Source organism: Littorina saxatilis, linkage group LG12, assembly GCF_037325665.1.
Source record: "Littorina saxatilis isolate snail1 linkage group LG12, US_GU_Lsax_2.0, whole genome shotgun sequence".
NCBI lineage: Eukaryota > Metazoa > Mollusca > Gastropoda > Littorinimorpha > Littorinidae > Littorina > Littorina saxatilis.
Window position 1 is genome coordinate 69,425,131 of NC_090256.1, and position 57,500 is coordinate 69,482,630.

Genomic DNA, 57,500 nt, shown 5'->3' on the forward strand with positions numbered 1-57,500 from the left:
CACATTTTCCCTTGGGTCGATTTTCAGGTATTACCGAGCCTCTGCTCATCATACCTTCCGCGACCGCAAATCGTGTCATCAAATTCATGTGCGAAACGAGTCCTCTTTTGTCTTTTTGGTAAACGCGCCATAAAACGTCTGCTTTTGTATTCAGTCATCTATACTGCTTATTAAAACGAATAACAGTTATTTCTAGAGTGTTGAAATGAAATTTGATACTGTGCAGTTACCGGCCGGTTTCAGTCGGTGACCGTCAAGTGACAAATCGGTTGTCTGAGGCATTCGACAAAAAGACTGCGTGTGTGATTTTTTAAGCGATGAGGATGATTGCTGAATTTGTGCTTATTCGAGCTGTTGTGCTTTAGTGTTCAAATTTTGGATTACTTACTTCTTCAATCGTCATTAATTTGAGGTGAGCCTTACTTTGATGTCTGTCGTTCAGTCTAAAGCCCGTCCTTAATACACCAGTTAACAGTTTCGGCACTTACATGGTACAAAGAAGGAAAACTCACGTGATACCCAAAGCGATTCTGGTTGGACGAGAAATTTCGACGAGCAACCGCTGCATCGTCTGCTCAACGTGATGGAAGCAATTGAACGGGACGGTGTGTTTTCCTCTACGTTATAACAAAAACCTCACGTTACATCCAAATTAGCGATGGCGTCAACATGCTGTGTTATTGGTTGCAGTAATGGGAGTAACCGACTTAAAAAATGGTGGTCGGAAGATTGCAAAATTCATTACGTGCCTCGACGGTCGTTAGTGTGTGGTTGCGAACCACCATTCAGGTGGGCATTTGTTATCGCCTGTGTGTCGTGTTTTGACAAACTTTTAGTACGACTGATGTGAGCCGAATTTATTGGGGAAAGTTCAATGAATGCAAAAAGGTATGCCAAATAGTAGTGTGTCATGTTTCCTTTGCGTTGGGTTGTGGTGAAATACACAGCGGTTATCTGTTTGCGAGTTGCCTGGAACACGGTTTTTTAATAACATCTCTCGATCTTCACATATTTTGTCATGTGAATAAGAACAGAACAAGTTCGTCAAACATATTTCTTATTTTATCTGCATTGAATGAATTTACAACAGCCTTGTTGTTAATTGTTTATTCATAAACTAAAAACTACTTGTACTGAAGAAAATATTTCCCCCTTTCAACGGGTGGAGTAGTGCGTCGGAGTAGTGTCCCTTGCATAGAAAAGTGGGCGAATAACACGATCTGCGCATGCGGTAAAATCAACCGGAAAAGGAAAAAGACATAAACATGCCGAAAAACGATATGCGCATCACCCGGAAAAGGAAATAGGTCGAATCTGCTCGCGATAAAAGAAGTGCGCATGTGCGAGATCTAAAATGGCCGCGGAACTGTTAACTGGTGTATTGAGCCCGTAGTCGACTACACGAAGCTTCCCGAAGTCTTTATTCCGAAAACCCGCAGCTACGGCGTGGTACTTTGACCCCAACATCGCTTCTCAAGTTTTGACATGCGAAGCTTCGCCGTAGCTCGCAACGAAGTTGGTTTTTTTGTAAGAAGAGTGCTTTTCGATTCAAGATGGACGACGAAATCAGACTCAATACCGTAGTGAGGAATGAATTTATCGACTTAGGTTGACCCAAAGTACAAGAACTAACCTCCTACCTGTATTATTTCATACTGCGATGCATTGACATGTTGAATGAAACTCGAAATCTCAGCGCTCACGCCAACTGGTCCCGGCCGTGCTCAGTAAACAAAATAGAACACATAACTATGTGTTACAATTAACTTACGTCATCATCAAGTACGTAAAGTACAATTTGTGACGTAAAGTACTCAGAAAGAAGCACACCGCGCGGCGGTCGAGACTACGCGCATGCGCTTTCTGGCTAATAAGATTTGAGACGCCAATTAAGACATGAAAAGATAACTCTCTTTTCGGCCATAGTGCCTTCCCTTGGACTGCGACGAAGTCTAGTTCCGGTAGCTTCGCGAAGTGAACTACGCGTAGTAGTCGACTTCGTCCAATTAAGGACAGGCTTTAGGCCGGCAGTTATCGCTACTGTACAGCACTATCGTTTTGTTCTGCCGGTTTTTTCAATGCCGGTCAAAACTTTACTTTAACATTGAAAAATAACACACGCAAGATCCGACCTTCTTCGCAACCTTTTATTTTAACCGTATCTCTAACTTTGTAAGTGGCAATTTCCATGTTGGTAAGCCGAAGATTCTAGCTGTAGCAGACGATAGATCTGCACCGGACGACAGGGACAGGACAGCCTTGTTCTGTTGAACCAGATTTAGCAATCAATGCTCTAAAAGCGATAGCAAATGAACAAAACTGTAAGCATACTGTTTTAGTTTAATTCTTATTTCGTCGCTCAGGATTTTGAATCAGGATTTTGTTGTCGGGATTGATGAAAGCGGTTGCCTATGAAGAGTACTAGAGTTGTGCGCCTTGCATCACTGTCTGTCTCTCACCGCTTCGGCCAACTCATAATCTTCACTCAGCTCTTTTCACCCCAGCAGATTATGTGTTTTCTTTGTTGTTTTCTTTATTTCTTCAATGTTAAAATGTATGTAGATCGTTTGCTAAACGTGAGTTCGACTTTTATACCGCAGAATATCTCAATCGTTTTGCTGAAGTAAAAGTAGTCCCCGAGTTAACGATAAATATGCAGATGACCTCTATAAATTATTCAATTGTACTCAGAGATCAAAGACAATGACCGAGACTCGGTTGTGATGGATTATCCATATATATATGGTTGTGATGGATTATCCAGAATAATCACCTCCTCAGCTAACAGAGACAAAGAGGCAGGTCATGGGATAAACGGGGGGTAACTGGCTATACCGTGGGAAGCTAGCAAAGACTAGTAAACACTCGATTCGGCATTCAGTGTCCCGTTGTACCACACGGTGTTTAATTTTTGCCTGGAGTAAAGGTGAGCTACTGCTTCAGCAATGACTAACTTTGTTTCGAAATGCATAATATGTTGAAGAATGATTTGCGTTTTCCCGTATTTAAATTATAAAGCCAGAAATAGTGGCGACGGAGCCCCAGAAATGGCTGCGCAGTTTTGTTTCAAAGGTAGAAATGTGTTTGGTTTGACCAAAACAGCTCGTATTTAGCTTAGGTACGGGAGTCTTAGGGACAAAGGAGTCATACTTGACGCAAAGGAGAGCTATTGTGGGGTTGGAATTATTCGTTAGAACGTGCAGGCGAGAGGCGGTCAAACAGGCAAGCTGATCGTACACCGCGTTGCCGACCGTCGCGAATGAGGCAGCAGCCGCATCATAGTGTTGGAAAGCCTCACATGCCAGAAAAGCCAACAACTGTGCAGCACAATGTTTCTATGCATCATGTTTTCCTTTTGACTCACCCAGTACTAACTTACACACACACACACACACACACACACACACACACACACACACACACACACACACAGTGAAATAGTATATATTTACAAGAACAATGCTGCGGTGAGACTCTCCTCTTCAGTTGAGGCTGCCGGTTTCAGTGGATACATTTCAGTGGCATGGGCCCGGTATATTATGCAAGTTTCTTCTGTTTCTCTCCCCTTCGCCCGCTTTCCAAACCGCGGCCGCGGCACTGCCTCGGACAGCAGACATCTAACTGACAACATCCACCAACAACGACTGCCTCCCCCTTCCCACCAACCCACCTCACCCCGCCCCCCTAACCGTGTGCCTCCTTTTATCCTTAATGGATTATGACTTATGACTCTTCGGAAAAGAAAAGAAGTGCTGCAGAAAAAACAAGTCGCGTAAGGCGAAATTACTACATTTAGTCAAGCTGTGGAACTCACAGAATGAAACTGAACGCACTGCATTTTTTCACAATGACCGTAGTCCGCCGCTTGTGCAAAACGGAGTGAAACTGACGAGCCTGTTCAGCGCGGTAGTGGTTTCGCTGTGCTGCATAGCACGCTTTTCTGTACCTCTCTTCGTTTTAACTTTCTGAGCGTGTTTTTAATCCAAACATATCATATCTATATGTTTTTGGAATCAGGAACCGACAAGGAATAAGATGAAATTGTTTTTAAATCGATTTCGGAATTTTAATTTTGATCATAATTTTTATATTTTTAATTTTCAGAGCTTGTTTTTAATCCAAATATAACATATTTATATGTTTTTGGAATCAGGAAATGATGTAGAATAAGATGAACGTAAATTTGGATCGTTTTATATAAAAAAATTTATTACAATTTTCAGATTTTTAATGACCAAAGTCATAAATTAATTTTTAAGCCCCCAAGCTGAAATGCAATACCGAAGTCAGGACTTTGTCGAAGATTGCTTTACAAAAATTTCAATCAATTTGATTGAAAAATGAGGGTGTGACAGTGCCGCCTCAACTTTTACAAAAAGCCGAATATGACGTCATCAAAAGTATTTATCGAAAAAATGGAAAAAACATCCGGGGATATCATTCCCAGGAACTCTCATGTCAAATTTCATAAAGATCGGTCCAGTAGTTTGGTCTGAATCGCTCTACACACACACACGCACAGACAGACAGACAGACACACACACATACACCACGACCCTCGTCTCGATTCCCCCTCTATGTTAAAACATTTAGTCAAAAGTTGACTAAATGTAAAAACCGGTTATTATTGCATATTTGACCGCCTCTCGGCCGCACGCTCCAACGAACAATTCCAACCCCACAATAGCACTCCTTTGCATCACGTATGACTCCTTAGTCACAAAGACTCCCGTACCTAAGCATGATTAATTCCTTTGTGTCACATCGTTTTTCTGTCTTTGAAAATTCAGCAGAATATAACTGAAGCATAACCAGTAATGGCAGTTGCAAATTATACCATATAAAATACTGGTTGTTGCGCGAAGAAGTACAATAGAAGAGCAAACGAATCTCACCTGTCTTCCTCAACACCGCATCCTTCATGCAATGCAGGCGGAGGGAAAGAAACGTTCGTGCATATAATTATGTGCATAGCCGATTTCCCAGTTGGTTTTATTTTTAGCGCTGCTGCTGTGTTCAGAAAGTGGGTATGGTGCATCGTTTCATAATAATGGGCAAATTACACCTGCGCAGAGTCAGTGGCGCTGCATGCTGCGATAGGGATTGGCCTGTTTTCTTTGGTTTAAACAAGTTTATTCAATAAATTCCATTGGTACTATTACCGCATACATGAAATAAGGAGCCTGTTTTCTTTCACGCAGCGTGTAGCGGGCTGTGAAAAAAAAATTACCTCAATAATCTGCAGTGCGTCGTCTGTGCCGCTGAGTCTGCGCAGGTGTAATTTGTCCTTAGCTGCTTTTAAAGCTGTGGTCTATCTATGACTAACCGGGGCTAGGTGTTTGAAATGATAGGGTTGAGCATACGGTACAGAATTTTGTACAGCGAAGTCGGCCTGAAACTCGACCTACACTGCACGCTTGACCTTGACAGCTTCATCCAACGTTTGACTTCTGCGCTGGTAACTTCCTGTTTGTTCTCTCAGGGCTGAGTATTCTTTATTTTTAAGAGGGGTTGAAGGCGAACATCGGCAGGAATTTTTCTCCTGGAGAGACCTAAATTTGAACCCGTGGTATCAGGGGCTTGGTCGATTGATACATAAACATTTCGCTGGTACCATACACGCACCGTCATGAGAAAGGGGGAAAAAACACGCCTCAACAGAGACTCGAAGTCAGGACACCCCGCTCCCAACCCCCCCGAAACACAGAGCGTAGCAGACGATCAAAGAATGAGAGTACGCACGTCCATGCTCATTTCTGACGTGCCTCACTGCTGTGTTTTGTATATTCGCAACGTCCATGCTCATTTCTGACGTGCCTCACTGCTGTGTTTTGTATATTCGCAACGTCCATGCTCATTTCTGACGCGCCTCACTGCTGTGTTTTGTGTATTCGCAACGTCCATGCTCATTTCTGACGTGCCTCACTGCTGTGTTTTGTATATTCGCAACGTCCATGCTCATTTCTGACGCGCCTCACTGCTGTGTTTTGTGTATTCGCAACGTCCATGCTCATTTCTGACGCTCCTCACTGCTGTGTTTTGTGTATTCGCAACGTCCATGCTCATTTCTGACGCGCCTCACTGCTGTGTTTTGTGTATTCGCAACGTCCATGCTCATTTCTGACGCTCCTCACTGCTGTGTTTTGTGTATTCGCAACGTCCATGCTCATTTCTGACGCGCCGCACTGCTGTGTTTTGTATATTTGAAACGTCCATGCTCATTTCTGACGCTCCTCACTGCTGTGTTTTGTGTATTCGCAACGTCCATGCTCATTTCTGAAGTGCCTCACTGCTGTGTTTTGTGTATTCGCAACGTCCATGCTCATTTCTGAAGTGCCTTACTGCTGTGTTCTGTGTATTCGCAACGTCCATGCTCATTTCTGAAGTGCCTCACTGTGTTTTGTATATTTGCAACGTCCATGCTCATTTCTGACGCGCCTCACTGCTGTGTTTTGTGTATTCGCAACGTCCATGCTCATTTCTGACGCGCCTCACTGCTGTGTTTTGTGTATTCGCAACGTCCATGCTCATTTCTGACGCTCCTCACTGCTGTGTTTTGTGTATTCGCAACGTCCATGCTCATTTCTGACGCGCCTCACTGCTGTGTTTTGTGTATTCGCAACGTCCATGCTCATTTCTGACGCTCCTCACTGCTGTGTTTTGTATATTTGCAACGTCCATGCTCATTTCTGACGCGCCTCACTGCTGTGTTTTGTGTATTCGCAACGTCCATGCTCATTTCTGACGCTCCTCACTGCTGTGTTTTGTGTATTCGCAACGTCCATGCTCATTTCTGACGCGCCTCACTGCTGTGTTTTGTGTATTCGCAACGTCCATGCTCATTTCTGACGCGCCTCACTGCTGTGTTTTGTGTATTCGCAACGTCCATGCTCATTTCTGACGTGCCTCACTGCTGTGTTTTGTATATTCGCAACGTCCATGCTCATTTCTGACGCGCCTCACTGCTGTGTTTTGTGTATTCGCAACGTCCATGCTCATTTCTGACGCGCCTCACTGCTGTGTGTTGTGTATTCGCAACGTACATGCTCATTTCTGACGCTCCTCACTGCTGTGTTTTGTGTATTCGCAACGTCCATGCTCATTTCTGACGCGCCTCACTGCTGTGTTTTGTGTATTCGCAACGTCCATGCTCATTTCTGACGCTCCTCACTGCTGTGTTACGTGACTGAAACTGCTTCACAATAACAACTTGAACGTTTGCTTGAACTAACACGTATGTTTTAATCCTTCTCTCTTCCGTGGATATTATGAGTTATTTCTAATATGCTGACTGTTAGCAAATGATAACAGACATGTCGAGAAAAAAGATATCAAGCATGAGCCTTTTAGGCGAATGCTGATATCGTTTGTGAACCATGGGAACTTTGATAATTTAGATTTCAAGTGAGCGGGTCGGCATTGCACACTCAGCGGATGGGCGGTGACTTGCTGTTCCGTAAAGCACCCACCGACAAAACTCGCTTTTCGGTATTTTTTTTTTTAGATAAAGAGAGTATTATCTGACAGCATTTGAAGTGTCATTCTTTAGAATAAATCACGCTGATATTGTTGATTTAAACTTTTACTTTGTATTGTTAATTTTTAGCTTGATAAACAAAAAGGGTCCCTGCCTGAACGTTATAACATTTAGAGGGTCACCTGGAATCCGTCCTGATTGGTCAAAAAGCCATATGGGGCACTGAATTGGTAATAAACACTGGATATACGCGCTTTAGAAATATTATGCATTATTATGAGAATAAATCCAACCACACTCTCCTTTAAGTTTCTGGACACATACAAACAACTCCGGTATTGCTCACCCTAACCCTAACCCTAACCCTAACCCTAACCCTAAGCCTTTTCAGGACAGTTTATGTTTTATTCTGAAATGGAACCGACAGAGAAATATCACAAATCAACTCCTCCGTTTGGACCTAGAATCACTTTCACACGTTTTGTTGGCTCGCACTATATGTGGAGCTTGGCAAGCATATGACGTAACAGTTATATTTGATGACATCACCAGAACATGTTGCCCAACATGTTCTCTACCCGTCTGTAAATCAAACACACAAGGCTGGTGCGTTTGAGTGCAGATCTTAATAACGAGGCCGGTTACTGTCAAACCAGTTATACGTCTGGAAAGCCCGTCTATTCCCCTGCCACATTCAGTAAATAGATTGGTTTTCCATAAGGTAGTGTCTCTACAGTGAAATCGACAACACCCACGGGGAATAACCGGCTTAACACTGGTAAGCTGGTGAACACTGGTAAACACTCGATTCGGCCTGCATTTTCCCGTTTTAACACAAAGTTGTTGATTTCTGTCTGGATTGGAGATGAGCTACTGCTTCTGCGATGACTAACTTTGTTTCGAAATGCATGATATGTTGAAGAAGGAGTTGCGTTTTCCCGTATTTAAATGTTAAAACTAGAAATCGTGGTGACGAAACCCCGGAAATGGCTGCTCGGTGGGTTTCAATACGAATACGAATACGAATACTTTATTATCTCATACAGAGAAATTTCAGTGTGGTGCACATTAAAAGACAAAACAAATAATAAGACAACAGATAAAAATACCATACGAAGCATACTACACTCGCGCACGCATATGTACACTAACAGGAATAGTAACATGATTCCAAATAGGTTAATTGCCGTCAGCTTTAGCTAAAAGTTTAACGCTAAAAACTATCATTATCACAGGACTAGATATGTCATTGAACAATATTTATCACAGGACTAGTCATTCGAGGGTTATCACACTCAGCATAAGGGTGCACATAAAAAATATTCATCACAGAAATCAGTGCATATGTTCACCGGCACACATACTAGTTTTAATTAACTTAGGTATTTAAAAAGCCAATTGACTTTGGAATAAAACTGTTCTTAGTTCTGAGCGTGCGGAATCTGGGAGTGCGGAGGCGACGTCCTGAGGGCAGGACCTCAAAGTGGTGAGCGAGCACATGACTACTATCCTGGATGATGCAGCGGGCCTTTCGCACCACACGTCGTTCATACAGCACAGTCAATCCTTCCTGTCTCACCCCCACAATCTTACCACATGTGTTCACCCAAGCACATTCTTACTCTTCACACACAGACCTCCATACCAGCAGATGAAAGAGAAAGTGAGAATGGATTCAATGAATGAAGTATAGAATGTTTGGAGGATGCGGCTGTTGATGTTCAGACTTCTGAGCTTTTGTAAGCAGTAGATTCTTGACTGACACTTCTTGTGGATAGCTTTAGTTGAGGAGAAATTTAGTTTGTTGTCAATGACTGTACCGAGATATTTGTATTCAGTCACTCGCTCAACTTTCACACCATCTATGTACAAATCTGAAACTGTAGCTGGGTTTTTGCGAAAGTCAATAACTAGCTCTTTTGTTTTTGTCACATTTAGGGCTAAATAGTTATCTTTACACCAGGAGCTGAAATTTTGAACTTCAGAAAAATAAACAGAATCAGAGTCAGACAGGTCTTCAAGGGCAGAATCGTCAGAATATTTCACAAGAGGGGTCGTAACAGTGCCTTGACAATCGTTAGTGTATAATGTGAACAGAACTGGAGACAATACTGTGCCCTGAGGGGCTCCAGTAGAAGTACTAACTATGGATGAAAGTGCGCTATGGAAACGGACGGACTGGGTTCTGTTCACTAGAAACTGTGTGATCCAAAGGACGAGTCTGGGAGTGACGTTGTAAGAAAGCAGTTTTTGAACAAGCAGGTGAGGTTGTATTGTGTTGAAAGCAGATGAAAAGTCTATAAATAGAATACGGACGAAGGAACCAGGTTTTTCTAAGTGACTATATGCTTGTTGCAGAAGTGTGAGTGTGGCGTCATCTGTACCTCTGTTTTTCTTGTAGGCAAACTGAAAAGGGTCCATGAAAGGTTGTGTGCAGTTGAGAAGACGAGGCAGAAGGATGCGTTCAAAACATTTCATTACTACCGAAGTGAGGGCAACTGGACGATAGTCATTGAGCTGTTTGGGTCTACTGTTTTTAGGAACGGGACAGATGGTTGACTTTTTCCACACATCAGGAACAATACAGTCCCTGAGTGACCAAGTGAAAAGCTGACTGAAAACTACAGACAACTGTGCTGCACACCACTTCAAGGTCCTGCCCCCAAGACCATCAGGACCAACAGCCTTACGCACCTTAAGTTTCTGAAAAACAGACTGCACCACATCACCCTCGATCTCGAAGTCGTCGTCGTCAGAAATTCTCTCTTTTAAGTTTAGAATGGTGTCATCTAAAACACTCCCTACATCGTCGCGTTCGAATCGGCAGTAAAACGAATTCAGGTCCTGTGCCATGTTTTGTTGGTCTTCTAAAGGGAGAGTACAACTGGGTTTCTGTTTTGTTTGACCTGACAGAGTTTTCAACCCTTTCCACGCATCAGCGATATTCCCGTGCTGAAACTGCTCTTCGACCTTTTCTTTGTACGCTTTTTTTGCTTCTGAAATTTCTTTCCTAAGTTTTGCCTGCACACGCCTACGCTCGTCTTTATCACCAGATTGAAAGGCGATTTTCTTCTCATTGAGCGTGGCCTTCAACGACTTCGTTATCCAGGGCTTGTTGTTGGGGAAAATTTTGACAGTTTTGGTTGGGATAACTGTATCTTCACAGAAAGTAATGTAGTCAGTAATCACATCCGCTGCTTCATTCACACTGTCACTAGACTCTAAAAACATATCCCAGTCAGTACATTCATAACATCCACGCAGCTGTTCAATGCTATCCTCAGACCACACTTTCACGGTTTTCTTCACAACATTTCCAGATTTGATTTTGGGTGTGTATGATGGGACAAGATGGACAGAATCATGATCAGATTTACCAATGGGGGGCAGTGCAAATGATTTGAAAGCATCAGGTACATTTCCATACAACAGATCAATAGTTTTTTCTTTGCGTGTAGGGACTGTGACATATTGGTGAAATGAGGGCAAACAAGTGCAAAGGTCACAACTGTTGAAGTCGCCGGCAATAAAGTTCGGTGCATCAGGGGAGATCATCTGGAGTTCGCGCACTACGTCAGCGATCTGTGAAGCGGCACGTGCAGGGTCGGACTGCGGCGGTGTATAAATAACCGTGACGAATATCTGTCCAAACTCACGTGGCAGGTATCTAGGGCGCAGTGACACAGATAGCAGGTCAAGTTCGGGTGTGTTCAGTTGTTTTCTCACTGTCACATTGCTGCTACTGCACCAACGTTCATTGACGTAGAGACAAACACCCCCACCCCTCTGTTTACCACGGATCACGGCATCCCTGTCAGTTCTAAACGGTACACCAAAACCATCGATGGACACACTATCGTCACTGACCTTATCACAAAACCAAGTTTCTGATATACACAACAGACATGCATCTCTAAATTCTGTCATGTAATTAGCGTAGACCTGAAGTTCTTCGAGGTTGAGATTGTCAGATTTAGGCCTAATCGAACGCACGTTTGTCACAATCATAGAGGGGAGTGGGGGGCAGTGCTTGTTACGACGTAGTCTTCTTCTCACACCACCTCTCTTTCCTTTCTTGCTCTTCTTTTTCTTCTTCGTTCCTTCTTGGGTGTCTCCTTTCATTTCACGTGGAAAGTCTTGAAATGGGTGGGCTGGGGGGTCGGAGAACGAGCGAAAGCTCAACAATACCTCACGACTGTAGCGTATCGAAGGTTGGGTGCCTGTACCCTGGCTAGAAATGTGCTTGTTTTCGCAAAACAGCTCGTATTCAGCTTAGGTACGAGAGTCTTCGTGACAAAGGAGTCATACTTGATGCAAAGGAGTGCTATTGTGGGGTTGGAATTATTCGTTAGAGCGGGCAGGGAGAGGCGGTCAAACAGGCGAGATGATCGTACACAGGGGTTGCCGACCGTCGTGAATGGGGCGTACACTTCGGGTTGATGCATACTTTTCTGTTAAGGTATAGACATTCGAATACTCTCTCTTTCCCTGCCTCTTTCTCTCTCTCTTTCTCTCTCTCTCTCTCTCTCTCTCTCTGTGTGTGCGTGTGTGTGTGTGTGTGTGTGTGTACGTGTGTGTCTGTGCGCGAGTGTATGTGTGTGTGTGTACGTGTGTGTGTGAGCGCGATCGCCGGGTCAGCTTGGACAAACATTATTTGGTTCAATTTTCTTAGTAGTGTTATACAACCTAGAGCTTGTGTTACGCTTAAAATTTTACGATAAAGTTCGAAGCGTTTTTGCACCTTGTGCAGTGACTATACCTGTGTTTTTAGTTGTGCCTTGCGTTGTACTCGGACTGCCTGTCTGTGTGACGTGACGTGGACACTGAGGAAAGAGTGTGTTTCTTTCCCTTCGGTTCTAGCACTTCTCCATATCGTCTGACCCGTCGTAGCACATTGTTTCGAACTCTATTGTGTAATTCGTAGACGACAAGGACTTTGCCTTTTCTGGCAAATCTTGAACATTCACTCTACAACGTCCAGTGTGTGCGGATTGTGTCTGCTTCTGCGTGTACTCTTAACATTTATAAGCATGTCGGCACTAGCTCCAGCCGCAGGACTGAATATCGGACACTTAAACATTTATCATCTCTTGAACAAAATTCCTGATCTCTGCGTGTTATTAAATCAACATTCTCCCATAACCCATTTGTTTGGGATTTCAGAGACTAGGCTGGACTCACGCATCTGTGATGATATGTTGCGGATACCTCACTATTCTGTTATCCGACGCGACAGTATGGAAGTACAACATACTGGTCTTGCTGTTTATGTCCATGATTCCATTGCAAAGTTTGTTAAGCGCAGGGCTGATCTGGAAGTGAACAGTATTGAATGCCTTTGGCTTGAAATTTCTTATAAGAATTCGAATTCTTTTCTCCTCGGTTTTTTATATAGAAATCCGGCATCCAATTCAGCTTGGTCTGACGATTTTATTGATTTGATGGATAACATCAAATGTAATAATCGCAATGTTTTGTTACTTGGTGATTTTAACATAGACTTGCATAAAACCCAGACAACCAGGCGCTCAGTTACATCTCTCTTTGGATTCCATCAACTTGTGAACACCTCAACCAGATTGACTGATACAACATCAACGTTGATTGACCACATTTACACTAATAATACCTCCATGGTGTCAAACGTGAAAACTGTACCTTCAAGCATCAGTGACCATTGTTCAATATTTTGTTCTTGGTCGTTCAAGTTACCTAAGCCGGTGCACAAGGGCCATACAACTATTGAATATAGAAGCTTTAAAACGTTTGATGAAACCAAATTCTCCTTTGATCTCAGTTTAGCACCATTTTCCTCTGTGTTTAATCATGTTGTTGCTGACGAAGCGTTGGGCGCCCTTTTAGATATATTTTATCCTATAGTGGATAAGCATGCCCCACTACGTCACCACAGAGTGAAATATCCATCTCTTCCCCCATGGTTGACGGAACAGATTATAGAAGCCATGTCCCTGCGTGATTTTTACAAAGCAAACAACATGAAGTCTGATTTTAAGAAACAAAGGAATAAAGTGACAGAATTAACACGTCAAGCAAAAGCAAATTATTTTAATACATTAATCGAGGACAAGAAAGATATTGCAACTGTTTGGCGTGCTGTTAATAACATATTAGGTAAATCTAAACAGAACTCAAATCGGTCTGCCACAACCATCTCCCCTGAAGATTTTAATAACCATTTTTTGTCCCTTGCCAATAGGCTAAATGAATCTGCAAAATGCGACAGTCCTGATTCTGACATTGAAGTCTCTTTCTCAAAATTACAAGATTTTTGTAACCAGAAATGTGATCCAGACGATTTTTTTACTATTCCAGACATGGCAGTGCATGAGGTAGGGAAGATGCTAGAAGGCCTGGAGAATAAAAAGTCCATGGGTCCTGATAAGATTCCTCCCTACTTGACCAAACTAGCTCTACCATATATTGTGGAGCCACTCACCTATGTGTATAATCTCTGCATAAAGCAAAATACTGTACCTAGTTTGTTAAAAAGAGCAAAAGTAATTCCACTCCATAAAGGCGGAAATTTATCCGACCCAAATAACTTTAGACCCATTTCCTTATTACCCATTTTATCCAAACCATTGGAAAAACATATTCACAAACATTTGCTCGCGTACATAGAAAGCAGAAACCTTTTCCATCAATTTCAGTCTGGTTTTCGAACAAATCACTCTTGTCACAGCGCCCTTACCACGCTATGCGACACCTGGCTGTCTGCTACAAACCGATCTGAAATCAGTGGTGCTGTGTTTCTCGACTTTAAAAAAGCATTTGATCTTGTTGATCATTCAATTCTATTGAAGAAATTACGGTTGTATGTCAGAAACAGTTCAGTGTGTAACTTCTTTGCTTCCTATTTACATGACAGATCTCAATATACTGCCCTAAACTGTAAAATATCTACTGAGGAGACTGTGAAATGCGGGGTGCCTCAGGGTTCAGTGCTTGGGCCGATCTTGTTCTGTCTGTATATCAATGATCTGCCACTGCACATTTCTGATAGTAATGTAAGAAGTGATTTTTTTGCTGACGATTCTTCTCTTCATGCAAGTGGAAAGTCTGTTCCAGTAATAGAGTCCTCCCTTCAAACAGCTTTAAACGATGTAAATAACTGGTGTAGTGCTAATGCTATGCTTGTCCATCCAATAAAAACTAAAAGTATGGTAATTGCAACCAGACAAAAACACCAGATTTCTCCACTCAAACTAAATCTTACTATTGGTACTCAATCAATTGAACAAGTTCAACAGCATCGCGTTTTAGGGGTAATTATTGATTGTGAATTCAAGTGGCAGGCACAATTACAGCATATTTGCAAGAAAGTAGCCAAGAACGTTTTCCTCCTATCCAAGTTAAAGCAATTTACGGACAGAAGGACTCTGGAAATGTTCCACCATGCTCATATAATGCCTCACATTAATTATGTCTCGACGCTCTGGGATGGCAGCAGTGATGTCCACTTGAAAAAGTTAGACTCTCTCTATCGTCGCTCGGCCAAACTCATCGTAAATGATAATGCATCAACAGATATGAAATTAAAAATGCTTAACTTTCTTCCACTGGAAAAGCATCTCAAGTTAAACAAAGCCATTTTCATGCATAAATTGTATTACGGTAAAGTGCCGATTTACATTACATCATTATTTAATAAAGCTACCCACAGATATGGGTCGGTCAACTTGATCCCACCGATTCCACGAATTGACCTGTATAAGACCAGTCTTGCTTTTTCGGGTACTTCAGTTTGGAATTCGCTTCCATCATCCTTTAAGCACTTAAAGTCATTAAAAAGCTGTAAAAAATGTGTTAAAAAACACTTTATGTCTGAGTAGTTTAACGCCTTTTGATTTGCCACAGTTAGTATTACGTCGAAGATATGCTGTGCATTGTATGTTCTGAACATATTTTTGTTGTACTATTGCTACATGTTCGATTGCTACCAGCTTGTATTTATAATTACCTGCATAGTATGCATTTGATTTTATGAATAACCACATGTATGCTTCATGCCTCATCTTCATCATCGTCATCATCACCATCATCATCGTCATCATCATCATCATCGTCATCTTTATTATCACGTGCTCAAGTTTTCCGACCTCCTTTTGTTGGTTAACTTTTTTAACTTTTTAATATTTTAATTTTTTTAATTTTTTTTTAATTTTTTAATTTTTAATTTTTTTAAATTATATAATTGTGTGTCTATGCGTCCCAAGGACAGATTGTAAGAAAAGGCGTAGCCTTAAATCTGAATCCTTGTAAAATAAAGTTCAATTCAATTCAATTCTCTCTCAAAGAAAATAATTATGTTAGTTGACTTTAATATTAATTTGTTAAAACAGAACAAAATGTGGCTTGATATGCTTAACCTCTATAATCTCAAACAAATAGTATGCACACCTACGAGAGTCACAGCAACCACCAGCACTCTGATAGATCATATTTATATGACTGATCACCGTAACATTGTTGAATGTTGTGTTCCAGCAAGTGGTTGCAGCGATCACTTTCCCATTTGTCTAACGTGGTCGAGAAAGGGTATACAAATTCCTAAAGCTGGCCACAAGACAATAAAATATAGATCCTTTTCTCAATTCAACGAAGACACATTTCTCCGTGACCTCTGTAATTCCTCTCTCCCTGAGGTTTATAATCATACGAATTCTGATGCTGCTCTAACGCACTGGCTCAATGCCTTCACTAACATTTATGATCGACATGCTCCATGGAGAATTAAGAGAGTCAAACACGTAGTAAAACCTAAGTGGTTTGATGATAAATTACAAGATGCAATTGATCATCGTGATTTTTTAAAGTCAATCGGTAAAGAGGAGGAGTATAGAGAACAGAGAAATAAAGTTAATTCAATGAAACGATTAAAAAAAAGAAAGTATTTTCAAGACCTTGCTTCTTCAAAACAAAATTCAAAGAACATTTGGAAAGCAATAAATGAACTTACAAATAAAACGACTGCACCTACTTCAAGTTGCCTAAAGGACATATCACCTGATGATTTAAACACACATTTTTCCAAAATAGCTGAAAAGGTTATTATAAACGATAAAACAACCTTAAATAAATTGGAAGTTTTGGAAGACTTCTGTAAATCAAAACAAATTTCATCTCAGTTAAATATTCCTCCGCTTACGGTGCCTGAAGTATTTCACGCACTCACTCATTTAAAGCAAACGGGTACCCGGGGAATAGACGGGCTTGATGGAAGGATTCTAAATTTATCAGCCCCTGTAATTTCTGACACCCTCACTTACATTTATAATCTCTGTTTAGAACAAAAATATTTTCCAATAGCCCTCAAGCAGGCTAAAATCACTCCTCTGTTTAAATCTGGCGATAAGAAAGACCCCTCAAATTATAGGCCGATTTCTATACTGTCAGTATTATCAAAACCACTGGAACGACATATAAACAAACACCTATTATCGCACTTTGACCACAATCAATTATTTCACCCTAACCAGTCTGGATTTAGAGCTCATCACTCCTGTCACACTGCCTTAGTCTCTCTTGTTGATCAGTGGTTGGAAAAGATCAACGATAATGAATTTTGTGGAGCTGTTTTTGTAGATTTTGCCAAAGCTTTTGATGTAATTGACCACAAGTTGTTACTGAGGAAACTCACATTGTATGGACTCGGGATTGATTCTGTTGAACTTATAACTTCTTTTCTTAGTGACAGGCAACAGGCTGTATACGCAAACGCCTCAGCATCAAGTATGCAGGATGTACGATATGGCGTACCACAAGGGTCAGTTTTAGGCCCTCTCCTATTCTCTATATACATAAATGACCTTCCCCTTCACATTGCGAATTTATGTGAACTTTTTGCAGATGACACAACCATACATTCTAGTAACACCACTTTAAGTCGTTTATCAGAAACACTGCAAGAAAGTTTAAACCAGTTGAGTGAATGGACTGAGCTAAATCACATGTCCCTTAACCCTCCAAAAACAAAAAGCATGATAATAACAACTAGGCAAAAACGCCAGAACATAACCTCAATATTTCACGATCTAACGGTTAATGATAAACTTGTTGAAAAAGTCGACCATCATAAAGTTTTGGGGGTGATCATTGATAACAACCTGTCTTGGTCACACCACATCGAACAACTGTCTAAACAAGTGTCCAAGAAGGTTTATCTATTATCTAGAATCAAGCACTTTCTAAATTTGGAAGCCAGGAAATTATTCTTTAATGCTCATATTCAGTCTGTTATTGACTACGCGTCTACCTTGTGGGACTCGGCAAGTGAAAATTCATTCAAACCACTAATTAGATTACATAAACGAGCGCTTAAAGTAGTCTTATTAAAGAAAACAACCCTATCTGAGTTAGACTACATGAACTTAGGCATTCTTCCTCTGAAGGCAAGGCTAAGTTATAATAAAGGTACCCTTATGCATAAAATTATTCATGGATGTGTACCTCAAACCATATTTTCCAAATTCACGTTAAAAACGTCACGCCAATTGATGAGACTGAACATGCCTCTGCCTAGGATTGACCTATTCAAATCTAGTTTAGTCTATTCAGGTAGCAGTCTCTGGAACGCTCTTCCGACAATCCTACGGCAAACTAGCAGCACAAACGTTTTTAAGACCAGATATACGTCTTATCTCATGAAGTCTAAATAAACATCTGCTGTCGCTAGAATGGTTGTTAAAACCAACAACCGGTGCTTTTTAACAATGTATTATTATTTTTATATACACTGATTTTTTCGAATGCAGTGTATGTCAATGGGCATGGCATTCACAGCTTTGTTACGTCAGTGCAATCTACTCTATAATTCTTAACTCATGTCAAATGAACTTACATTTTTCATTTAAGCAATGTATTGTATGTAAATTGATGATATGTTCTTACTTTCATTTTATTATAATCATGTAGCAGTAGTTTTCTTTACTTGCTTATTCTTTCGCATTTTTTAGACTAGTCCCTCTTTAGGGCGAGGGCCAGATGTAAAAAAGCAGATCACTGCTTACTCTATTACCCTCGTTAAATAAAGAATTGTTCTTGTTCTTGTTCTTGTTCTCTCTCTCTCTCTCTCTCTCTCTCTCTCTCTCTCTCTCTCTCTCTCTCTCTCTCTCTCTCTCTCTCTCTCTCTCTCTCTCTCTCTCTCTCAGAAAGAAAACAAAGACCTTAAAGGTATGATCAACGAACTTTCACTGAAATGTGACTCTCTCGAGAATCACAGTCGCAGAAACAACTTGCTGTTCTTCGGTGTGCGTAAAGACCTTGACAATGAAAGTTGGGGGGACTGTGAAGAGAGTGTGAGGGAGGTGATCAGCGAAGGGATGGGTATCAATGAGTTTGTTGACATCGAGAGAGCGCATCGTACAAAAGGTAACGCGATTGTGGTCAAATTGTTGTCCTACAAACAAAAAAGTCTCATTCTTAGCAAATCACGCAATCTGAAACGCACAGAGGACTTTAAGAATGTAACCGTTAGGGAGGACTTCTCTGCGCTAGTTAGGGCGAAAAGAAAGGGCCTGAGCACCAAGCAAACAGAGTTGTACGAAGCGGGGAAATACCCCAAAATGCGTTTTGACAAACTCGTTTCCTCTGAGGGCGTGTACACTTACGATCTTGAGAGAGAACTAGTGGTCAAGCTGAAGGAGTGGGAGGGGGCACCCCAGAGAGGCAAGCCAATTAGAGGGGATGATGTTCATGAAGAGAGGTTTGGCGGGGGTGCGGAGGGAGGGGAGGATGAAAACTCACAAAGATCGATGTATGACTGGGGTCACGACCCCTTTGGCAACCCCTCTGCAGACTTCCCCCCACTCGATCGGCATCAACCCAATGACGACGAAGGGTCTCAGTTCGCTTTTGGCAAAGACATGGCGTTTCCACCGTCACAGGGAGACCCTGACACGTCGTCATCGGAGACACGTGCACGCCGCGACAGCCACATTCCTTTGCGCGTCATGAACAAAAGTCCCATGCAGTTACGTCAGCGCTCGGGGTCTAGGGCCAATCAGAATGACAACACGCAGCCAAAAATAAACTCGGCACTAGGCCTACAACGGGGAAACACCGCCCAGGGTAGAGGGCAAACTCAGCAGCAGGCCAGAGGTGGGAAAACTCCTGGGACAGGTGTAAGAGGGGGTAGAGGTAGGGGTGGCTCCACAAGCACAAACAGATAGGGGTGTGGCCAAGGCCCAAGTTCTATTCGCATTTGTACTTGGAATTGTGACGGTTGGTTACAAAAACTTGATGTAAAGGATGTGATTGACTGTTTGCTAAGTTTTGACATTTTTTCATTGAATGAAACCTTTGTTGATTTTGATAATCGAGAGTACCCTGTGTTCAAAGACTATGATGTGCATGTTTCTAAGGCTGTCAGATTATCGCAGGGAGCAAGATGTTCGGGTGGTGTGATGGTTTTTGTTAAAAAACGATTGTCACAGCTAGTGAAACGCATTGATGTTAAATATAAACACACGGTTGTACTGGAAATAAATTGCTGTTAGGTAGATTTTTGGTTCCTCTTTCCTGTCATGCTCTCTTTTTCTTCATGAATTCTTTTCTTTTTTCTGCCTTCTTGCTCATTCACCTGTATTTTTTCCAAAAATCTCTTCTCTTGCCGCTTGTCTCGCGATTCATGTATAGTTTAATCTGTTAGTGTTCTGATGTAAGTCCAGCAGTAGATAGGTTAAGCCTATTTTAACATACTGGAAACTGGTAATCTTCCAGTAGGTATTAATTTAGTTTTACTAAAGCCTGCTGGGACACAAGTAATGGGTTAGTGCATTTGTAAACGGGAATCGCTTGACAAGTGGCCCCCTTCATCCCCCCCTTCCTCGTCCTGATATGGCTCTGCGTAGTCGGCTGGACGTTAAGCAACAAATAAACAAACAAACAAACTGGAAATAAATAAAACGTTGTTCGGTTTAGATAAGAATGTGTTTTTGATTTGCATGTATTTACACCCATATGACAGCAAATTTTGGGATGTTTCCGAATATGGCTATGGTATTGAAATTCTAGAACAATGCATTGTTGATTAATTTTGTTTGAATCTATTCATGAGGATTTCTCTTTGATTGTGTGTGGAGATTTGAATGCTAGAACAAGTTCGAATAATGCTGTGCCTGATGATAGTTTTGATGAGGATTGGAATAAAGTGTGTTTTAGAGATTCAGATTATGAAATGTGTGCAAGGATTTCTGATGATAAAGAAACAAACGCGTTTGGTAAAGAGCTGCTTGATATGTGTTCTATGTTTGGTTGTATTATAATGAATGGCTTACGGCAATTTGATTGTGATGATTCTTTAACTTTTGTGTCTACATCAGGTGGTAGTACCATTGACTACTTCATTATTTCTATTGATATTATTTTGTACTTCAGATTTTATTCGCTCGTTACGTGTCATGTCTTCTGTTGATTCGTCACATTTTCCTGTTTCATTAGTGTTGAGTTGCCTAAACAATATTGATTTTTCTGACAAAGATCAGGCAAGCAAACCAAAATGGATTTCTAAAATGTGTTGGGACCAGTCTAAAGATCAGAGCTTTTTGGAAACCTGGTATAGAGATGATTTACATGATTTGTATGAACAAGCTTTTATTGTTGTAGACTATGATGTAGATGAAGCATTGAAATTGTTTACTGATGCATTGTTGTCAGCGAGTGAGTGTATGAGAAAGAGGGTTTTGGTAGGAGGCGGACAGCAGCGTAGGCCTGCGTTATGGTTTGACGATGATTGTAAAACGGCGAAGACTGTTGCACGGCAACGCTTGGCTGATTATAGACTTAGTAAATCAGATACAGACCGCGAACTTTATGTACAAGCACGGAAACAGTATAAGACGTTAACCAAAACAAAGAAAATAAGCTATAGCCGTAATAAAGCTTTACATCTGGCTTCTTTGGGAAAAGATGGGAAATTATTTTGGAAGGAAGTAAAGCAGTTATCGGGAAGAAAAAAGTCAGGGATTTCTAAGGAGGTTACTGATGCACAGTGGTTTGAACATTTTCAGCAGCTATTTAATGTTGACGTTGTAAGGCAAGCGGAGAGAGAGGGAGAGGGTGGGCAGGCTGGTGCAAGGGAAGTAACCGATGATATATGTGCCGACTTGAATGCAGTAATTACAGAATCTGAGGTTTTAGAAGCCATTAGAAATTTGAAAAAAGGAAAAGCATGTGGTAGCGACGAAGTTCTAGCGGAAATGTTAAAGTTAGTTGCTGATACTGCTGTCCACTTCCTCACAAAATTATTTAATATCCTGTTTGACCAGGGCATTTATCCGGATGAATGGGCAAAAGCTATTATTGTTCCAATCTTTAAAAAGGGTGATCCCAAGTTAACTGCGAATTACCGCGGGGTTTCATTACTTAGTTTAGTCAGTAAATGTTATACTTTTGTTTTGAATAAGAGATTAGTGAAATGGACGGAAGAACATAAAAAACTAACAGAATCTCAGGCTGGTTTTAGGCGTGGTTATTCCACCGTGGATCATATCTTTACATTAAAGGCTGTTGTTGATAAATGTTTTGCAAAGAGAGGATGTAAATTATATGTATGTTTTGTGGATCTACGCCAGGCATTTGATTCTGTTCAAAGAGAACCACTGTTTGACGTTTTGATGCAGTATGGTATGAATGGAAAATTTATGAAAGCAATAGTTGCCATTTATCAAAATGTTTTGTCATGTGTGAGGATTGAAGACAGAATGACTGATTTTTTTGAGTGTCCAGTAGGGGTCCGTCAAGGTTGTATTTTAAGTCCACAAATTTTTTCCCTTTTTATAAACGAGATAGCTAACTCTGTGGAAAACGGTGGAATGCATGGCATTCAGTTTTTGCCCGGTCTTGTCGAATTATTTATTTTACTTTTTGCGGACGACCTAGCTCTCCTCTCTGACACAGCACTGGGATTACAAAGGCAGATTAATGTTTTAAACGATGCATGTAAAAGACTGTACCTAAACATTAACATTGATAAAACCAAATGTATGGTATTTAGAAAAGGGTTTTTTTTGGGTAAGAATGAAAAATGGTATTTGAATGGAAAATTGCTTGAGGTTGTTAATGAATATAATTATTTAGGTTTTGTGTTTACTACAAAAATGAGTTTGAAAAGGGGAGTTGATTTTTTAGCGGTGAAAGGGAGGCGAGCATGCATTGACTGTATTAGACACGTTAGAAAACTGAATGATATCTCCAAAAGTTGTTTTTTCAAAATTTTCGATTCCCAGGTGCAATCCATATTAATGTACTCTTCCGAAATGTGGGGTCTCCAAAGATTAGACAATATAGAAAAGGTTCACACACTTGCATGCAAAAGGTTCTTAAGTGTTCCTCTTAAAGTATCCAACAAGTTTGTGTATGGAGAACTGGGACGCTACCCTTTGTACATCAACAGTGCAGTAAGGTGCATAAAATATTGGTTGAAGCTGTTGACACTAGATATATCCAGAATTCCCAGACAGGCATACTTAATGTTAAAAAACTTGGACGAGCGAGGTAAAACATGCTGGGCAACACATGTAAAGAATACATTGTTTAGCACGGGGTTTGGATATGTTTGGTTGCAGCAAGGGGGGGGGGGGGGGGGGGGTGTGAAAAAACATTTATTTCTTTGTTTAAACAGAGAATGGCTGATATGTATTTGCAGGAATGGAATGGTTCCATTATAAGTAATGACATTTATCAAAACTACCGATTATTCAAAACAGTTTTTGAAAGTGAGAAGTACTTTGATTTCATTGACAAAAAATGTTTCCGCGATTGTTTGATCAAATTGCGTCTGGGTGTGTTGCCTATTGGAGCTTCGTGTTTTAGAAGAACATTTGGAAGGGACAGGAATATTCTATGCAAGCTTTGTGATGTTGTGGAAGACGAAAAGCACTTTGTATTTGATTGTCCATTGTATGCAAACGCCAGGGCTAAGTTTCTAAATACAAGATATAACTCATTAAATTTTGTGAATATTCTCCGCAACGGCTCATCATCTGATATTCGTAGATTAAGCATTTACTTGTTTATTGCTCTAAAAACTCGCCTGGAGTTTACTGAAAACATAGCTCAAGACGACTGATTGTGACTGTATTACTTTACCGTGTATGTTTAGTTTTGTATCTTTGTTGCTTTGCCGCTGTATGTGTTTAGTTTTGTATCTTCGTGTTGCTTTGCCGCTGTATGTACTTTTGACTTGTATTTTTGTTTGTAACGACCCTATTCTAGGGGCTAGAGGCCTGAAGAATAAATGATGTTCTTGTTCTTGTTCTTGTTCTCTCTCTCTCTCTCTCTCTCTCTCTCTCTCTCTCTCTCTCTCTCTCTCTCTCTCTCTCTCTCTCTCTCTCTCTCTCTTGTGACAAGAACACTTTTTTCAGGCACATATTCAGTCAGCTATTGACTATGCTTCCACAGTGTGGGACTCTGCAAGTGCAAATACTTTGAAACACTTGGGTAGTTTACATAGACGAGCTGTTAAATTAATTATTAAAAAAAATACATCTCTTTCCATGACTGATTATAAACGATTGCAAATTCTTCCTATCAAAGATAGATTTGCATATAACAAAGGTGTGATGGTGTATAGAATTATGTCAGGGAATGCACCTACACTCATTGCCTCAAATTTCAAAATAAATCATTGTAGAAAATGTAACAAATTAATTACCCCAACTCCAAGAATTGACCTGTACAAGTCGAGTCTATCCCGCAGTGGGGCACTGCGGTATGAAATTAAAAGCCCCTCCTGTTTTTGGAACCGCAGGAGCTTTCTAGTTTGCTGTTAGGTAGATTTTTGGTTCCTCTTTCCTGTCATGCTCTCTTTTTCTTCATGAATTCTTTTCTTTTTTCTGCCTTCTTGCTCATTCACCTGTATTTTTTCCAAAAATCTCTTCTCTTGCCGCTTGTCTCGCGATTCATGTATAGTTTAATCTGTTAGTGTTCTGATGTAAGTCCAGCAGTAGATAGGTTAAGCCTATTTTAACATACTGGAAACTGGTAATCTTCCAGTAGGTATTAATTTAGTTTTACTAAAGCCTGCTGGGACACAAGTAATGGGTTAGTGCATTTGTAAACAGGAATCGCTTGACAAGTGGCCCCCTTCACCCCCCCCTTCCTCGTCCTGATATGGCTCTGCGTAGTCGGCTGGACGTTAAGCAACAAATAAACAAACAAACAAGTCGAGTCTATCATATTCTGGAGCAATTATGTGGAACGCCATTCCAAATATAATTAAATTACGAATTCATGAAACATCATTCAAGGAATATTACATGCTGTTTCTTTTACAAAACTTATAAGAAATATTATCAAGCAGCTGGCAAAATATAACTGTACTCTCTGATTATATTGAAAAACATGATTATATATAATTCATGAAGGATATTTTTTTTTTTTAATACAAACACATATTTCTCTGTTATATATATCATTTTCAAGCATTGCTAAAGAATCTTAATGCATATCAAAATGTCTTATTGGTTGCTTGACATGTTAATTATGGTAAATATGTCATTTGTACTATAGTTAAACTTATCTTTTATTTCTTCTTGTTTGTTATCCCTCAATGGGCGAGGGCCGGATGAAAACAAGCATGTATACATTGCTTATTCTGTCACCCTCGTAAGATAAATTTCAATTCAATTCAATTCAATTCTCTCTCTCTCTCTCTCTCTCTCTCTCTCTCTCTCTCTGTCTCTGTCTCTCTGTGTCTCTCTCTCTGTCTCTGTCTCTCTCAGCAGTCTCTCTCTGTTCCGTCACTGAATAGTCGATTGTTGCTACCCCCCTCCCCCCCCTCCCCCCCCCTCCAGGCTAGCCGGTCTATTGCGAAAATACCTGCGCCCACTTGCGAAAATACCTTCGTTTCCTCAGACGAAAAAAAGGCATTTAAAACCAAACAAGAAAAAAAAATGTGAAAACAGACGACAAAGCAAGGTACAGCGAGTAGAACACGGAACAGCCTTCCCCTCTACGGTCTCCGATGTCAGGGTTACATGTAGACTTGTAGACTTTGATTTGGCAGAACTTTATGAACGATGGCAGGAGCATTTCGTACGAAATTCTTACTCCGAGTACACCTTTCGTACGAGAAAAGAACTCCCCAAGGCACGAAAAAATTACTCCCTCCACGAAATATTTACTCCCCATTTTTTTCACTTCCAGTAAAAATCTCGTACGCGAAAATGGGATGCGGGCAAAGGGATAATGCCAATATGTGATCTCGCGCAAACGAATGTCGCACTACCCTCCCTCCACCCCTTCCACCACCGAGACTAACAGGGAACAAGGGAGTCCAAATTTCGTACACCTGGCATGGGAAGTTAAATTGCTCGTGTTAGGGTGAAGTAATTTATTCGTTATTTATTCGTCAGGGGAGTAACATTTTTGTACAAAATGTTTACTCGGAACTCACCTGTCGTGGGGAGTAATTTTCCCGTGTAATGGGGGAGTATTTTTTTGTAAAGGGAGTAACATTTTCGTACGAAATTTTTACTCCGGAGTAAAAATCTCGTGGGAGTAATTTTCTCGTGTTACACCGGGTTGTATCGGGTCCTCTGGATAATTTTCTGTGTCGAAGACAGCTTCCAGTTCTTTGTCGGTATCGACGGACTGCATTGTTCATAATTTTGTCGAATCGCCCGCAGCAGACGACCCTAAATTTCTCCGACAGATGAGAAACGGCGAGGAAGCTGTTGAGGGGCGTTCGGTGGATTTTAAATGACTACGACGTAAAGGGGTGGGGCAGTGATTCATGCTGGCCCAAAACTTTAAATCGGCTGCTCATTTCCAGCCTTTTCGTGAGTGATGTGCGCTCATACACTGCAAGAGAACTCGCAGTTTTGTGAGTACCGAAACGGTACTAGCGCTTATAAGGTCAGTTTTGTTTACGGCTGTTCCACTTGCCTCACTCGGTAAGATTTAAAAATTCAATTGTACTACTTCTCTGTTTAAACTGGGTAGGGAAAAGTTTGTTTTTATGCATTACAAAGCTTAATCTTTCTGATGCAATTACTTTCCTTTTGTAAATTTGTGCTTTTAAAGAATGGGAGACTTGTGTGAGATTTTTTTCTTCAAAATTACATTTGGAAAACTACTTCTTCCTGCGCGATTTCAAATTCACTAGGAACTTCCTGCGCGATATCAATTGATATAATAATAATAATAGTAATAATAAATGAGCATTTATATATATAGCGCAACATCATAACTTAACAATTATGCTCTTTGCGCTTGACACATTTAAAATTAAAACACAGTTATACAAGCATTTACATCTACATTCATAGTCAACAACGATTAATTAAAAGCATACACCATCAAACATACATTACAAAAAATTCTTCCACTAACTAAGTAATAAAAACATGAATAAAATAAGAGTGAAAACAAGGAAATACCAGCTGAATACCCTTAATCAAACAAAACATGTTATCAACAATACTGAAAACAGCCCTAGATGTTTATATACATTATCACATTATCACTAAAACAACAAATACACTACATGTAGCCTCCTGATGGACTGAGAAAACAAAATCAGGGGTTGTATTTCTTGAAGAGGTGTGTTTTAAGTGCTCGTTTGAATGCTTGGGGTGACTGAGAGTGGCGGATGTGAAAGGAGAGAGGATTCCATTGTGTGGGTGCGCAGAAAGTGAAAGTGCGTTGTCCGTATGTTTTGGTTTCGGTATGTGGAATGGTAAGGATGCGACAGTCAGAAGAGGCACGGAGTTGTCTTGCTGGAGAACAGACGGTGAGGAGTTCAGAGAAGTAAGCAGGAGACGAGCTAGAAAAGAAGTTAAAGCAGAGGGTGGACAGTTTGTAGTCAATGCGGGTTTGAATAGGTAACCAGTGCAGTGTGCGAAAAAGTGGTGTGATATCGTTTTCGTGCTTTGAGAATAAGGCGTGCTGCCGAGTTTTGGACTTTTTGTAGTTTATACAGGAGGTACAGAGGACAGCCAGAGAGGAGAGAGTTGCAGTACTGCCCTCCTCTGACAAAACACAGTAAGTCCAAAAATCACGTTTCGAGAAAAACGCGGTTTTCTGTTCTCAGCTCTATATTTAAAACAAAAGCATTCTCGCTGGACATTTTACTGCAATAAAGTGTCGGGATGATTTCTGAATTTATAGCTTTAGTCTATTTAAAAAATAGTGGTAAGATTAAAGAATTATGAGCCAATTAGTGGACTTACTGTGTTCTGCCATGTTTTTCTTTGAACTCGGGCTTGTTAAAAACAACGGCAGAACACAGTAAGGGACGTTATTGTCTTCTGCCGGAGTTTTCTTTGAACTCGAGTTTGTTAAAAACAACGGCAGAACACAGTAAGGGAAGTTGCTGTGTTTTGGCGATGTTTTCTTGTCACCTGGATCCTTTAAAAATAAAGTTCCATCATCATCATCTCTCTCTCTATCTCTCTCTCTCTCTCTCTCTCTTTTTTCCCTGCGGTGGCAGTCCAACATTAATTCGTACAAAATGTGCAGTTTTTGACTCCTTGCATGACAGTCAATGAAACTTAGTCTGTTTTCAAAGGGATAGCTGCCTGAGGCATGAATGAAACCCCAAGGGGCTCCGTGCACCTGGAGTAACTTTAACGCGACTTGTTTGTAACCACAGTGTGCCATGAAGACTTCTCCAGCTGAAAAGAGATGCTTGCCCAGCAGCATTCTGATAATCATCGGTCCACGCTATCGCTCTGTCTCTCTGACAGGATGAATAATTACTACGCGCAAATGGGAAATCTATCAAAACAAAAATACAGAGATATCTCCCATATGTTTTTCGCTAATGTTTCTGATAACAGACGAAAGACGAACGTGATTGTAGAATGGCCGACTTCGACAGTGATCTCCGTTCTGTTCTTCACAGTTATGATAAAGACATCGTTCTAAGGTCAAAACAAGTCGAAATTGTGAGACTGCTGTGGGAAGGAGACCGTGATAATTGTTGCATCACTCCCAACTGGTTACGGAAAAAGTCGCCTGCTCCGTAGCCATTTTGTTATGATCACGTGACAAAGTTGAGTATCACGTGACACTGTTGCCATATTTAGAGTTGTTTGCACAGTAAATACATCCGCGAAAGATAGCTCGCTTGAAAGGGTCTTACATAACAATTCCTTTCTAAATTTAAACATTACACAACACCATGAAAAATCATTATCGACGATCGCGAATCTGCTTATATCAATAACACATTACGAAAAGCTCTAGATATGTAAATAATCGATTTCCTCTCCAGAGAAGGAAATCAAAGGCATCCTGTCAGGGATAAATGAGACCCGAAGGGAAGTAACTCATTTTGACCTGAGTTCAGAATGGCCTAGCAGTCCTAGATCTGCCCTGCGTTTCATTGCAAGAGCGCCCTCGGAAGTCGCTTTCGGTACTTGGGAAACGACATGCTTTTGTGCGGGCGGATTCAAGATGGCGGACGACTGTCAGCCCATGAGCCATGATCGAGTTTGACAGACGAAACAGGCATTGATTACAAGCGAAGAAGTTTTTGATGACAAAATCGTAGAATACGATCGTTATAGGAAACATTTTCAGTCATAGTTTACTTCAAAACGATCTAGATTTAAAATATTGTTTCATCATTATTTTCTTAATTGGTGTAATTGATGCGCTAGAACCGTCGTATTAAAGAAAGTTTCGTCGTAGAAAAACCAAAACACTACGGTCGCCATTTTTGTTTCCTGTGCACTACCTAGAAGAGTCGCCGCGCAGCTCCGCTGAGCGTCCACGGTAGGCGAAGGGTTTGCTAGGCGCGGCGGTAAAACGTTCCGTGACGTCTTACACTGCGAAACGGCCTGATGTGCTGAGTGCTGGAAACACTGCCACTCCCAATGGGCCTGTCGAATATGTGTTAATCATATTGCTTCTCTTGCGGTTTATGAAAGCTTGACAGCAACATCCGGTGTGCAGGGGGGGGGGGGGGGGGAGGAGGTAGCTCAGTTGGTAGAGCACCAGTGGACTTGTGATCGGCAGGTCCGAATTCGGGCCGGGACGGACACGGGTCAACGTAAGGTGTAGACCAAGAGACGTCCCACCCCCGTGTCACCACAATGGCACGTAAAAGACCTCGGTCATTCTGCCATAAGTGAAGATGACTGATACCTCCTACACACGCATACACTTGTGTACCTCGTCAAAAGCCGTGAGGGCGAAAATCTCGAATCATAAACCCATATCTTGAGGCGAAATATTTAGCCTGTAGGACATAAAACATTCTCTCTTTGCTTTTTCCGGAGTGCAGTCACAAGCAGAAAGACAGAAAACAAGCCTTCTCCTTCCTCCGAGCAGAAAACCGCGTTTATGGGCATTACGGCTCCAACTGACCTGCGCAACATTGATTTGTAAGATTTGCATCAGCAAGGCCGGAGGAGGGGGTGGGGTGGGGTGGGGTGGAGGGTGGGGGAGGCTTTGGAGCTCAAGCTCCCCCCCCCCCCCCCGCTATCAGCCCTTTTTTTAAATTGTTTATTGTCGTTGCACATTCTTGATATGTTATTTTTATGCCAGAAAATTGTAACATAAAAAAGTTAAAATTGCTTCTCCCACAAAAGGGGGAGAAAAAAAGACAAATTGAGCACGTTTGGCTTCTTTGGACCACAATAATGTCCGGGGAATGCCCCCCCCCCCCCCCCCCAGAATCTCGGTCGTTGCTTTCATTCGTCTAGGTCGCTTCGCTCCCTTTACTTGGCACCCCACTCGCTGTGTGTGTGTGTGTGTGTGTGTGTGTGTGTGTGTGTGTCAGGGTGTGTGAGTGTGTGAGCGGTAAAAGAAGAAAACGTGGAAAAATCGGGGTTGGCCCGCTATTGCGCGGGTCTGCTATTGCGCGGGTCCGCTATTGCGCGGGTCTGCTATTGCGCGGGTCTGCTATTGCGCGGGTCCACAACTGCGCGGGTCTGCTATTGCGTGGGGCCGCTATTACGCGGTGACTATTGGTCATTCAACCAATCTCTCACAGTGTAACAGAAATACCCAAAGCCAAGAGACGCAGCCTAGAGAATACTGTGCTGACAATCATTCAAACGTGTTCCAAGTCGATTTCATGGCAAAGACTATGTATATTATTAAACAACAAAAGAAAATAAAGAGGTGTCACAGAAAGGGAGAAAGAACCATTTCTTATTCCACAAAATTACTTTTGCAATCCCAACGTTCAAAGCATCGAGCTCAGAAATACTACCTTATAAATCTCAGGTGGTCATAATATAATACCAACAAATAAACTGACAAACTGGGGATTGTTATGGAGCAAGAATCGGTCAGAGAGCCAGGTATCTGGCCACTCCCCTTGGACGTCAACATCATCATCCGTTTGGGGAATCTGTGGGATATGGGGGGCCTTCTCTCGCTTCATCATTGTTCGGACCGACTCAAAGGACGGGACATCAGGGCAGTTGCCCCCACCCTGCCGACGAATTCGTCGAGTGTTCGGTTGCTACCTGCGCCTCAAAGACGCGTTTGGGTGGTAGGCCAGGATTGGTCGACACCTCCTCCCTCAGTCTTTGTGTGAATTCTGACCGTGCGATTTCGTTTACATCGGGCGGGTGGGTGTGCACACCCACCTGCGCTCTGACATGGATGTTTGGCTGAGCCGCTTGAAGATTGACCTGGTTTGTGCGGACGAAGGCTGTACAGGCCGGATACCGCCAGCACCTCCAGTTAAAGGCGTGTGCTGTGTTTTTCTTTTTATGATATTTATACTCATCCAGAAGAAGGACTTTGCCTCTTTTGCGTCTGCCCTCGATCAAACGTGCTGCCATGTTGCCTCGGAAGTTTGCAGGAATGGTGTCAGTCACGTGATTAGAAATTCCCATGTTACATCACAAGAAATTCACATGATTGCTTATACTTTTGTAGGTCCGTGTAAATGGTGTGTGTCTGGATTTTTAGACTGCTTTTACCGTTGTAAATGTGCTGTATGAAAAAAGTCATTATTGTTATTGTTCTTCAATACCTTACTCTCCTATGAGAAAGTGCAAGTACAACAGAAAGTAGATTTTCCAAGAAATCAGTAACACCCCCACGGAACGGCGTAGTCAGCAGCTGCACCCAGCGCGTGGTTGGCACATGAACGGTGGGTGTCTCCAGACTATGCTTTCAAACTTATGTTTTTTTGGCGCACTTTGTATTGAATATTCTCATTTTCGAGACTTCCATTCACATGTGCATGTGCTTGTTACATGAATAAGTTGCGTATCAATAGAGTAATTACAAAATGTATGGTTGAGTGTCATAAAATGAACACTGTCACCACATTTAAAACCGGAAATTTGTCATTACTGGCAACAGACTGGCTTGTTTAAGTACTCGAATGTGCTATTTTATGTATCCCTGATAGCTGATTAAGTTTACAAGGGTTAGGGTTGTGTAGATTTTACACAGTTCGTAGCCCCCCGAGGGTTAGGGGGAGTCCCATATTGGTTGGGACGAGAAAGAATGTACCCGATGCTCCCCAGCATGTCGAAAGAGGCGACTAACGGATTCTGTTTCTCCTTTTACCCTTGTTAAGTGTTTCTTGTATAGAATATAGTCAATGTTTGTAAAGATTTTAGTCAAGCAGTATGTAAGAAATGTTAAGTCCTTTGTACTGGAAACTTGCATTCTCCCAGTAAGGTAATATATTGTACTACGTTGCAAAGCCCCTGGAGCAAATTTTTTATTAGTGCTTTTGTGAACAAGAAACAATTGACAAGTGGCTCTATCCCATCTCCCCCCTTCCCTCCGTCGCGATATATAACCTTGAACGGTTGAAAACGACGTTAAACACCAAATAAATAAAGAAAGAAAGAACACAGTTCGTAAATCAAATCTGAAGTCTGTTTTTCTGCTGCCTGCGCGCCGCGTGCAGACCCGGCTGTAGTACATTCCTGGGGGGGGTTCTGGGGAGGGCACGGTAGGCCCCGTCACATTGGCAACTATTCCGCTTCTTCTTAGGTCGTGCAATAGCGGACCCGCGCAATAGCAGACCCGCGCAATAGCGGCCCAGGAAAAGATCCTGAAATATTGCTACGTTTGGCGCGTTTGTGTAATCACAAGGCCGTCTAGCAACTTGGAAAATATTGATCACACAGCCAAACGAATGGAAACAAACAAAATGGTGTCTCACACAGTCTAGTCATGTTGAATGGAAATTACAGCACAGCGTACAGCCGAACACTGCAAATCTCCTTTCATACGGAGGAGAGAAAAAAGTATTTCACTTTCTGACGTTCCTTCTGACATTACCGCCAGGAAGTCATTGTGTACACATGTTAACGTCTTTCCTGGTGTGTGCCCTTCGCGGCGATTCACATTTCTTCACGCACATCGACAGAGAGAAGACTTTGGACGAGGAAATGTTTTGAGATAGAGTTACCCCACAGGTCTACTAACCTCAATAGCGCAGTGTGTCGTAATCGACCAAGCAGCTCGTTTGAATGCAGATAGAGTCTATGAATCATCCTTCAATGCTGGTTGCATGGGCCGAGGCCTGGGCGAACGCTTAGCGTCTTCATGCATAATATGCGCAGTTTCTACGAACAGCGTAACCTAAAAACATGCTGTGTGCCAACTGATTCCTCGTACACCGGATGTTGTGCACATGCTTGTGTGTGTGTGCAGTCGTGGCATGTACATGCGTATTGGTATGTCCGTGTTCGTGTACATGACTTCATAATGGTGTATGCCTGTCCACATCTTAGCTCGCAGACATCAGTTCATGCGTCGGTGTGCGTGTGTGCCTGTGTGGAGAGAGACAATGACAATTCTTTTATTTAACGAGGGTAGTAGATTAAGCAGTGGTCTGCTTTTTTACATCCAGCCCTCGCCCTAAAGAGGGACTAACTACAAAAATGAAATAAAAATATAAGATAAAAAATAGAAAATAGAAAATATAGAGAGAGAGAGGGAGAGGGGGGGAGAGAAAGAGAGAGAGAGAGGGGAGAGAGAGAGGGGGGAGAGAAAGAGAGAGAGAGAGAGAGAGAGAGAGAGAGAGAGAGAGAGAGAGAGAGAGAGAGAGAGAGAGTGAGGTTAACAGTTTTCAAGAAGTGTGTAGAACATGTATTAATAAAAAAAAATGGTAGCAGAGTGTTGAACCAAAAGTAAGTACTACTAAAAATAATGCACTTCTTTTTAACATAGAGGGGGAATCGAGATGAGGGTCGTGGTGTGTGTGTGTGTGTGTGTGTGTGTGTACAGCAATTCAGAGAAAACTACCGGACCGATTTTCATGAAGCTTTACATGAGAGTTCCTGGGTATAATATCCCCACCCGTTTTTCATTTGTTTGATAAATGTATTTGATGACGTCATATCCGGCTTTTTGTGAAAGTTGAGGCGGCACTGTCACGCTCTCATTTTTCAATCAAATTGGTTGAAATTTTGGTTAAGTAATCTTCGACGAAGCCCAGACTTTGGTATTGCATTTCAGCTTGGAGGCTTAAAAATTAATTAATGAGTTTGCTCATTAAAGTTGTCATTAAAATCGATTTTTCGCAAACAGATTTAAAATTGATTGTGTTGTATTCCTCATCTTCTCCTGAATTCAAAAATATATAGATATGTCATGTTTACTTACAAAATATGCTCCGAATGAAAGGAAATATATGTTCAGTAAGTTTTACGGACTCGTTCTTCGCGGAGGCCGCGAGCGTGACTCGTCTCGGTATGGTTAGCCGAGACTATCTGAAAGTATAGTCTCGGCGATGATTGGTTTGTGGTGTTGATCTTGACTAAATGTCTTTATATCGCTTCACGCGACTTTGTTTTTTTTTTGCAGCGCACAAAATGTGAACTGTGTTCCACTGCTAAGTGCAACAGCCATCATTTTGTGTAAGATGTAACGTTTGAAGCTGCTGATTCTGTTGTTGGACGAGGATACAACAGTCATCACTGTGTGTAAGATGTAACGTTTGCAGCTGCTGATTCTGTTGTTGGACGAGGATACAACAGTCATCACTGTGTGTAAGATGTATTAACGTTTGACGCTGCTGATTCTGTTGTTGGGCGAGGATACCACAGCCATCTGTGGGCGACATTTCAAGTAACCCCGGAGACACACAAAACATCTACAACAGTTTCACCAACATGGAGCTGACAATTCACAATCCGTCACCTTCATTGACAAGATCCGCACTCACTATTCTTCTCTTGTGTTGTTGCAACTGTCCTCTGGACGCCATCAAACTGACGTCACCAGGAGCCAACCGCCTGGTCCTTCAGGTTGAGAGTCAATCGCGTCATCTGCACTCAGCTCACCCACAAGCTCTCCAGAGGCACCAACGTGACGTGAGGAGTTCGGTGCGAGTGAAGAAGTTCCATGTCACCTCCAAGCTCTCCTCGCGTTTCGCCACAGTGACGATAGAGAGCGAGGTTGTCAACGTGGACCAGTCGAGAAGCAGGGAGATCAGCTTTCAAGTCCAAGTTCCCGAAGCGGCGTTTTTGTCCAACTTTTCCATGGTGGTCGACGGGGAAAAGCATGAAGCACAGGTAATAAAACTACTTTCTGTTCACTGGATATAAATCTAGGCTTGAACTTTACACGAGAGGTACAGGTGTGAACGACTTTCTCTTTATTTAACAGAAATGTATGCTTGCACTTTACACGAGAGGTACAGGTGTGAACGACTTTCTCTTCATTTAACAGAAATGTATGCTTGCACTTTACTCGAGAGGTACAGGTGTGAACGACTTTCTCTTTATTTAACAGAAATGTATGCTTGCACTTTACTCGAGAGGTACAGGTGTGAACGACTTTCTCTTTATTTAACAGAAATGTATGCTTGAACTTAACTCGAGAGGTACAGGTGTGAACGACTTTCTCTTCATTTAACAGAAATGTATGCTTGAACTTTACACGAGAGGTACAGGTGTGAACGACTTTCTCTTTATTTAACAGAAATGTGTGCTTGAAATTAACTCGAGAGGTACAGGTGTGAACGACTTTCTCTTTATTTAACAGAAATGTATGCTTGAACTTAACTCGAGAGGTACAGGTGTGAACGACTTTCTCTTTATTTAACAGAAATGTATGCTTGAACTTAACTCGAGAGGTACAGGTGTGAACGACTTTCTCTTTATTTAACAGAAATGTATGCTTGAACTTAACTCGAGAGGTACAGGTGTGAACGACTTTCTCTTTATTTAACAGAAATGTATGCTTGAACTTAACTCGAGAGGTACAGGTGTGAACGACTGTCTTTAAATTCACAGAAGTCTGGGCTTGCACTTTACTCGTGTGTCACGAGTATGAACACATTGTTGTCCATTTGAAAGAATTCCTGGCTAGAACCTAACTGAAGCGGCTCATGTTTGAATAACGTTTTCTTAATAGACATCTTGGTTTGAACTTAACTCAAGCTGCACACGTATCAACACCTTTCTGTTGATTGGATAGAATCTAACCCTAACTTATCAACACCTTTCTGTTGATTTGATAGAATCTAACCCTAACTTATCAACACCTTTCTGTTGATTGGATAGAATCTAACCCTAACTTATCAACACCTTTCTGTTGATTGGATAGAATCTAACCCTAACGTATCAACACCTTTCTGTTGATTGGATAGAATCTAACCCAAACGTATCAACACCTTTCTGTTGATTGGATAGAATCTAACCCTAACTTATCAACACCTTTCTGTTGATTGGATAGAATCTAACCCTAACGTATCAACACCTTTCTGTTGATTGGATAGAATCTAACCCTAACTTATCAACACCTTTCTGTTGATTGGATAGAATCTAACCCTAACTTATCAACACCTTTCTGTTGATTGGATAGAATCTAACCCTAACTTATCAACACCTTTCTGTTGATTGGATAGAATCTAACCCTAACGTATCAACACCTTTCTGTTGATTGGATAGAATCTAACCCTAACGTATCAACACCTTTCTGTTGATTGGATAGAATCTAACCCAAACGTATCAACACCGTTGATTGGATAGAATCTTGCCTTGATCTAACCTTACTCTATGGCTAAGATGTTAACAACGTTCTTCTGTTGATTGGATAGAATCTTGGCTTGAACTTAACGCTATAGTGGCTAAGATATGAACAACTTTCTTCTGTTGATTGGATAGAATCTTGGCTTGATCTAACCTTAGGCCTAAAAAAAAAAAAGGTGTGGTTACGGAAACCCGACCTACCCTATTTTTAGGGGCCGACCCTATAACTTTTTATTACATTTGTCAACAACAACAAAAATGAAAACAAGAAAACGAGTGCAGAAAACGCAATGAAAGCGAAAGCGCTCGAGTCGTCATGCAGACGACAGACGATGCAAGGGAAATAACTCCTACTAAAAAGGCCCAACAAACGCTTGCCATGACAAAGATGGCCGCATCTTCTTCGGTTGCGAGTGCTACACGCTTGGTTGTGAGTGCTACACGCTTGGTTGCGAGTGCTACATATAGCTACATAGTGCTACATAGTGCTACACGCTTGGTTGCTCTGCTTATATAGCAAAAAAAGGTTAAAAAAAAGAAAAAGTGATTGCCTACCTTCCTACCCTATTTTTTGGGCTATGTTACCGTAACCACACCTTCTTTTTTTTTGTTGGCCTTACTCTATAGTGGCTAAGATATTACCAACTTTCTTCTGTTGATTGGATAGAATCTTCGCTTGATATTGACTCTGTTGATTGAATAGAAATCTTGACATGTATACATGTATGAACAACTTCCTGTTCTGGTGATAGAAATCTTGGCCACGGCTTCGCTTCACCGTCTGTTCTTTCTCACGGATTGCATGGAGTTAATGAACCTTGTTGGTGGAAGTTTGGTTGACATTGGATATTGCAGATGCACCACCAGATAAAACATAAATAATATACACTTGTTCAGGACTGCATATGTTGTAAAAGCTTGCCACTCCAACCAATCAACCAGATAGTGTCTTTAACCCTAACCCTTCTCTTAAGACTTTAACTCTAACCCTTCTATTAAGTCTTTAACTCTAACCCTTCTCTTAAGACTTTAACTCTAACCCCTCTCTTAAGACTTTAACTCTAACCCCTCTCTTAAGACTTTAACTCTAACCCTTCTCTTAAGACTTTAACTCTAACCCTTCTCTTAAGACTTTAACTCTAACCCTTCTCTTAAGTCTTTAACTCTAACCCTTCTCTTAAGACTTTAACTCTAACCCTTCTCTAAGTCTTTAACCCTAACCCTTCTCTTAAGACTTTAACTCTAACCCTTCTCTTAAGTCTTTAACTCTAACCCTTCTCTTAAGACTTTAACTCTAACCCTTCTCTAAGTCTTTAACCCTAACCCTTCTCTTAAGACTTTAACTCTAACCCTTCTCTAAGTCTTTAACCCTAACCCTTCTCTTAAGACTTTAACTCTAACCCTTCTCTTAAGTCTTTAACTCTAACCCTTCTCTTAAGACTTTAACTCTAACCCTTCTCTAAGTCTTTAACCCTAACCCTTCTCTTAAGACTTTAACAATGACTGGGACGTATTTGGCCGAGATTTCCATAGCGGTTTGTTGGCAGGCCAACATGACACACATATTAACACCGACTTTTCTTTTCTCCCAATTGCCTTAAAGGTACTGAACTTGTCAAATCCAGGTGCACGGAGCCCCGGGGGCTTTTAGTCATACCTCAGGCAGCTATCCGTTAGAAGAACTACCAAGTTTCATTGACTTGCACCCAACGAGTCAAGAACTGCGATTTTTTTACGAATTAATTTCGTACTCGGACCCGGCTGGTCTTGGCCTATTTTTGGATCTAAATTTAGATCAGGTAGATCACCACATCATGCACAAAAAGACACGTCACTAGCAAACTATGTCAGACGTCATCATGAGTTTGTGTAAAACAAAATGGAGGCCGGAATCACTCAGTTGAATCGAACTCCGACCAAACACCACGTAATAACTAGGTTAATTTATGCACTCGCGTGAACAAGAAACTGTCGAGCTTCACAGATGTCGTCGTTGGGTAGTTTTGGGTTTGTTTTACTACCATAGGAGGATTTTTGAACTGTAAATGCACTCAGCTGCAACAAAAACGCAAAACGAAGGCTGTGAGCTGCACTGTGCCTTTAACAAGATTAGTTGTGATCAAAAACGTCGCTGTTTCTAGCCTTGAGAGTGTTGCACAGAAGTTCAAGACCTTAGATCTGTAAAGAAAAAAAGTAGAGTAAATAAAGTAATCCTAATACTATGCAATAATATAGAAATCCTAGTTTTGTAAATGAGTTTTTTAAGCCAAAGAAGCAACGTCCAACATGAAGGATTGCAAGGTATGGAACTCGGTACGGATGAACCCTGTCTGTATATGTTACAGTTAATCTGTGAAACCAGGGAATACGTGTATTAACTAAACTATTTTAGGTAATACATGAATTAACTGGGTTTTTTCCGTCAGTTAATTCATGTATTACCTAGATAATACACGACGTATTCCCTGGTTTCACAGATTAACTGTAACATATATGGTTCATACACAAGGAAAAGAGATGACAAAACGCATGGACAGTAACCATAGTGACACACCAGATCTACCAGATGATAACACAATACGCGCAACATAATTTGTCAAGTAGAAAGGCGTGCATAGTTTAACTTAGCTTCTAGTTGACTTTTCTTTTGGCTTCAAGATGAACTTTGTTTGGCTTTTAAGATGAACTTTATTTCGCTTTAATTTATTTGACATTAAGATGAACTTTATTTGACTTTAAGATGAACTTTATTTGACTTTAAGATGAACTTTATTTGACTTTAAGATGAACTTTGTTTGACTTTAAGATTAACTTTGTTTGACTTTAAGATGAACTTTGTTTGACTTTAAGATGAACTTTGTTTGACTTTAAGATGAACTTTGTTTGACTTTAAGATGAACTTTGTTTGACTTTAAGATGAACTTTATTTGACTTTAAGATGAACTTTATTTGACTTTAAGATGAACTTTGTTTGACTTTAAGATGAACTTTGTTTGACTTTAAGATGAACTTTATTTGACTTTAAGATGAACTTTGTTTGACTTTAAGATGAACTTTATTTGACTTTAAGATGAACTTTATTTGACTTTAAGATGAACTTTGTTTGACTTTAAGATGAACTTTATTTGACTTTAAGATTAACTTTGTTTGACTTTAAGATGAACTTTGTTTGACCTTAAGATGAACTTTCTTTGGCTCTAAGATAAACTTTATTTGGCTTTTAAGATGAACTTTATTTGGCTTCAAGATGAACTTTATTTGGCTTCAAGATGAACTTTATTTGGCTTTAAGATGAACTTTATTTGGCTTCAAGATGAACTTTATTCGGCTTTAAGATGAACTTTATTTGGCTTTAAGATGAACTGTATGTGGCTGCAAGATGACTTTCTTTTGATTTTATTTAGGCTTCAATATATGACTTTCCTTTCGCTTCAATATATGACTTTCTTTTGCCTTCAAAAAGACTTTCTCTTGGCTTCGAGATGACCTTCTTTTGGCTTCAAGATTACTTTCTTTTGACTTCAAGACGACTCGGGTAAACCTTGACTGTGCAGGTTCAGGAGAAGCGGACGGCAGAGAGGCGGTACGAGGAAGCCAAGGAGAAGAAGCAGACAGCCGGGCACGTGAAGCAGTCCTCCCTACCCGTGGAGCGAGGCATGGAACTCTTTACCATCAGCGTCAACCTCGCCCCTCGAGGGACGGCCGTCTTTACCCTGGTCTACAAGTAAGTGTACATTGCACCTCGTAGCATGGAACTCTTTACCATCAGCGTCAACCTCGCCCCTCGAGGGACGGCCGTCTTTACCCTGGTCTACAAGTAAGTGTACATTGCACCTCGTAGCATGGAACTCAGCGTCAACCTCGCCCCTCGAGGGACGGCCGTCTTTACCCTGGTCTACAAGTAAGTGTACATTGCACCTCGTAGCATGGAACTCTTTACCATCAGCGTCAAACTCCCCCCTCGAGGGACGGCCGTCTTTACCCTGGTCTACAAGTAAGTGTACATTGCACCTCGTAGCATGGAACTCAGCGTCAACCTCGCCCCTCGAGGGACGGCCGTCTTTACCCTGGTCTACAAGTGTGCATTGCACCTCGTAGGACTGGAGCGAGGCATGGAACTCTTTGTGTTGATTTCAGTGAGTTGTTAGAGAGACGAGGGGGGACATACAGACAGAGATTGGTGATTGATACGTCATCTGTTGTGTTGATTTCAGTGAGTTGTTAGAGAGACGAGGGGGGACATACAGACACTGAGACAGAGATTGGTGATTGATACGGCATCTGTTGTGTTGATTTCAGTGAGTTGTTAGAGAGACGAGGGGGGACATACAGACAGAGATTGGTGATTGATACGTCATCTGTTGTGTTGATTTCAGTGAGTTGTTAGAGAGACGAAGGGGGACATACAGACAGAGATTGGTCATTGATACGTCATCTGTTGTGTTGATTTCAGTGAGTTGTTAGAGAGACGAGGGGGGACATACAGACAGAGATTGGTGATTGATACGTCATCTGTTGTGCTGATTTCAGTGAGTTGTTAGAGAGACGAAGGGGGACATACAGACAGAGATTGGTCATTCAACCAGGGAGCATCGTGGCCAACATGTCAGTACATGTCTCCTTTGCCGAGCGCCAGGGGTTCAAGTCCTTCGCCTACAAGCTACCAGGCAGCGACACTGAGTTGACCTCAAGCTCTCCTCGAGATGGGGTCAGTTGAAACAATAAAGAACCTACCCTGTTTTTAAAATCTGTTTTTAAATGTTCATTAATTAAGTTATTTGATTTGATTCGTTCTTTTATTACAGCATTCTAAGACCCTACCCTTTTTGACTCACATGCGAAGCAAAAGTGAGTCTATGTACTCACCCGAGTCGTCCGTCCGTCCGTCCGTCCGTCCGTCCGGACGTCCGGAAAACTTTAACGTTGGATATTTCTTGGACACTATTCAGTCTATCAGTACCAAATTTGGCAAGATGGTGTATGATGACAAGGCCCCAAAAAACATACATAGCATCTTGACCTTGCTTCAAGGTCAAGGTCGCAGGGGCCATAAATGTTGTCTAAAAAACAGCTATTTTTCACATTTTTCCCATTTTCTCTGAAGTTTTTGAGATTGAATACATGATATATATGATACATGGGGCAAAGTAAGCCCCATCTTTTGATACCAATTTGGTTTACCTTGCTTCAAGGTCAAGGTCACAGGAGCTCTTCAAAGTTGGATTGTATACATATTTTGAAGTGACCTTGACCCTGAACTATGGAAGATAACTGTTTCAAACTTAAAAATTATGTGGGGCACATGTTATGCTTTCATCATGAGACACATTTGGTCACATATGATCAAGGTCAAGGTCACTTTGACCCTTATGAAATGTGACCAAAATAAGGTAGTGAACCACTAAAAGTGACCATATCTCATGGTAGAAAGAGCCAATAAGCACCATTGTACTTCCTATGTCTTGAATTAACAGCTTTGTGTTGCATGACCTTGGATGACCTTGACCTGGGTCAAGGTCACATGTATTTTGGTAGGAAAAATGTGTAAAGCAGTTCTTAGTGTATGATGTCATTGCTAGGTTTAGTTATTTGACCTTGACCCTGAAGGTCAAGGTCATGTAAAGGTCAAGGTCAAGCATGTGAGTCGTATGGGCTTTGCCCTTCTTGTTTGTTTTGACCTGGTTTTGCCTGATAAAAATCTAGCGCCATATTCCAACGTTTTGTTTTTACGTTTTTAAAAATAATTTGATTAGGATGTTATATTTTCCATTGAAACTGAAACTAACATAGACGGGGAATCGAGACGAGGGTCGTGGTGTATGTGTGTATGTATGGTATGTGCGTGTGTGTGTGTGTGTGTGTGTGTGTGTATGTGTGTGTAGAGCGATTCGGAGAGAACTACTGGACAGATCTTCATGAAATTTTACATGAGAGTTCCTGGGTAAGATATCCCCGGACCTTTTTTTCATTGTTTCGATAAATGTCTTTGATGACGTCATATCCGGCTTTTTGTGAAAGTTGAGGCCGCACTGTCACGCCCTCATTTTTTAATCAAATTGATTGAAATTTTGGTCAAGCAATCTTCGACAAAGTCCGGACTATGGGATTGAATTCAAGTTTATTCGTTTGCTCATTAAAGTTATAATTAAAATTGAATTTTCACTTCCAGTTTCAAAAATTGCATCGTATTCTTCAATTTCTCCTGATTTCAAAAACATGTACATATATGTCATGTAACTTTGATGCCGACAGCTTGACTAAATGTTTTTATATTGCTTCACGCGACTTATTCTTTCTCTCTTTCTCTCGCGAAAACACACACATTGACACACACACGCACACACACACACACGCACACACACACACACACACACACACACACACACACGCACGCACGCACGCACGAACACACGCAGGCAGGCAGGCAGGCACGTACGCACGCACACACACACACACACACACACGCACGCACGCACGCACGCACACACACACACACACACACACACTTTGCTCCTACCATCCCACACACACACACAAGCACGCACACAAACTAAACTGTATCGTCATTTTCCACAGACTGAGGTGAGGGCGAGGCCAGACTCGAGAGAACTCATCTTCTGCCCCACAGTTGAGATGCAGCGTGGCTTTGACGTCCAGGGAGGTATCCACGGCGAGGTGGTCGTCCTCTACAGCCTGCAGGACGAGCCTCAGGGAGGCAGCGTCATCGTCGAGGACGACTACTTCGCCCACTTCTTCGCCCCACCAGGCCTCGACCCCCTCCCCAAGAACATCCTCTTCGTCATCGACATCAGTGGTTCCATGAGCGGCGCTAAGATCAAGCAGGCCCAGCAAGCTTTGCTGAAGATCCTGGACGACCTGAGGGACCGGGATACCTTCAACATCCTGCTGTTCAACAGCGGCGTGGAGGTGTGGGCAGAGTCACCAAGGAGCACTTTGAGTGTGGAGATAGAAAAGGCGAAACGGTTTGTAAAATATGAACTGGTTGCCAATGGAGCGACTAACATCCACCTTGCCTTAACGAGAGGTCTGGAAGTTCTGCTCAAAAACAGCGAGCAGAACTCTCGTAAGACGGCTGACATCATCGTTTTCTTAACCGACGGTGAGCCAACGTCGGGCATCGTTGACACTAATCAAATCGTCCGTGACGTAACTACAAAAAACGGAGGAAGATCTTCCATCTTCTCGCTAGGTTTCGGCTTTGACCTCAACTTCGATTTGATCACCCAAGTGTCAGATGTGAACCGCGGCTTTGCTCGCAGGGTCTATGCGGACAACGATGCAGAGGAACAGCTGACGACTTTCTACGAGGAGATAAGCACCCCCACTCTCCGTGACGTCGTGGCGACGTACAGCAGTGACGTTGTGGACACCCCCCTCCTCACCGACACCACCTTCCCCCTCTTCTTCCAGGGAAGGGAGATCATCGTGGCGGGCAGGACCAAGATGGCGGGCGGTACCGGCCTCGTCTCTCTAGGCGCCGCGCTGCACGCCACAGGGGCTGAAGGAGCTGTGGATTTCGCCGTGCCTGCGGGCAAAGTGGAGGTGTTGAGCCAGGCGGGGGAGGAGGATGGCGTGACGGAGAGACTGTGGGCCTACATGAAGATCAAGAGTCTGCTGAAGAAGATGGACATGACGTCATCTGTAGCGGAGAAAACCAGGACCAGGGAACAGGCTCTCCGCATGGCCTTGACCCACGGCTTCGTCACTCCGCTGACGTCATTCAGCCTCGTGGTGGACATCAACCAATCGCATCACGCGCAGGATGATAGGTGGTCTGCCTGGACCACACCTAGGCCACAACGGGCATACTCGCCGCCCTCTCGGGCATACTCACCGCCGCCTCGGGCATACCCGCCGCGCTCTCGGCCATACCAGCCGCCCCCTCGGGCATACTCGCCGCCCCCTCGCGTCTTTGATTATAAAGTTAACAATGCTCGGCGCGACAACGGTTATGACCATGCTGATGACGGTTCTGTTCTTCTGCAGCCGTCCCTTGATGTTGGTTATACTCCTAGGTCAGCTCCGGCTGACTTTGTTGTTATCTTAGAGTCGATGCCATCGATCGTTTGGTTATTGGGAGGTGTTACCATGGCGATCCTCTTGATAGTGTTGGCGATTACCGGCATAGTGTGTTGTTTACACAAACCAAAATGAGGTATTGATACATGTCAGTGACGCGACTGTTGTTTACACAAACCAAAATGAGGTATTGATACATGTCAGTGACGCGACTGTTGTTTACACAAACCAAAATGAGGTATTGATACATGTCAGTGACGCGACTGTTGTTTACACAAACCACAAGAGGCGAAGCCTTCAAGGCTCACGTAAGAAATAGACAAACAGTAACACAAACTCAATCACTCCGTCACACATACACACCCACACACACAGTAAGCTTAGGTGACACTGTGCAAGAAAGAGAGACACTAGATCTAGATCTGTCTGTCTGCATGTAGCCTACTTACAGGGACACGACTGCCAAATAGTCTCGGCCCGCTCAAAATAACAATGACCGAGACCACACACACCACGCGAGAGAGAAAGACTACAGGGAGGCATGCCGTCATGATGCATTAATTGACGTCAAACACTTTTGACCGTGACGTAATCTTATGCGAGCTTTATCCATAGTCTTGGATAACCACTCACACATAGACTCGGAAATGTTAAAGTTTCTACCACAGACATACACACACACACACACACACACACACGCACGCACAAACGCACAGACAGACAAAGTTACGATCGCATAGGCTACACTTCGTGAGCCAAAAATGAGGTATTGATACATGTCAGTGACGCGACTGTTGTTTACACAAACCAAAATGAGGTATTGATACATTCAGTGACGCTACTGTGGCGACACTTGTCTTAGTGTTTGTCTGAAAGAGCCGGGTATTTGTGTGGATCTCCCCCCCAAAATAGAACATGGGAAAGCCAAGACTAATAATGGTCTACTGCATGACGTGAATAGGGTGACCCCAAAACATTGCCTCGTACTAAAACGCTAATTAATCCTTAATTCAGCAAATTACTTTATATCTGATGTACAATGGCTCGAGATATGCGATAACAAGTACACAATGTTTAAAGTTTGTATGGTATGGTCTGACTTTTATGCTCTTTCAAAAATGCATTCCAAACTCGGGGATTGACTCAAAAGTACGAGGTTTAGCACTGAGAGGTGGCCACACTGACCAAATGTTCATCCTCAAACTCTGTACCTGTTGGTATTTCTGGAGGGCCTAGTAAACAATAACCGTCAGACAATATATGAGTTGAAACAGCAATTACAGGGAGTCTGGACGGTCCAAGTCTGATGAGTGTGGATAGGTGTGACCAGACGAAGAACAGGACGTCACATTCCAAATAAAAACGATTATGTTACAGGTGGAAGCCGCTGAGACTGCATTGCTTCGGGAGGTTTCCGCAAAAATAGATATTACACGATTCGATCAAAACAGTCGGAGAAGCAGACGCGCTCTGAGAAAATGTACATGAGTGTCTTCCCTTTGTTCGTCCCGTGCGAACGTTATTTTGTATGATAACGATTCACTTGCAAAATAAAGTAAAGAATTTGGTGTTGTTGTGGTAAATGTAGATAGAAATGTGTTATAAAGACAAAGCAAACAAATAAACGTGTTTTTCTCGTGAAAATGTTGCGTTGTGCGGATGTTTGGGTGGCCACGTGATGTAGCCTACACAAAGCGAAGTGCGGGACGGACTCTGCTCTGTGCTGTAACACTGACTGGCAAGTTCAAAACACGAGAAATACGATTTCGTTATGCGGGCAGCCACGGGGGATGTATGTATTTTTCAAATGGTTGTAAAAGAAGTCTTGTATTTATCACCGTACTCAGGCCCTGTTCTTTTTTTTGTCACACCTAAAACCGTTATTTCTTTTGAGCGACGCAGCATTAATGGCTTGCTGTGTCGTACCAGATTTACACGAGTTTTTCTAAATATTGAACTGCGAGCGAAAGCGAGCTGTTCACTATTTGAAAAACCAACGAGTGTAAATCTGGTAAGAAAAAGCAAGGCGTGTAGTATTCAAAACGTACTGCAGTCGAGAAGACGCTTCTTTTGGAACGTCGATTTCTTCCATAGCCTCGTGCTATGTCTTACGTCAAAGCAAAGAAACGTCACTCTAAAAGTGTGGCGTGACGTGTTAGTTCTAAAATTTCATCGAGGGGAATTAGGGAGCGCAATTTTGTTTCCATAATGACGTTTGTCTCGGTGACTTTGGCATCATAAGCAGTGGAAAAAAGATGTCCCTGCCAGACTAGCTTGACATGACCTCATTTACATGATATAGACACGTGTGGTTTGAACGATATTGTTATGTAAAGAGTGGTCTCTCTCACGTATGTAGGACAAACCATTGTTCGTTCAGTCCCGTATAAGATGGATGCAGTAAATAGCCTGCTGATACAAAGCGAGAAATGGCGAGTTCACAGACTTCTCAGTAGACTGAGTGTGCACATTTTAGCTATCGAACTTACACACGTGTTCGCTCCAAGCACCTGTAGATATTTGGTGTGTGTCCCAAGACGAGATGTAGATATTTGGTGTGTGTCCCAAGACGAGATGTAGATATTTGGTGTGTCCCAAGACGAGATGTAGATATTTGGTGTGTGTCCCAAGCGGAGATGTAGATATTTGGTGTGTGTCCCAAGACGAGATGTAGATATTTGGTGTGTGTCCCAAGACGAGATGTAGATATTTGGTGTGTGTCCCAAGACGAGATGTAGATATTTGGTGTGTGTCCCAAGAGAAGATGTAGATACTTGGTGTGTGTCCCAAGTGGGAGATGTAGATATTTGGTGTGTGTCCCAAGAGGAGATGTAGATATTTGGAGTGTGTCCCAAGTGGGAGATGTAGATGTTTGGTGTGTGTCCCAAGAGGAGATGTAGATATTTGGTGTGTGTCCCAAGTGGGAGATGTAGATATTTGGTGTGTGTCCCAAGACGAGATGTAGATATTTGGTGTGTGTCCCAAGACGAGATGTAGATATTTGGTGTGTGTCCCAAGAGGAGATGTAGATATTTGGTGTGTGTCCCAAGACGAGATGTAGATATTTGGTGTGTGTCCCAAGTGAGAGATGTAGATATTTGGTGTGTGTCCCAAGACGAGATGTAGATATTTGGTGTGTCCCAAGTGGGAGATGTAGATATTTGGTGTGTGTCCCAAGACGAGATGTAGATATTTGGTGTGTCCCAAGTGGGAGATGTAGATATTTGGTGTGTCCCAAGTGGGAGATGTAGATATTTGGTGTGTCCCAAGTGGGAGATGTAGATATTTGGTTTGTCCCAAGTGGGAGATGTAGATATTTGGTTTGTCCCAAGTGGGAGATGTAGATGTTTGGTGTGTGTCCCAAGTGGGAGATGTAGATGTTTGGTGTGTGTCCCAAGTGGGAGATGTAGATATTAGGTGTGTGTCCCAAGACGAGATGTAGATATTTGGTTTGTGTCCCAAGTGGGAGATGTAGATGTTTGGTGTGTGTCCCAAGAGGAGATGTAGATATTTGGTGTGTGTCCCAAGACGAGATGTAGATATTAGGTGTGTGTCCCAAGTGGGAGATGTAGATATTTGGTGTGTGTCCCAAGAGGAGATGTAGATGTTTAGTGTGTGTCCCAAGAGGAGATGTAGATATTTGGTGTGTGTCCCAAGACGAGATGTAGATATTAGGTGTGTGTCCCAAGTGGGAGATGTAGATATTTGGTGTGTGTCCCAAGAGGAGATGTAGATGTTTGGTGTGTGTCCCAAGAGGAGATGTAGATATTAGGTGTGTGTCCCAAGTGGGAGATGTAGATATTTGGTGTGTGTCCCAAGTGGGAGATGTAGATATTTGGTGTGTGTCCCAAGACGAGATGTAGATATTTGGTGTGTCCCAAGTGGGAGATGTAGATATTTGGTGTGTGTCCCAAGACGAGATGTAGATATTTGGTGTGTCCCAAGACGAGATGTAGATGTTTGGTGTGTGTCCCAAGTGGGAGATGTAGATGTTTGGTGTGTCCCAAGTGGGAGATGTAGATGTTTGGTGTGTGTCCCAAGTGGGAGATGTAGATGTTTGGTGTGTGTCCCAAGTGGGAGATGTAGATATTTGGTGTGTCCCAAGTGGGAGATGTAGATATTTGGTGTGTGTCCCAAGACGAGATGTAGATATTTGGTGTGTGTCCCAAGACGAGATGTAGATATTTGGTGTGTGTCCCAAGACGAGATGTAGATATTTGGTGTGTGTCCCAAGACGAGATGTAGATATTTGGTGTGTGTCCCAAGACGAGATGTAGATATTTGGTGTGTGTCCCAAGAGGAGATGTAGATATTTGGTGTGTCCCAAGACGAGATGTAGATATTTGGTGTGTCCCAAGTGGGAGAGTGGTGTAATCTCATGTAAAAGCCTGGACAGATCTGTGGTGGTTTACATGACGGTTTACAAGACGGTTTACACAGAGAGCAAGGCTGTCTTACAATCCTCGTTCACCACGTGGTCACTTTAGTCACATTGCCATTGGCAAACCGAAACAGGTTCTCCGAAGAGCCACGAATTAAAGCCGCGCGCTCGCTAAAGCCACTGCGTGACGTCACTAACACGTCACAACACGTCAGCACGAGCTGGTCCAGCAGGGTGTATTCAAACCCGAGGCACGCCCGGTCCCTGTCCCTGTCGCCTCGCGTTTTGTCCACGTGCGTCATCAGCCCGCCAGTGTCGTGGTGAGCGGACCCAAACTTCTTCCGCGACATCTCCCTCACATCCGGGTGGTCCGTGGCCATAAACACGTCACTTCCGTTGCTGACGTAAAGCCGAAAAAAGTCCCACAGGGCTCCCAGCTGGTTGACGTCGTTTCTCTTCGCTGTGTCTTTGGGGTTGAACCGGCTGACCCCGATCCTGACGTGAGCACAGACGAAGGGCTTTGTCCTGTTGAAGTAGCCAGACTGGCGGAGGAAGGCCTGGAGGAGAGACTGGAGGTGCTGGGTGGGCTTCATCAGCCTGCTCCACGCCTCCCTGAAGAACGAAGGCTTGCCGTGCAGCGCCCAGGAGGGCAACTTGGCCCTGTAGTGGGGGTTGACGAGCAGCTGCCAGAAGTGCTCCTCGTTCGTTTTGACGAACACCACGTCCTCGGGGTACTCCCGGTCTACGTCCACGGTCTTCAACGCCGTGTGGAAGCCGCCCTTACCGTTCATGGCGTCGATAAAGCGAACAGACCTGTTGACGAGTTCGCTGTCTGCGACGGCCCATGGCCCACTGCACCTGGCTAGGCTGGTAGAAACGGCGGAGGTCACATGGGCTGGTCATGTTGACCCCAAAGCGGCGTCCCGTCACGTGAGCCAGGAGGAAGGTGCTGACTAGTCCCCTCTGTCTGTCGCCCCACCCCCCACATGACCGCGCCGAGTCGCACAGGTATATGACATACTTTGGTCTGTATGTCTCTCTTCCATTGTCCGTTTTTGTTCCGCTGTCTGTGTTTGTTGCCTTGTCTGTGTTTGTTGCCCTGTCTGTGTTTGTTGCCTTGTCTGTGTTTGTTGCCTTGTCTGTGTTTGTTGCCTTGTCTGTGTTTGTTGCCTTGTCTGTGTTTGTTGCCCTGTCTGTGTTTGTTGTCCTGTCTGTGTTTGTTGTCCTGTCTGTGTTTGTTGCCCTGTCTGTGTTTGTTGCCCTGTCTGTGTTTGTTGCCCTGTCTGTGTTTGTTGTCTTGTCTGTGTTTGTTGCCCTGTCTGTGTTTGTTGCCCTGTCTGTGTTTGTTGCCTTGTCTGTGTTTGTTGCCCTGTCTGTGTTTGTTGCCCTGTCTATGTTTGTTGCCCTGTCTGTGTTTGTTGCCCTGTCTGTGTTTGTTGCCTTGTCTGTGTTTGTTGTCTTGTCTATGTTTGTTGCCTTGTCTGTGTTTGTTGCCCTGTCTATTTTTGTTGTCATGTCTATATTTGCTGCCCTGTCTATGTTTGTTGCCTTGTCTGTGTTTGTTGCCTTGTCTGTGTTTGTTGCCCTGTCTGTGTTTGTTGCCCTGTCTGTGTTTGTTGTCTTGTCTGTGTTTGTTGCCCTGTCTGTGTTTGTTGCCTTGTCTGTGTTTGTTGTCCTGTCTGTGTTTGTTGCCCTGTCTATGTTTGTTGCCCTGTCTGTGTTTGTTGTCCTGTCTGTGTTTGTTGCCCTGTCTGTGTTTGTTGCCCTGTCTGTGTTTGTTGCCCTGTCTGTGTTTGTTGCCTTGTCTGTGTTTGTTGCCTTGTCTGTGTTTGTTGTCCTGTCTGTGTTTGTTGTCCTGTCTGTGTTTGTTGCCCTGTCTATGTTTGTTGCCCTGTCTGTGTTTGTTGCCCTGTCTATGTTTGTTGCCTTGTCTATGTTTGTTGCCCTGTCTGTGTTTGTTGCCTTGTCTGTGTTTGTTGCCTTGTCTGTGTTTGTTGCCTTGTCTATGTTTGTTGCCCTGTCTGTGTTTGTTGCCCTGTCTGTGTTTGTTGCCTTGTCTGTGTTTGTTGCCCTGTCTATGTTTGTTGCCCTGTCTGTGTTTGTTGCCCTGTCTGTGTTTGTTGCCCTGTCTGTGTTTGTTGCCTTGTCTGTGTTTGTTGCCCTGTCTGTGTTTGTTGCCCTGTCTGTGTTTGTTGCCCTGTCTGTGTTTGTTGCCCTGTCTATGTTTGTTGCCCTGTCTGTGTTTGTTGCCTTGTCTGTGTTTGTTGCCCTGTCTATGTTTGTTGCCCTGTCTGTGTTTGTTGCCCTGTCTGTGTTTGTTGCCCTGTCTGTGTTTGTTGCCCTGTCTGTGTTTGTTGCCTTGTCTGTGTTTGTTGCCCTGTCTGTGTTTGTTGCCTTGTCTATGTTTGCTGCCCTGTCTCTGTTTGCAGCCATGTCTATGTTTGTTGCCCTGTCTGTGTTTGTCGCCCTGTCTGTGTTTGTTGCCCTGTCTATGTTTGCTGCCCTGTCTGTGTTTGTTGCCTTGTCTGTGTTTGTTGTCTTGTCTGTGTTTGTTGCCTTGTCTGTGTTTGTTGCCTTGTCTGTGTTTGTTGCCTTGTCTGTGTTTGTTGCCTTGTCTGTGTTTGTTGTCTTGTCTATGTTTGTTTCCTTGTCTGTGTTTGTTGCCTTGTCTATGTTTGTTGCCCTGTCTGTGTTTGTTGCCTTGTCTGTGTTTGTTGCCCTGTCTGTGTTTGTTGCCTTGTCTATGTTTGTTGCCTTGTCTGTGTTTGTTGCCTTGTCTGTGTTTGTTGCCCTGTCTGTGTTTGTTGCCTTGTCTGTGTTTGTTGCCTTGTCTGTGTTTGTTGTCTTGTCTATGTTTGTTGCCCTGTCTGTGTTTGTTGCCTTGTCTGTGTTTGTTGCCCTGTCTGTGTTTGTTGCCTTGTCTGTGTTTGTTGCCTTGTCTGTGTTTGTTGCCCTGTCTGTGTTTGTTGCCCTGTCTGTGTTTGTTGCCTTGTCTGTGTTTGTTGCCCTGTCTGTGTTTGTTGCCTTGTCTATGTTTGTTGCCCTGTCTATGTTTGTTGCCCTGTCTGTGTTTGTTGCCTTGTCTATGTTTGTTGCCCTGTCTGTGTTTGTTGCCCTGTCTGTGTTTGTTGCCCTGTCTGTGTTTGTTGCCTTGTCTGTGTTTGTTGCCCTGTCTGTGTTTGTTGCCCTGTCTGTGTTTGTTGCCTTGTCTGTGTTTGTTGCCCTGTCTGTGTTTGTTGCCCTGTCTGTGTTTGTTGCCTTGTCTGTGTTTGTTGCCCTGTCTGTGTTTGTTGCCCTGTCTGTGTTTGTTGCCCTGTCTGTGTTTGTTGCCCTGTCTGTGTTTGTTGCCCTGTCTGTGTTTGTTGCCTTGTCTGTGTTTGTTGCCCTGTCTGTGTTTGTTGCCCTGTCTGTGTTTGTTGCCTTGTCTATGTTTGTTGCCCTGTTATTGTTTGTTGCCCTGTCTATGTTTGTCGCCCTGTCTGTGTTTGTTGTCCTGTCTATATTTGCTGCCCTGTCTATGTTTGTTGTCCTGTCTGTGTTTGTTGCCCTGTCTGTGTTTGTTGCCTTGTCTGTGTTTGTTGCCCTGTCTATATTTGCTGCCCTGTCTATGTCTGTTGCCTTGTCTATGTTTGTTGCCTTGTCTGTGTTTGTTCCATTGTCTATATTTGCTGCCCTGTCTATGTTTGTTGCCTTGACTGTCTTTGTTCCGTGTGTGACGGAAGGCCCTGCTCTGTCTGCGTTGCTATGTTTCTGATCAGTAGAGTTCGACTCGCGTTGTGTGTTCTCCTTGTTCTCTTTTTCCTTTTGGATAACCGCAGAAAATTGTGCAGTTTTATTTTCGTTTGGGATAACTGCAGAAAACTTTGTAGTTTGATTTTCCTTTGGAATAACCGTAACTTTATGTGCAGTGTTATTATGGTTTAGTTTTAGCGTTGTCGTGGACTGTTGTGTTGGACCTGCCGTTCTAAGTGTCGTGACTTTTTCCTCTGTGACGATCAAACCCTGTTTCTCAGTGTACCCTGGGAGCGTTGTTGTCTGTGTGGAGGGTGCGTCACCACGCGTGTGAACCACCTCAGCTGGTTCAATGCTGTCCACGTGGACATTTACTGACTTTTGTCGCCCCAGAGCCACCATAGAAATATCTCTTGCTTTTCCACGTATGGCTAAGCTGTTGACCCGGGCTCTCTCGATCTCCCCTGTGTCTCTCCCCACTACCGCTCTCTCCCGTGTGTCTCTCCCCACAACCGCTGTCTCCCCTGGGGCTCTCCCCACAACCGCTGTCTCCCCTGGGGCTCTCCCCACAACCGCTGTCTCCCTCGCGATGTACGTGTCCATGACGAAGACACACAGGATGACCGAGCAGCTCAGACACACCAGAGTGCTCGCAGCTGACTTGACAATCTGCAGACACAGGACGAGAATAATTTACTTTTCAGTGCTGATGTCAAGTCTTGGCGCCAGAGTTGCTTATCTAATAAGTTAGTTACCCCTCCTTAAAATCTGTGTATGAATATACAGTAGTTATAAAACATAAATAAAGCTAGCTAGTTCACTCCTGCGTAAGAATTCAAAAAATGACTGGACCAGAAATTGACAGCACCGTTTTCAGATCTCTAAGGTTAACTCAGGGGCCGCAGCATACACAACAAGTCCAAATACCGCAACATACACAACAAGTCCTAATACCGCAACAAACACCACAAGTCAAAATGCCGCAACATACACCACAAGTCAAAATACCACAGCATATACCACAAGTCCAAATACCGCAAAATACACCACAAGTCCAAATACCGCAGCATACACAAGTCCAAATACCGCAACATACACCACAAGTCCAAATACCGCAACATACACCACAAATCCAAATACTGCAACATACACCACAAGTCCAAATACCGCAACTAACAAAAGTCTAAATACTGCAACATACACCACAAATCCAAATACCACAACAAACACATGTCTAAATACCGCAACAAACACAAGTCTAAATACCGCAACAAACACCACAAATCCAAATACCGCAACATACACCACAAGTCCAAATACCGCAACAAACACAACAAGTTCAAATACCGCAACATACACCACAAGTCTAAATACCGCAACATACACAAAAAGTCCAAATACCGCAACATACACAACAAGTCCAAATACCGCAACATACATAACAAGTCCAAATACTGCAACATACACAACAAGTCCAAATACCGCAACATACACCACAAGTCCAAATACCGCACCATACACCACAAGTCCAAATACCGCAACATACATCACAAATCCAAATACCGCACCATACACCACAAGTCCAAATACCGCAACAAACACAAGTCTAAATACCGCAACATACACCACAAATCCAAATACCGCAACATACACCACAAATCCAAATACCGCAACAAACACAAGTCTAAATACCGCAACAAACACAAGTCTAAATACCGCAACAAACACAAGTCTAAATACCGCAACATACACCACAAATCCAGATACCGCAACATACACAAGTCCAAATACCGCAACATACACAACAAGTCCAAATACCGCAACATACACCACAAGTCCAATTACCGTAACATACATTACAAGTCCAAATACTGCAACATACACCACAAGTCAAAATACCGGAGCATACACATCAAGTCCAAATACCGCAACATACACCACAAGTCAAAATACTGCAACATACACCACAAGTCAAAATACTGCAACATACACCACAAGTCCAATTACCGTAACATACACCACAAGTCAAAATACTGCAACATACACCACAAGTCCAAATACCGCAACATACACCACAAGTCCAATTACCGTAGCGTACATTACAAGTCCAAATACCGCACCATACACCACAAGTCCAATTACCGTAACATACATTACAAGTCCAAATACTGCAACATACACCACAAGTCAAATTACCGGAGCATACACATCAAGTCCAAATACCGCAACATACACGAGGGGGGCGATGCTTTACCACGTGCACAGGGAATGGGCTTTTTGGACGTAACGTGCTTGGGAATGGGGAAATTCTCGTAGCGTGCACCGTGCACAGAGGTCCGTCGTGCACCGTGCATGGCGAAATATTGCCTAACGTGCACGTGCATAGACATATTCTGCGTGCACCGTGCACGGGCTGACAGCATTAAACAGTTGATAAATTGAATACTTTTGTATCGTTGACAATCGTTCAGTCACTTTTCTTCGTCTTCTTCGTATTCTGTGTAGATATTCTTGATACATAATATGTTATAACTGCATTTTAGCTTAAATTGTTGGTCGTGAACCGTGCATGGAGCTTTTTCGTAACGTGCACCGTGCATGGCACTTTTGGCCTCAACGTGTATGTGCACAGACCGTAGGGACGGACGAGGGGGGGGGGGGGGTGCACAGGGTGCAGGTGCACCCCCCCTCCAGCAAAAAATAAAAAATAAAAAATTTGGAAAGCTGATTCTATGACCATTTCTAAGTTCAAATGGCACCAGATGGCACCATTTTGCTTCTTAGGGCCAAAAAATTTTACGGGGGGGCATGCCCCCGGACCCCCCTAGCAAATTCGGGCGCCGGCTTTGCGCCCATCACATTCACTTTCAATTCAAAGTGCACCCCCCCTTACAAAGCAACTGGTCCGCCCCTGAGACCCCCCCCATGGTGACCCTCATACACAACAAGTCTAAATACCACAACATACACCACAAATCCAAATACCACAACAAACACAAGTCTAAATTGTCAGGAATCTGTAAATGAAGTTAAGTACGGACTATATTGTCGCGTGTCACTGCGCGAATAGGACGGTCTGTTCACGACTGGCGGGAAAGTCAGGTCACGTGATCTAGGCGTAGTCAGGTAGGATTTCTCAAATAGCCGGCAACGAAGAAGGTTGTGCGGCGAGTATTCGCCAAGACGTTGGGAATATTCAGAGCCGGTGTAACACGACATTTTTACTCCACGAAAAATTTACTCCGGAGTAAATATTTCGTACGAAATTCTTACTCCGAGTACATTTTTCGTACGAGAAAAGAACTCCCCAAGGCACGAAAAAATTACTCCCTCCACGAAATGTTTACTCCCCATTTTTTTTACTTCCAGTAAAAATCTCGTACGCTAAAATGGGATGCGGGCGAAGGGATAATGCCAATAATGTGATCTCGCGCAAACGAATGTCGCGCTACCCTCCCTCCACCCCTTCCACCACCAAGACTAACAGGGGACAAGGGAGTATAAATTTCGTACACCTGGCATGGGAAGTTAAATTGTTCGTGTTAAGGTGAAGTAATTTATTCGTTTTTTATTCGTCAGGGGAGTAACATTTGTGTACGAAATGTTTACTCGGAACTCACCTGTCGTGGGGAGTAATTTTTTCGTGTAATGGGGGAGTGCTTTTTTCGTAAAGGGAGTAACATTTTGGTACGAAATTTTTACTCCGGAGTAAAAATCTCGTGGGAGTAATTTTCTCGTGTTACACCGGCAGACTGATGGATATGACTAAGCTTGGTCTAAAGACAGACAAGCAATAGAGAAGGCATAATGATAGCCTGTATATTCACCGGGCTGAGAAAGTACCCTTTTCTCTGTGGAGCACAGAAAAAGGTATGTATACGTTGATTGCATAAATAATGTAAACTGAGTATTGAGCAGTGACAGGACAGATATAAAAGACAATAACCACAAGTATCAATCAATCAATCAATATGAAGCTTCTATAGCGCGTATTCCGTGGGTACAGTTCTAAGCGCTTGTCGAAGAGTTGTCAACACAGGACTAACAAAGAAACTAACATCTACAGACGGACACGAACCCTATCACACACTAGCAAACCCTGATAAACATACAACAAACAACTGTTTAACAACAATGTACACATCAATAGCTAGGTCCAAACAAAATAATATCAAACACAAAGAAAACACCTCTCACAGAGCACAGCACAAGAATGTCTTTTGGGACACAACACATCACTGTCGAACATGAAAGTCGCAGCCAGCTACGGGAAGAACTGAGTCTTCAACCTACTCTTGAACGCGTCAAGAGAGGGGCTCTGGCGCAGCTCAAGCGACAGGGAGTTCCAGACGGAGGGGCCCGGGGAGGGAAATGCACGCTGACCAGCAGATGCGAGTTTCGAGCGAGGGATGTGAAGGCGGAGTGGGGCAGCAGCAGAACGAAGGGGACGGTCGGAGGGCTGGGTGTACAGGTCCAGGGAGGATTGAAGGTACTCGGGAGCAGAGTCGTTGAGACACTTGTAGACCAGAGTGGACAGTTTGTATGAGATTCGGGTGTTGACAGGGAGCCAGTGCAAGGAGCGAAGTAGGGGGGTGATGTGGTCTCGCTTCGTCTTCCTCAACGTCAGCCTGGCAGCAGCGTTCTGGACTCGTTGTAGGTGGTATGTGAGAAATGTTAGGCATAGCGTTGAGAGAGAGGGGATTACATGACCAGAATTATTTCCACAGGTTGTGTCAGCGTTCAGTAGAGACACCAACACACAACAGTGGTACAAACACACGACGAACACACACCAACACACAACAGTGGTATAAACACATGACGAACACACACCATCACACAACAGTGGTACAAACACACGACGAACAGACACCATCACACAACAGTGGTACAAACACACGACGAACAGACACCAACACACAACAGTGGTACAAAC

General features: G+C 42.8%; 2 protein-coding genes across 5 annotated transcripts; one reads left to right on the forward strand and one right to left on the reverse strand.

Annotated features, from left to right (window-relative positions):
* Window positions 1–32,970: 32,970 nt before the first annotated feature.
* On the forward strand, window positions 32,971–46,095 carry LOC138982650 (inter-alpha-trypsin inhibitor heavy chain H2-like). Of its 4 annotated transcripts, none has more exons than XR_011460917.1 (6): window positions 32,971–33,108; window positions 34,241–34,950; window positions 39,966–40,135; window positions 40,942–41,119; window positions 42,988–44,716; window positions 45,218–46,095. XR_011460917.1 is itself a non-coding variant. In XM_070355975.1 (6 exons), exons 2-5 carry the CDS (start codon window positions 34,549–34,551, stop codon window positions 44,584–44,586), a joined length of 2,349 nt encoding a protein of 782 aa, XP_070212076.1. In that variant the 5' UTR covers window positions 32,971–33,108; window positions 34,241–34,548; the 3' UTR covers window position 44,587; window positions 45,218–46,095. The 4 variants fall into 4 exon arrangements, 2 of the variants coding, with proteins under 2 accessions (XP_070212076.1, XP_070212075.1); XR_011460918.1 differs by having other exon boundaries at window positions 42,988–44,689; XM_070355975.1 differs by having other exon boundaries at window positions 42,988–44,587.
* Window positions 46,096–48,918: 2,823 nt separating this feature from the next.
* On the reverse strand, window positions 48,919–53,167 carry LOC138983181 (uncharacterized). The gene is made up of 3 exons (XM_070356591.1): window positions 52,834–53,167; window positions 49,646–49,899; window positions 48,919–49,611 (listed from the first exon to the last, which is right to left on the reverse strand). The coding sequence occupies exons 1-3, from the start codon at window positions 53,165–53,167 to the stop codon at window positions 48,919–48,921; spliced, it is 1,281 nt and encodes a 426-aa protein (XP_070212692.1).
* Window positions 53,168–57,500: the final 4,333 nt, after the last annotated feature.

Coding starts and splice junctions, on each gene's coding strand:
- LOC138982650 (XM_070355974.1), top strand. CDS start 34,549: ATGGAGCTGACAATTCACAATCCGTCACCTTCATTGACAAGATCCGCA. Junction 34,951..39,965: donor GGGAAAAGCATGAAGCACAG/GTAATAAAACTA, acceptor TTGACTGTGCAG/GTTCAGGAGAAGCGGACGGC. Junction 41,120..42,987: donor CAAGCTCTCCTCGAGATGGG/GTCAGTTGAAAC, acceptor CATTTTCCACAG/ACTGAGGTGAGGGCGAGGCC.
- LOC138983181 (XM_070356591.1), bottom strand. CDS start 53,167: ATGGACACGTACATCGCGAGGGAGACAGCGGTTGTGGGGAGAGCCCCA. Junction 49,900..52,833: donor AGGGTACACTGAGAAACAGG/GTTTGATCGTCA, acceptor CAACAAACACAG/ACAGCGGAACAAAAACGGAC. Junction 49,612..49,645: donor GACAGCGAACTCGTCAACAG/GTCTGTTCGCTT, acceptor ATGAACGGTAAG/GGCGGCTTCCACACGGCGTT.